The sequence below is a fragment of the Dama dama genome, chromosome 4 (assembly GCF_033118175.1).
Source record: "Dama dama isolate Ldn47 chromosome 4, ASM3311817v1, whole genome shotgun sequence".
Classification (NCBI taxonomy): domain Eukaryota; kingdom Metazoa; phylum Chordata; class Mammalia; order Artiodactyla; family Cervidae; genus Dama; species Dama dama.
The window spans coordinates 65161827-65219053 of record NC_083684.1 but is presented as its reverse complement, the minus strand read 5'-3'; the positions used below and the strand labels follow the sequence as shown (position 1 = coordinate 65219053).

General features: G+C 42.1%; 1 protein-coding gene and 1 pseudogene across 1 annotated transcript; both read right to left on the bottom strand.

Annotated features, from left to right (window-relative positions):
* Window positions 1-18920: 18920 nt before the first annotated feature.
* LOC133055169 (bolA-like protein 3) lies at window positions 18921-28101 on the bottom strand (annotated as a pseudogene).
* Window positions 28102-29245: 1144 nt separating this feature from the next.
* LOC133054766 (zinc finger protein 665-like) lies at window positions 29246-40954 on the bottom strand. Its single transcript, XM_061140073.1, has 4 exons — window positions 40758-40954; window positions 37832-37902; window positions 34554-34680; window positions 29246-32382 (listed from the first exon to the last, which is right to left on the bottom strand). Exons 2-4 carry the CDS (start codon window positions 37886-37888, stop codon window positions 29795-29797), a joined length of 2772 nt encoding a protein of 923 aa, XP_060996056.1. The 5' UTR covers window positions 37889-37902; window positions 40758-40954; the 3' UTR covers window positions 29246-29794.
* Window positions 40955-57227: the final 16273 nt, after the last annotated feature.

Here is a 57227-nt window from a genome sequence, read left to right as displayed (position 1 = left end):
AGGTAAGTTTAGGCGAGTCTCTCCTGGTTTTCAGATCTCCCAGTTATGCAGTGATGACCCCAAATTTTATTTGGCAGGGTATTAATGGTTAAAAGACACAGGAGGATCCTGGCTGAAAGACAGTGGGATTTGCTCAGTTGAAAGCCACTCACTGACACTTCCCTGGTGGTCCAGTGATAAAGAATCCATCATCCCATGCCTGGACACAGGTTTGATCCCTGGTCTGGGAGGATACCATGTGCCTTGGAGCAACTATGCCCGAGCAACACAAGTACTGAGCGGGTGCTCTAAAGCTTGTGCTCTGCAACAAGAGTAGCTACAGCAGTGAGAAGCCAGCGCAGCAATCAGTGGTTCCTGCTTGCTGCAACTAGAGAAAGCCCACGTGCAGCAAAAAAGGCTCAGCACAGCCGAAAGAAAAAAAAGACATTGAGTGATCTGGACCGACCAAAACAAGGAGATTCAGAATGCCAGTCTCCAACCAAACACCAGCCACGTTTCTGTATTTTATGTACAGAATTTATAGCTCCTCGTCACCACAAGGAGAGAAAAGCCAGGGGCACAGTGAAGACCCAGCACAGCCAAAGATAAAACTTAAGTTATTAAAGAAGAGAGAAAATATTTCCTGTAATGAGAACTACGTTCTTCTTTATAGAAACTGTTTCTGTTCCATGCTTAGGATGACATAGACTCAAATGCTTTTGAGAAAAACGTGTTTACATCATAATATATAAGTGAATACTTCCTCAACGTAATGGAATGTCAAAAATTACTAGATGTTCATTTGACGGTAATTAGGCAGTTTTTATTTTTTTAAGAACTATATATCCTCTCTTTTCTTTGCTGTCTGTTTCCAAAAGCTCTGTCAGATGTGAACAACAAAGGAGACTAGAAAATAACACCTTGAGAAGACATTCCAACTTATTTTCACCAAAATTATCACCAACTTTGCACTATTTATAAATATTTCTATGTGTATTAACTGACTGAACTCAAGTCCTGAAGGAACTTTCTTCATGTTTATAGGGCAGCTACTGTGTTCCCTGTCATTGTCTTATGTGCATTTTCACATGACAAAAGTCTCAAAATAATCCACTGACTTATGTATTTGTTAGTGGAAGGCAGAGAAGAAATGTAAATTAAACTTTAAATCTCGGTCACAACACGTGGACAGAGAAAAGAACGTTAAGGAAAAACTTGAAAATACAAAAGAAATAGGGTAGCATGATTTGAGAGAATCTCATTGAAACATATCTATTGCCATATGCAAAATAGATAGCCAGTGGGAGTCTGATATGTGACTGCGCATCCAGAGCCACTGCTCTGTGACAGCTTGGAGGGATAGCGTGGGGGAGGAGGGAGGGGACACACGAATGCCTATGGCCGATTCATGCTGAGGTATGGCAAACACCATCACAGTATTAAAAACTCAACAAAAAGGAAATTCTACTATAGCTGACAAGGAACTATGGAGCACACTTATTAATTTTCTAATGTTACATCAACATTTTCATATCCTTTGGAAAACTGGACTTCTATTTAGTATTTATTAATACTAAATATTTCCAAACATTACTGTTCACTAGGCTAGTGTAAAAATGTCTTAGGCAACAGATAGTAAATAGTAATTTTTCTGTTTAGTAAAACAGGTAAATAGTAATTTACTACCATCCTCAACAACCATATAGGACAATGGAACACATCTGTATGGCAGGAAAAGGAATGTAACATTCATAGCATGAGTAAGCATTCAGTGTTCTGTTAAACAGTCTCACTGTGGTTTTTCTGATGTTTGACTACTGATACCTTTAGACTTTAAAACCAACTGCTTTCTATGATGCCTATCTGGGCAGGCTGAGAAATTCCCATCAGGTTGGAAGTCTATAGTGCTCCGACTAGAAAGCTTCATCAGTTAACAAACATTCTCATAACACATCATCTCTCCCAGTATCACGACCAAACTTTGGGTTTGGTTTCGGTGCTTTCGGTGACTTCAAAGTAACAAGAACAAAAATGCTGGGGATCGAATGTATGAAATTTCCAGTTTATCAAACAAACAAAAAATGCCACCATGTAGTGTGCATTCCCAATTATTTCTGGGACTTCCCTGGTGACTCAGTGAGAAGGACTCGGCCTGCCAATGCAGGAGACGAGGGGTCAATGCCTGGTCCAGAAATTCCCACCTGCTGTGGAGCCACTAAGCCCCTGAGCCACAACTGTTCAGCCAGTAATAAATAAGTAATCAAAAAGAAATTACCTCAGAATTCTCCAAGGTCAAAAAGAGATACCATGTTTAACCTTAGTTCTGAAGTTTATTTCCTAATATTTTACATGGTTATTTTCCTATTTTCACTTCATGTAAATCAGGTGCATACTATTGGTTTTATTTGGGAACAAAAGAGGACATTGGGAAATATCATATGGGAACATCCATAAACACGGGAGTAGGTTTTAGGGGGCCAGAGTCTATAAAAGCTCCACTATGGACAGAGTATGGAGACAATAACTCTAGTGCAAATTATTAGTCTACAACCTCCAAATTAACTATTCTTTGATTTCACCATGCAAAGAAACTCTAATAGATTCTTTCAACCTTGAGAGCCTTTGGGGCATTACTAGTTATGTTATGAAGAACTGAAATGGAGAAAACTGTGTTGTTTGAAGAAAAACGATTGTTGTGAATAAAGAAATACTGGTTATACGAATACAGGTAACTCCTTCAGAATACTGATTTTTCACAGGACATTCCTGGTGGTCACAGGAATTCCAGGTTAAGAATCTGCCTTGCCACAAAGGGGACTCAGTCCTTGTTCAATCCTTGGTTGGGGATATAAGATCCCACACGCAGCAGAGCAACTAAGCCCAGGTACCGCAAAGGCAGAGCCGGCATCCTCCAGCGCCCCCAGGGCCACGGTGAGAGGTCCTGCTTGATGCAAAACAGATCTCGTGATCCACAACTAAGGCCCATTGGAGTCAAATAAATAAGTATTTTAATAAAATATACTCATTCTGCTTCCTTTGGGTATATAATCAGAAGTGAGGCTCTGAGATCCTTGCATGTTCTCTTTTTAATATTTGATGATCCTCCATACTGTTTACATTCCCACCAACCATTCACAAGAATTCCTGTTTATCTGTACTGTGCAAGTATGTGGCACATGCATGTGATTTGGAAAGACATGGAGAGAACCCCCTGCACTGGCAGCAAGAAATAGCAGGTGCATCATCTCCAGAATAAGGCTTTGTACTACAGATTGCTATGGAGCTGATGGTCCTCGGAGTCTGCGAATAATCCGTCCCTGTGCCTGTGAGCTAAGTCGCTTCAGTCATGTCTGACTCTGCGATCCTATGGACTGTAGTCCACCAGACTCCTCTGCCCATGGAGTAGGTTGCCATGCCCTCCTCCCAACTCAAGGATCAAACTGAGCTTCTTATGTCTCCTGCATTGGCAGGTGATTCTTTATCACTAGCACCACCTGGGGAGCCCGATCCTTCCTTACATCGTGAGATATCACAGCCCCTCCCTAATGAAAGACCTCTGCAATCAAAGTTTAGCACCATTTTCCTTCTAGGTTGAAAGACCCTTAGGAAATTTCATCTGGTTCAACACACTCTCCACACATTCAGTAATAATCCATCCATCGTGCTACGCAATCCCCAGAAAGATTCCAAGGTTTAACAACTCATGCATTTATGATGAAATAGTACACATGAAGGCGCCCAAGGAGCAAACCGGATTCAAGACAGCTTCCTATCAGTCACAGTGACCTCAGCCAGCCCAAAAGCTGTCATCTCCAAAGTCTAATAATAAAAAGCAGATGTGTAGGCTGATGCACATGCCCCAGTGAGACTTCAACATCTTCCAAAGATACACTCCAAGGTCTTTTTTCCCTTCCAAATGCACCGGAAACCTTCTTCATTACAACTGAAAATAACAGAAAATACTAAAAGTAAGCAACAAAATCATCTCCGGGATTTTACCAAAGTTATTCTACAGGTTGCATAATGATTTTTGCTCCTCCAAAAGACATCACAAAATCCACTCCATGGAGTCGATGCTGTGGGGAACCGTCTGGATCCCACCTCCAGGACCAATGCACCCATCCCTCCCTGTGGGCTCAGCTCAGGCCTTGATTCTAACACACTGCAGGGTAACAGTCCTCTTCCCAATTCCACTTTCTTCCTTCTTCCACAGGTGTGATCATGACTTTCCCAATCAACCAACGCATGCAAACCTCAGTCTCAGCATCTGGCCTGAGAGGACCCTACCTCTTGATTCTAACACACTGCAGGGTAACAGTCCTCTTCCCAATTCCACTTTCTTCCTTCTTCCACAGGTGTGATCATGACTTTCCCAATCAACCAACGCATGCAAACCTCAGTCTCAGCATCTGGCCTCAGAGGACCCTACCTCTTGGCCTGACTGTTCAACTAAAGTGCCTTTGGTGAGCTCACAGGGAGATACTCTGACCTCCCAACCTGTGAATGGTTGCAGGACAGAAGAGATGAACACAGAAGGCTGGCTGTCCCTGAGATGTACTGCAAGACGGATGGCCCTTTTGACCTTACTTCCCCACTGCCTCTCCCTCTCCATCCTCCCTTCTGACTTTATTTTCTCACTGCTTCTTTCTCTACTTTCATAAAAGAATCTGACATCCAGACACCAACAAGATGTCTATTTTGAGATATTAGTTAGCCATCTTCCTGGTCAGCTGGTTTTCAAAATGAAGTCCCATTGTTTGCCTCAAGAAGTCATCTCCCCGAAGCACTGGCCTCTCTCGCAGGAAGCAGAGTGAGCTTGAACTGGGTCACACCACTATGCTTGCAACACACGCATACACCATTCGGAGGGCTCATCCAGAGGCCGAAACTTGCCTCCTCTCACACCTCTCCTAGACCCCCGATAGCTTCCTCTCCACTTATCCACATTTTGTCACCGCTTTTCTGTGCCTGTTTATCAGAGACCAGTGGGCCTGCGCATCACAGAGAAACACACAAGCCGCAAATGCAAGGGCACTGGACGCTCAGTATGGAGACCAAGAAATTGGCCCTCCTGCGAGAACATGCCAGGAACTGGGGATATCCCAAAGTTTTAAAGATCCTTGAGATTTGGCTCGATTGAGCTCAGTGAAGAAGTCATAGAGAAAGGCCCCAATCTCACTGCCGCCTGTTGTCCCTGACTGAGCTAACTGGAAGATACCCCAGCTCTTTCGGAAGGGGGGCCTCCCTCATAGCCCCTTAGATTCCAAAGCTTCTGGCCACTCTAACCACAGAAAAAATCTGTATCCCCCACTCTGAGTAGATTACTATATGATCACTTGATGGTAATTAGGCAATTTACTTCTTGCTGAAAAACTGTAATATATTTTCTCTCATTTCTTTGTTGTCTGTTTCTGAAAGATCTGTCAGTTGTGGACATCAAAGCACGATGTAAAATATAAAGTCTTAAGAAGACATTAGAATTGATTTTCACCAAAATTATCAACTTGGCACTATTTATAAATATTTCTATGTGTATTATCTGACTGAACTCAAGTCCTAAAGGAACTGTCTTTCTTTACATGCACAGGGCACCTACTATGTTCCCTGTCATTGTCTATGTGCATTTTAATGTTACAAAAGTCTCAAAATAACCCACCGACGTATGTATTTGTTAATGTAAGGCAGGAAAGAAATGTAAATTAAACATTATCTGGGTCATAATATGTGGATAGGAAAAATAATGTGAAGGAAAAACTATCGAAAAAAACAAAACATAGAGGATGGCAGGATTTAAGAGATTAGCACTGAAACATATATATTACCATACGTAAAAGAGTCAGTAGAGTTTGATGTATGAAAGAGTGCTCTGGGACAATCTGGAGGGATACGGTGCCGAGAGAGGTAGGTTCAGGAGGGCGGGGACATATGCATGCCTATGGCCTATTCCTGTTAATGTACAGCAAAAACCATCACAATATTGTGTAAAAAAAAAAAAAAAATTAACCGATGGTGAGTTAGGCCTGAACACAGAATCAAAGCTTTCCCACACCTAACACATTTGTGTAGTTTTCCTCCAGTTTGAATTTTCTGATGGTCAAAAAGTTGATATATTTTATTGCATTCTCTACATGTGTAAGTTTTCACTGCAATATGGATTCTCAGATGATCTGCAGCATCATTCCTTGTGACTGAAGGGTTTGCCACATAAATAACATGTATGTGGTTCCTCTCCTGTATGAACTGCCTAATGGGCAGTTCATGCTGAACATGCACTAGAAACTCTGCCACATTCATTTCACGTGTATATTTTCTATACAGCATGGATTCTCTGAATTATAAGGCCTGAACACTGACTAAAGGCTTTGTACCACTCACGACATTTGCACTAAAATGTTTCTTACAACTATCATATTTCTAATGTTTCTCTCTAGTGTGAATTCTCTGATGGTTTCTAAGTTCATCATTTCAAGTAAAGCACCAGCCATATACATCATATTTATATGGTTTCTCTCCTGTCTGAACTGCCTGATGATGAGTTATGGATCACAACTGTGCCTAAATGGTTTGTCACAATTTTTATATTTATAAGATTCTCTCCAGTATGAATTCTCTGATGAACTGCAAGGTTTGCATTCACACATTTATATGGTTTCTCGCCAGTATGAACTATCTGATGAATACCAAGGTTTCCAGTACAAACAAACGCCTTGCCACATACATCACATTTATATAGTTTCTCTCCAGTATGATCTCTCCAATGAACAGCAAGGTTTCCAGTACAACTAAAAGCCTTGCCAAACACATCACATTTATAAGGTTTCACTCCAGTATGAATTCTCCAATGAAGTCCAAGTTTTGCAGTCTGATTAAAAGCCTTGCCACATACATCCCATTTATATGGTTTCTCTCCAGTATGAATTCTCCAATGAATTCCTAGTTTTCTAGTTTGGTTAAAAGCCTTGCTACACACATCGCATTTATATGGTTTTCCTCCTGTATGGATTCTTTGATGTCCAGTGAGTTCTGAGTCCTGAAGAAAGGTTATGTCACACTCATTATTTGTAAGATCTTTTCTTTTGTGTTTCATGGTCTGGTAACAGTTTTGAAGGATGAATAACAGCTTTCTCATGTTTATGAGAAAACCCTTTGCAGACATTACGAGTTCTCTGAGGTGGTAAACCTGAGGCATTGACGTTTGTCACAACTTGACTACATTCAGAAATTATCCCTTCAGATTGTACCATCTGCAATTTATCCTGAAAGCTTGATCCGTGCCTTTCAAAAGGTCTATTTCCTGCATCAATTCTACTATGACGATTTCTTCCATCAGTGAAGTTTTTGTTATGGGATGTAGACATTCCTTTGTCATTTCTTTCATCATCCGCCTACAGACAATCAAAGTCATGTATATTTTCCTAGATCTTTCTGAGGTGAAAATCTTTGATTTCAAGGCTTTCAGCTCCTCTTCCATCACTTCTGCAACGACACTCAAAGTCATACATGTCTTCCTGGATTTCCCTGAGGTAAAAATGTTTGATTTCATGACTTTTAGGTCTTCCCAAGATTGCTGTTTGGAATACTTCTCCTATATCACTGTCTGCTTTGGTTTGTAATTGGTTGACCACGTGTATTGGATAGATTTGTACAAGACATAAAGAATCCATTCACTAAAATTCATCAATAAGTGTCTCAGTATCTATTACACCAAAAGTAATACTTATATCACAGTTATAAAACTTTTTCCAACTATGCAATATTTTTCATTTTCAAAACATTTTGAAACTTTCCAAATATGAACTTAAAATTCTGAGAAACACTAGAGCAATAAACTTGTTTACTAAAAATAACAGTTGTAAAAGATAATCCAAATTGATTTCAGGGAAGAATACTTGCAAACAGCCTATGACAAAAACAATAATACTAGAAAAACATGTCAGCTCACACAAAAAAATCACAATTTTTCCACCATGACTTCAAAGCATGTATGAATTAACAGTAAACATACCGCAGTCTCATAATTGAGGAGAAAAATGTATTCTATGATAGATATATTCTGCATACTTACTGTACACAAATAAATGCTAATGAACACACAATAAATATATTGTAATGCTAAAAAATCCAAAATGAGTTTCTCTAATAATATGTTGCTATTTACAAATTATAATATATATACCATAGAGAAAAAAATTCAATAGTATAGTTTTTATGAAACAAAATATCTTTCTAAATATGTCCTACAAAATGACACACCCATAATAGGCATTTTGCAACATTAACAAGTAAAAAAAAAAGTATAGAAATAATTAAAGACTTCAAAGAAATTACAAGATACAACATCAGCATGCAAACCCAATTGGGTTTCTAAACATTAAAAATGAACAATCAAAGTAATTCAATTCACAAGAAAATTAAAAAAGAATACTTAATCATAACATTATAGAAGAAGGGAAGAATTTTTATCCTGCAAACTAAAGACTTCCAATCCACTATGTAAGCTCTGTCATTACGTTGCTACAAAATTGAGTGTGGAGGCAGAATGATCAATAGCACACAGGTGACAAGCATGCAGCATCAGCAATAGTTTAGTCAACAGCCTCACAAACATGAGGGTATGAACCTGGACAATACCATTGTTAGGAGAAGTTCCTACACCTCTTGGTGAGGCTCAAAGGGCATGGTGATGGTACATGTTAACAACACTATCACAGTGCCCTTCACACAGGCTTTTCTTACATTACTCAAAGCCAGAAAAAGATGTACAGGTCAAGGTCTTCAGATACTTTCTCATATCACAGAACACGCTGACCACTATACTAAGAAGCTTCAAGTGGCAATTCTGTATGCAGCAGGAAAATATTACAACCAATAAGGGAAAGTATTCTCCTTTAAAAATTTTCTCTTACCCAGTAAACCCACACCACAGAGAGTCCATGAGGAGCTGCCCCTTAAACACAGGCGGATTACCACAGCAAAGAAACTGGACATGACTTCAGACACTAGAACCACACACTTCAAAATCAAATTTAGAAGGAAAAACTATACAAACTAAGGAGAAAGCAAAGTCAGGAAGAGTCTACACTCCCAGGCTAAATAGACCAGTACAAGAGCGGAAAACTACAAGATGTGGGGGTCTCACATCATAAGACCTTGAGATGGGACTACTTGGTCCACCCAGAGATGCCAAGCTAAAAGCCTGAAAGATTCACACATGTTCCCTTTGTTGGACTGCTGTCCTCACAGGTTTCCTAAGTAACAGTCACAGAAGATCCAATCCACCAGGCTACTCCACACACCCTGACATGGTATGGCTGCAAAAGGAGAACAGCAGAAATGGCTGAGGGATCTCAAGAAGCAGACAGGGACTGAGACAGTTCCATACAGGTTCTGAGGTGCCAGATAAAATTAAAGAGCAGCCAGTGTTTTCCCACTTTCCGATTATATCTTCCAAATATGACAACTGTGATGAAAGCAGCACAGGATCAGGGGTTAGACGCTTGGGGCATCAGCTCTAATCTGTATGGACTAAGAATTGAGTAGCCAATAGATCCAAGCCCACAAAGAGAGAAGAGGGGGCAAGAGAACCCAGTAAGGCAGCCCACCTCATGCTCCTCAAACTCAAGCCACAACCAGCTCACAGCAGGGAGATGGCGAGGGTTATGGATCTTGATAGAAACCTTGCCTTTGTGTCTGATGGAGCTGCAGCACCACTGGAGGGTGAAAGAATACATGATACATGTTGAAGGACAGACTGATAACTCGGGAAAAGTTAAGTTTCCTCTGAGAGTTTAATAAACAAACTTCTCTTTTGCCAAAGATCTGAGAGAGTCAATTCCTAGGTAGGTTGGTAAGTCTGGGGTACCCGAGGAGGAGAAAGGGGTCTGGGGCTCTCGAGGAGGAGATAGGGGTCTGGAATTCTCAAGGAGGAGAAAAGGACAAAGGTTTTCTTCTTTAAGCCCAGAGCTGATGATTACACAACAAAACAACTCAGCCTAAACTCTGTACTAAGATTATATAACAACAATGTATCCTGCTTGAGGACATGTTTCTCCTTCTTGAGAACCTTCTGACTAATCCTGTCATCTTAAAATGTAAATTGTGGGAGTGGGTCTGGTAAGACCTTTACAACCTTGAGACATTCTTTTTACTTACTGTAATAACTAATTGAAAAAGTATATAGCTCCCTTGCTAAGACTAGTGAGAGGGGGCATTCTCCCCCTTCTGATGTCTATGTCAGAAGTTTTCTCTGTCCCCTTTCATACTTTAATAAAACTCTGCTACACAAAAGCTCTTGAGTAATCAAGCCTAGTCCCCGGTCCCAAAGCTGTATCTTCTTCTTCAGAGATCATGAATCTGACATCATTCACCGTAAACTATCATCTCTATGTACCATCACAAGAGGTTTCCAACCACTATTAATGTGCTTTCCTCTCTGTCCTGAGATCTGATCTCTGTTCATACTTTTGATACATTCCCGTCCTTTTGGGGTTTTTGTTTTGTTTTGTTTTGCTATTTTCACACCACTCATCACAATACTAGGCTCTTTCTCTTGCTCCACGATGGAGATGATGTTTAGATCAGAAATAGAAAATCCTGCTTATCATAGAAAATCCTGCTTATCAGAATAAAGAAATGTAAACTGATTTTGGAAAATGTAAAGTGATTTTGGAAAAACCACAGCTCTTTGTTCAGCTGAGGAGTGAGAACAGTACAGGTGGGTCTGGAAAAATATTCCACAAATTCTTCCACTGCTGTGCCTCCTTCTATATACACAGGGAAGAGTGTAATATATGTATCTAACACCCTTCCAAGAAATAGTGAGTCAAAACCAAAGGACAGAAAACAGAAAATTGGATATTTTTTAAAATTTGGCATTCAGTTTTATACATAATTAAGCTCTGGGAAAATCTCTGATGTAACATGAAGTGGGCAGATCATTGGAAAAAAGGGTCATTTTAAATTTGTGATGCCACATCATGTCTGTGTCAACAGGGCTCTAAGATCATGCAATGAAAACAGGCCTCCCAAGACACACATAGGGAAAAATGCAAAATACACAAGGGGAGATTCCAACATCCAAAGAGAAGCTATCCTCACCCACAGAGAGCAGGTTCTTCTAGGTCTCCAGCATCATGTCCCTGTACGAGGCCCTCTGAACAGGGTCCAGGCATTCCTACTTCTCCTGAGAGAATTTAATCACCACATCCTTGAAGGTTAACCATCCCTGAAATGAGAAAATATTTCACCAATGGATCATGACAAGAGTTCTTATCTTCATAAAAAGTGAAAAGATGATGACAGGGGTAAGGATTTATTTGGATATGTTCTGAAAGAGTTGTGTTAAGGTATTTGGAAGGCTTCCCTGGTGGCTCAGAAGGTAAAGAATCTACCTGCAGTACAGGAGACCTGGGTTCAATCCCTGGGTCAGGAAGATCTCCTGGAGAAGGGAATGGCTACCCATTCCAATATTCTTGCCTGGAGAATTCCATGGACAGAGGAACTGGCGGGCTACAGTCCATGGGGTAACAAAGAGTTGAACACAACTAAGCAGAGAGACTAACACACATTGTGTCCCTTAAATTCTTATGCATTTTCATAAATATATCTTTCAATAAATATGTTTTTTTTCATTTTTTGTGAAGAATCCATGAAAAATATCTAATAACAAAAGGTTGTCTATGCAGAAGTGTCACATACTATGTTCTACACATTGAGAGATATTCAATACCTAAATGAGTTGCACTCTGAGTGGTGGCTTCAGAGATGACAAAGTCCAGCAATGGCTTTAAAGAAAAATCAAAATCATCAATTATGATAATAACAGAAATAGCAATGACTGAAACTGTTTGAATACTTTAAGTCAAGAAGCTAAGTAATGACACTTATGCCTCAAAGAAATCAAGAAAAATTTTGAACATCTACATGAAACTGAAAGTACAACATTCCAGAATTTATAACATGCAGTGAAGGTTATAATAAAACAGAAGTCTACATGGCTAAGAAACTTCTCAGGTGGTTCAGTGGTAAACAACATGCTTGCCAATGCAGGAGACCCAGGAGATTTAGGTTTGATCCCTGGGTTGGGAAGATCCCTGGAGAAGGAAATGACGACTCACTTAAGTATTCTTTCTTGGGAAATCCCATGAACAGAAGAGCCGAATGGGCTACAGTCCCTGGGATGCAAAGAGTCAGACATCATAGAGCACACACACACACGCACGTGGCTAAATGGTTACCACAAAAAGGAAAAAGAAATCCAATCAGAAACTATTTTTACATCGTAAGGAAGGAGAAAGAGAACAAACTAAATTCAGCTTTGGCAGAAAAGAATTAAAATAAGAAAGATTCAGATCCTGCAAATCCACTCCTGGGCATTTATCTGAAGAAAACCATAATTCAAAAAGACAGTGCACCTTAATGTTCACTGCAGCACTATTTACAATAGGCACGGCATGGAAACAATCTAAATGCCCAGCAACAGAGGAATGGATAAAGAATACGTGGTACATATGTACAAGAATATCAGACTGTCCGACTCTTTGTGATGCCACAGACTATACAGTCCATGGAATTCTCCAGGCCAGAATACTGGAGTGGGTAGCCTTTCCCTTCTCCAGGGGATTTTCCCAACCCAGGGATCAAACCCAGGTCTCCTGCACTGCAGGCAGATTCTTTACCAAATGAGCTATCAGGGACGCCCGAATGAAATATTAACTCCTGCAGTAAAAAAAAAAAAAAAAAAGGAATGAAAGAATGCCATTTGCAGCTACATGCATGGAACTAGAGGAGGCGGCAATGGTAACCCACTCCAATACTCTTGCCTGGCAAATCCCTTGGACGGAGGAGCCTCGTGGGCTACAGTCCATAAGAACGCGAAGAGTCGGACATGACTGAGCAACTTCAGTTTCATGCACTGGAGAAGGAAATGGCAGCCCACTCCAGTGTTCTTGCCTGGAGAATCCCAGGGATGGGGGAGCCTGGTGGGTTGCCGTCTATGGGGTCGCACAGAGTCGGACATGACTGACGTGACTTAGCAGCAGCAGCATGGAACTAGAGATTATCATGTTATGACCAACCTAGATAGCATATTGAAAAGCACAGACATTACTTTGCCAACAAAGGTCCATCTAGTCAAGGCTATGGTTTTTCCAGTGGTCATGTATGGATGTGACAGTTGGACTACAAAGAAAGCTGAGCACCGAAGAATTGACGTTTTTGAACTGTGGTGTTGGAGAAACCTCTTGAGAGTCCCTTGGACTGCAAGGAAATCCAACCAGTCCATCCTAAAAGAAATCAGTGCTCGGTGCTCACTGGAAGGACTGATGTTGAAGCTGAAACTCCAATATTTTGGCCACCTCATGCGAAGAGCTGACTCACTGGAAAAGACCCTGATGCTGGGACGGATTGGGGGCAGGAGGAGAAGGGGACGACAGAGGATGAGATGGTTGGATGGTATCATCGACTCGATGGACATAGGTTTGGGTGGAATCTGGGAGTTGGTGATGGATAGGGAGGCCTGGTGTGCCGTGGTTCACGGGGTCATAAAGAGTCGGACACGACTAAGCGACTGAACTGACTGAGAGATTATCATACTAAGTGAATAAGCCAGACAGAGAAAAATAAATTATCACTTATCTGTGAAATAAAAAAAAAAAAAAAATGCAATTGAACTTACACACAAAACACAAACAGACCCAGAGACATATAAAACACACACACAGGTGACCAAAGCAGAAGGTAGGAGGGATAAATCATGATTTGGGATTAATACAGACACACTCCTAGGTATAAAACAGATACCCAACAAGGACCTACTACATAGCACAGGGAACTATACTTCATAGTTTGTAATAACCTGTAAGTGAAAAGGATGTGTCAAAGAATATATGTAAATAAAACTGAATCAGCTTGCTGTATACCCAAAATTAACTGAACATTGTAAATCAACATACTTCAATAAAAAATTCCTAAGTAATAATACCTACAAATGACACATCATAAAATAAACAGGTAAATTTGTAGAAACATACTATCTAATCCTTAATCATAAAGCAAACAAAAATGGGAACCATATTATAACTAGAAAGATTCAAGCAGTAATTAAAATCCTCAAACTAAGAAAAAACTAGGCTCAGATGCCATATGTGAAATTATACTAAACCTTTACAAAAGAAGGACCTCTAATCCTGACAAAAATATTACAAAGAGTTGAAGATGCAACACTGACAAACTCACTGAATGGAGCCAACATGATTCTGAAATTGACCCAAGCAGACAAAAGAACAAAAAAATAAAATCCAATACTCCCTGATGACTATTATGCAAAATCCTTAACAAAACGCCAGCAAACCAACTTCAACACCACATTAAAAAGATCTGACTTCATGACCACATGAATTTTATTCATATAAGGCAAAGAGGACTCAGCAAACAAAAATCAATGTATACATCACATTAACAGAATAAAGGGAAAAAACAACACATAACCACCTCAATTGATACAGAAAAAAAGCATTTTACAAAATTCAACAATCTTTAAATATATATACACAAACTAGAAAAGGTAAAGTATCTCAAAGTAAAATATACCATGTATGAAAAGAGCACACATTGTTCTCAATGGTGAAAGACTGAAAACTTTTCTTCTGAGATCAGGAAGAAGGCAAGGACGCCCACTCTGCACCACTGTTCAACAAAGGACTGAAACCCCCAACAAGAGCAATTAGACAAGAAAAAGAAATCAAAGCTGCCCAAATTGAAAAATTAGAAAGTTACCTTCTTTCCTAGAGGACAAAGTCTTTTATATATAAAGTGTAAAGATTCCACACAGACACAAAAAAAACCCTGTCACATCAAATAACAATTTTACCAAACTGGCAGAATACAAAAGTCAACATGCAAATCAGCTGCATTTCTCTACACAATGAAAACTGTCAAAAGAAAATCACAGAACAATTTTGTTTACTATTGTATTAAAAATGGATGAAATATTTAGGAATAATTCACCAAGGAGGTAAAACATATACACTGAAAACTACTTAACCGCTTCTAAAAGAAATCAAAACAAAACAAATAAATCTAGGAGGCCTGGACTGGAAATCTCAGTACTCTTTAAATTTCCAAGTTACCCAAAGTGTTCCATAGATTTAATGAATTCATTATGAAAATTACAAGAGAAGTGTTTGTATATTGTCACCCTGCTTATTTAATTTACATGCAGAGTACATCATGAGAAACGCTGGGCTGGAAGAAGCAGAAGCTGGAATCAAGATTGCTGAGAGAAATATCAATAACCTCAGATATGCAGATGACACCACCGTTATGGCAGAAAGTGAAGAGGAAATAAAAAGCCTCTTGATGAAAGTAAAGAAGGAGAGTGAAAAAGTTAGCTTAAAGTTCAACATTCAGAAAACTAAGATCATGGCATCTGGTCCCATCACTTCATGGCAAACAGATGGGGAAACAGTGGAAACAGTGTCAGACTTTATTTTTCTGGGCTCCAAAATCACTTCAGATGGTGACCGCAGCCATGAAATTCAAAGACGCTTACTCCTTGGAAGGAAAGTTATAACTAACTAAGATAGCGTATTTAAAAGCAGAGACATTACCTTGCCAACAAAGGTCCGTCTAGTCAAGGCTATGGTTTTTCCAGTGGTCATGTATGGATGTGAGAGTTGGACGGCAAAAAAAGCTGAGCGCCGAAGAATTGATGCTTTTCAACTGTGGTGTTGGAGAAGACTCTTGAGAGTCCCTTGGGCTGCAAGGAGATCCAACCAGTCCATCCTAAAGGAGATCAGTCCTGGGTGTTCATTGGAAGGACTTACGGTGAAGCTGAAACTCCAATACTTTGGCCACCTCATGTGAAGAGTTGACTCACTGGAAAAGACCCTGATGCTGGGAGGGATTGAGGGCGGGAGGAGAAGGGGACAACAGAGGATGAGATGGCTGGATGGCATCACTGACTCGACGGACATGAGTTTGAGTAAACTCCGGGAGTTGGTGATGGACAGGGAGGCCTGGCGTGCTGCGATTCATGAGTTGCAGGGAGTCGGACACGACTGAGCAACTGAACTGAACTGAACTGAAGTGTTTGCAGAAACAGAAAAAAACTTGCAAGAAATCATAGTGACTCTCAAGGACCACAAACTGAAAAAATACTCTTCAGTAAGTAGAAAGAAGAAAGATGAAGGCCACCATTTTTAAAATTTCAAGCCATATCACAATATAATCCAGATGGGGTAGTACTGGTATAAACAAGGATTTATATACCAAGGGAAGAGAAAAGAATACTCAGAAATAACCATTTACATGTATTTAATATCTAATGACAAGAATGCTAAGAAAACCCAGTGGAAAAAAGACAGTTGCCATAACAAATGGTGAATCTATGGGTTAAACAATGAAGAGGAAACCTCACCTGCATCAAAAGTAAAAACATCTCAATGCCAAACCACAAAATGAACACAGTGAAAAGACAAAATCTGAAGAATGAAGGCAATGAAAGTGAATTTCCAACTCTCCAAGATTTAGACTCATGTCACAGTTTCAAACAGATGATGGAATAGCACACCCTCTATCACTGATACCTGATTCTGAACTTTCCTTCCCATTTCCAATCAAGATTTTGAAGTCAGTGCCTCACTCACTTAGCTTCAATTACCTTAGAACAAATTTCCCTTTTTAGGTCTACTTCCAGATTTTACCATGTACTGTGCATGTTAGTACCTGACTTCCTTGCACAGCTTCTTAATCCTGGTTGACAGAGAGCAGACTGCACACCCAGAAGAGCCCGAGGCAATCCCTGCTGCCCAAGAGCACTGAGACCCCTTCTCAAACTCGTGGGTGTGAAGCCCTGCCCAGGATGGTGCCCTCCACACAAGGTCCAGGCCACTGGTTCATGGGGAGACGGGATCTAAGTGGAGACGACAGGCCCTGAGGGAAGTTCCCTGGTGAGTGTGCATGTACAGGTATCAGGAAGGATACTTCAGAGTCAGAGATAATTAGTAAGTCCAAAGATGGGCATTTCAGGAAGGACAAACAGAATCAACTGAGAATATGACTTTACCTGAGAAAGAGCCATTCCTGTTTTCTTTCCTTTTTTCCTCCTCTTCCCAGCTTCTTCCTCAGACAGTGTAAGCTTTTAGAAGTTGATCTTGCAAGTGGAAAACAGCCTGCTTAAGGCTTAGGATCACCGTTTGCCACAACCACAAAAACAGGAAGACCTCACTATGTGGAACAGTCCTTTAACGTCCACTGTCTCAGGTGGGATTTCTGCCCTCCTATTTCTTCCCTCACACCTGTCCTGCCCCCTCTGCAACTTGTTTCTCCTCTTGCTGCTCTTCTTCCCACCCCCACCCTTCCAATTGTCCTAAACATCTATACATCTCTTTCTCCAACTCTGCTCCCTCTCTGCCTTCTAGTCACACCGCTTCTCTCCCTCTTACACTCCCACTCTGGGGCACTCCAGGTGTCTATCCTTACTTCCTCTTCTCTTCTAGTCAGCACCTAGCCCTGTTTCTCTCCTAGGATCACCCCTGTCAGCCCTCCTACCGCAGGCGCAGGGCCGCTGTCTCCTTGTCTCCAACTCCTGGAGATCCCAAGCCTTTGTCCATTTCTCTTTCACCCACCCGCTACTTTAAGGGCTAAATCTATTTCATTTTGCCATCCCTTTCAACTGCCTCAGCCATCCTGGGCGACCCCGTCAGTTCTCTCGTTTTCCACTTCTGAGTTTGCCTTTCACTCTCAGTCACTGCTTCCTCTGATCCCCCTCGCCCATGTATCTACAGAAATGATAAGTAAATGAAACGCCCGCCTATCAAAAGAGCACATGTTCCAACGAGACGGACTCGTGACGGAAAAACCCTGGGTGTCACACGTCCAGCCCAGGGCTGAGGAAAACGGACTGACTAGGGAGGCCTGCGGGGCAGAACGATAGGCCTGAGGAGACGCGAGGGCAGACAGGCTGGGAGCGAGGGGGTCTCGGGGGCCGGGCGGGCTCTCCAGAATCCCAGGACCGGGGAGAGGACGCGGCTTCTCCGGGAGCCGGGCTGTCGACGCGACCTCCAGGGGCCGACAGGGTGAGGCGGTGGAGGTGGGCGTGCCCGAATCCACCTCGCGCCCGGGGACTTTACAAGGCACAGGCGTAGGTACTAACGGTTAAGCTTAAAGCAGGAAAATATCCCGAAAGGCGGTGTCTCCCGGGTCGAAGACCGAAAAGCAAACAGCAAGGATAAGCCTCACAGCGATTTCGAATACTCGACCTGCAACGGCGACCTCTCGGTTTATTTGGGGCGGAGGGCGGGGTATTCGGATATTACTTGCTGCAGAACCACCCGGACCCTGAAGATGGACATGGCGAGGGCGGGTTGGACGGCGAAGCGCGCGGCACACGTTTACCCTAGGAGAAAAAAACTCAATGGCCGACCTGTTACCTTCTCTCTCAGCCTTGCGCTTCCGCAGGAAACCTGCGCACGCGCGGCGAGGAGCGTCCAGGTCAGCAGAGCGAGAGCAAGGCGGGGCAAGGGGCAGGGAGGTCCTTACCAGTCCTGTGAGGCCCCATAAATTACAGCCTGTTTTTTTTAATCTGTTGCATTTAACATCTAAATACATAGCATATTCTTCTATAATTACAATATGGAAATGTCTATGAAGAAAATAAACTTCTTGTCATACGTTGAGGAAAGAACGGTGGTAGTAGTGAAAGTCGCTCAGCCGTGTCCGACTCTGCGACCCCATGATCTGTACAGTCCGTGGAATTCTCCAGGCCAGAATACTGGAGTGGGTAGTCTTTCCCTTCTGCGTGGGATCTTCCCAAGCCAGGGATCTAACCCAGGTCTCCCGCATTGCAGGCGGGTTCTTTACCAGCTGAGCCACAAGGGAAGCCCCTGTTAGCAAGAGTCATCCACTGTTTTACCAACAACATCTAAGCAGCCAGGGTATGGTCAGTGTTTGGGGACAGACTGAAAAGTCTGCAATCCGTGCATACCTTTGATTTCTTCTGTTAGTGCCTGTTGGCTGCTGGACAGTTTTCTTCTCCTTAAATTCTTCCGATTTAATTTGAATTTTATACATTCCCCCACAGCCTCCTGGAAAATTTGAGGATTTGGGTCACTTTGCGCTCCCCCTCGGAATGCGAGGAAATCATGCAGTGGGCACAGTGGAGAAGAGGAAGGTGGCGGGCTCCGGGGAACAGAGGCGCTGCTGCGGCGGGGCTCCACGTTGCCACGCTGGCAGAGGCGGCCGGCCTTCCCAGGTCGCTGTGTTACCTCGTTACACTTTCAAGGCAAAAGCTTCTAACTTTGTAGACCAGCCAAGTTGGAAACTAGGATATTTCCTCCTAACAAGTAGAAAAGTTTCAATAAAGATTTTATTTTCCTTTTTAAAATTTTTTGAAATTATGAAAGTATGACAACACATTTACATGAGGCTTTGAAAATAGTTGCAGTTCCACAATATAATTTTTTTAAGTAGACAAATTAAGATTTTTAGGTGGAATTTCAATATTAAACTCTCAAAAATTAATAAATGGACAGGAAAGTAGGATATAGAAGACCTGAAAACAACTGTGAACCAATTCAACATAATTAAGACTTATACAATTTCACACAACAGCAGGATACAAATTTTATTCAAGTTCCCATAGACTATTAACCGGGAGATACTGGAACATGACGTAAAACAAGGTGCAAAAGTTTCATGGCCTAAATAAAGGGTATTGAAATCATACAGGGCCTGTTCTCTTAATACTGTGAAACTATGTGAGAAATCAATACCAACAGGTATTTGAAAATAACCCACATATTTTCAAGTGCAATACATAAAGAAATAAATGGTTTTGTCAGCAGGTTCTTGCCTGTCCTGCTCCTGGCAATTCAGGGGTTGGGAACCTGGGTCTCCAAAAAGTTCCTGTTGGACGGTAATTGAATGCAAAACATTTCCTCCCATTAGAATAATTTAAGCATCTTAAGAAAACAAGAGATTTTTCTGGATTTCTCTCTGTACTGCAAACTAAAATAAGAAAAACAAAACTATCCCTGGGGAAAACATTCCATTTTACAGTGGCATCCTGTATAACATTTTTCCTCTTTGTTCCTCATTCACCTGGAAGGGCAAACTCCACATGGCTCAGTTCCAGAGACACAAGGTCAAAACCTACAGTATGAGACTGGAGGACTAAGGCATGGGATAACTTCCGTCAGTACCTTTTGCTTTTTCTATTTCAAATTGACAAATTTTACTAACCATTGCTTTAAAAAGAGCAATTTTCACTCATCAGTTGCTAAGTCGAATCTGACTCTTTACAACTCCATGAACTGCAGCACGCCAGGCTTCCCTGTCCTTCACTATCTCCCAGGGTTTTCTCAAACTTGTGTTCACTGAGTGGGTAATGCCATCCACCCATCTCATCCTCTGTCGCCCTCTTCTCCTGCCCACAATCTTTCCCAGCATCAGGGTCTTTTCCATTGAGTCCGCTCTTTGCATCATGTGGTCAAAAAGAGCAATACATCTTTACAAATTGATGAAAACCGTATTGTTCCTTTAGGACACATTCTAAGCTTCTACTGCTCTCCACACAACAGGCCAATAATTGAGAGACGAGTCGTTGGGGCAGGAATAGCAACTTTATTCAGAAAGTCAGCAAACCGAAAATATGGTGGACTTGTACCCCGAAACCCATCTTACCCGAGTTGGAACTCAGTCCCCTTTTATACTAAAAGAGGAGGGAGTAAAGTCAAGTCAAATTCCTTTGAACCTAAGGAATCGAACAGTTAAGTAACAGAGCATAAAAGTCCAACAATAAGAGTTCCCTGAGCAACCTAAACTAACATCAAGGAATCTGAAGAGCAATCAATCAGCTCAGTTCAGGTCAGTCGGTCAGTCGTGTCCGACTCTTTGCAGCCTCATGAATCACACCACGCCACGCCTCCCTGTCCATCACAAACTCCCGGACTCTACCCAACCCCATGTCCATCCAGCCATCTCATCCTCTGTTTTCCCCTTCTCCTCCTGCCCCCAAGCCCTCCGAGCATTCGGGTCTTTTCCAATGAGTCAACTCTTTGGATGAGGTAGCCAAAGCATTGGACTTTCAGCTTGAGCATCAGTCCTTCCAATGAACACCCAGGACTGATATCCTTTAGGATGGACTGGTTGGATCTCCTTTCAGTCCAAGGAACTCCCAAGAGTCTTCTCCAACACCACAGTTGAAAAGTATCAATTTTTCGGTGCTCAGCTTTCCTCATCGTCCAACACTCACATCTATACATGACTACTGGAAAAACCATAGCCTTGACTAGATGGATCTTTGCTGGCCAAGTAATGTCTCTGAGGTTTCTCATGATGTACATGATGTACTCGGCATATAAGTTACGTAAGCAGGTTGACAATATACAGCCTTGACGTACTTTTCCTATTTGGGGCCAGTCTGTTGTTCCATGTCCAGTTCTAACTGTTGCTTCCTGACCTGCATACAGGTTTCTCAAGAGACAGCTCAGATGGTCAGGTATTGGGATCGAATCCAGGTCTCCCTCATTGCAGGCGGATTCTTTACAAACTGAGCTGTGACGGAACCCCTCGGGGATTTTAGCAAGAGTTATTTTACAGATTGCATAATGATTCTTGCTCTTCCAAAAGACATCACAAAATCCACTCCATGGAGTCGATGCTGTGGAGAACCGTCTGGATCCCACCTCCAGGACCAATGCACCCATCCCTCCCTGTGGGCTCAGCTCAGGCCTTGATTCTAACACACTGCAGGGTAACAGTCCTCTTCCCAATTCCACTTTCTTCCTTCCTTCTCAGGTGTGATCATGACTTTCCCAATCAACCAACGCCCGCAAACTTCAGTCACAGCATCTGTGTCCCAGGGAAACTGAGCTAAGACACTGTGGCATGCCCACCCTTCCAGGCAACCCACAGTTAGCCATGAGCCCACATCCAGGTCCTCCAGTCAAAGCTGACACCACCCTTGTCAACAGTTCCACACAACATGATCACACAACTGTTGCAGGGAAGACCAACTGTGATTCCCAGTTGGAACGGTTTCTTTGCCTTGCTTCTCACTGCTGTGGTTGTTGTAATCATCCATAATGGCTGGCCTCAGAGGACCCTACCTCTTGGCCTGACTGTTCAACTAAAGTGCCTTTGGTGAGCTCACAGGGAGATACTCTGACCTCCCAACCTGTGAATGGTTGCAGGACAGAAGAGATGAACACAGAAGGCTGGCTGTCCCTGAGATGTACTGCAAGACGGATGGCCCTTTTGACCTTACTTCCCCACTGCCTCTCCCTCTCCATCTTCCCTTCTGACTTTATTTCCTCACTGCTTCTTTCTCTACTTTCATAAAAGAATCTGACATCCACACACCAACAAGTTGGCTATTTTGAAATATTAGTTAGCCATCTTCTTGGTTGGCTGGTTTTCAAAATGAAGTCCCATTGTTTGCCTCAAGAAGTTGTCTCCTGGAAGCACTGGCCTCTCTCACAGGCAGCAGAGTGAGCTTCAACTGGGTCACACCACTGTGCTTGCAACACACACATACACCATTCAGAGGGCTCATCCAGAGGCCGAAAATTGCCTCCTCTCTCACCTCTCCTAGACCCCCGATAGCTTCCTCTCCACTTCACATTTTGTCACTGCTTTTCTGTGCTCTGTTGAGCAACAGGGCTAAACAGCAGAGACCACTGGGCCTGCACATCACAGAGAAACACACAAGCCACAAATGCAAAGGCACTGGGCACTCAGTATGGAGACCAAGAAACTGGCCCTCCTGGGAGAACATGCCAGGAACTGGGGATATCACAAAGTTTTAAAGGTCCTTGAGATTTGGCTCGATTGGGCTCAGTTGAGAAGTCATTGAGAAAGGCCCCAATCTCACTGCCGCCTGTTGTCCCTGACTGAGCTAATTGGAAGATACCCCAGCTCTTTCGGAAGGGGGGCCTCCTTCATAGCCCCTTAGATTCCAAAGCTTCTGGCCACTCTAACCACAGTAAAATCAGTTATCCCCCACTCTGAGTAGATAAACTGCTGAAAGCAATGCATTTCCTCAATACAGCCCTCATTCTGAGTCTCCCATTAACATGAAAAAGAATCCTCACAGGATTCTATTCTTAAGATCTTATTATCCAATCAGCCCACAAGTTGCACACCAAGACCTGAGCCTATTAATAACCCTGTCTCTACATCCGACACAGCTCTGTACAACACTCATGTCACTGACTTCACAATTCTAGGACAACCTCCCTTCTCCGACTAATTTTAATTAATGAAGACAACCCAAATCTACTCAACTCTATCAAAGGTCTGTTAGCTAGAAGCATTTTCAACCAATTCTTTATCTCTGACAATATTCCACCAACAACATTCCCACAAATAACCAGGCCTCATTACTTGAAGCTAACTGCTCCTTGTCCACCTGCCCCACATAATCATCTGAGGTTTAGTGTAGCACTGACAGTCAACCTTGAGGCACAAAATCTAAAATTACCCCTCAAATGCCTTCAGATTCTCGGATCTCTTAAGATATTTTCCCACTATATACACCACTTTCCACTGCACTTGTCAGCAGTCCATAAATCAGCATTATCCACACTGGGTCTCACTGGCTGGAAAACTACCAACCAAAACTCACTTCTTTAATTCAAATAAAACACTAGTATCACACCAAAGAGGCTTCCCAGGTGGCTCAGCGGTAAAGAATACTCCTGCCAATGGAGATGCAAGAGATGGGGGTTTTATCCCTGAGTCAGAAGATCCCCAGGATTAGGAAATGGCATCCCACTCCAGTATTCTTGCCTGGGAAATTCCATGGACACAGGAGCCTGGCGGGCTACACTCCATGGGGTCTCAAAGCCTCGGAAATCTCTGAGCATAGAGACCATTTTATGTTTTTCTCTGATTCTAGAGCTCATACATGTAACCAGCATCACTAAAAATAACCTCCTAAAATGAAGAGTCTCTGTAGTCAATTTATGACCCTGGTCATATAAACCAGAAAAGGACAGTAATAGGACTCCCTAACACTCGAGAAAGAACTCCAGCTCCACCACCAGTTGCAAAGATTAAATTCTCAGCTAGTTCCTGAACAAGTGTTTTGGTATATTTACAAAATTATCAAGTGCCATGCATCAATTATAATGACTTTCCCCCTATAAATTACTATATATTTCTTGGACGATATATGTTTTCCTCAGGAGTTTACACTGAAAGGAAATTAGACCACGGGCCTCTCAAGGCAACAACTGAATTTACTTGAGGAGGAAAGGTTTGGGGATTAGGAAGGTCCGAAGTCACCGGAGACCACAGATACGGAGTAGAGGAGACCCTATGGGCGGAGCTTAACAAGACTAAAAAAGATAAAAACAGTACCTTACTATTCCTGGGGAGACCGCACCTACCAAGTCTGGGCTTCAGGAATTGCTGTAAACAAACATCCTTCGAGTGAAGACACCAGAGACTCCCAAGCAGTAGGTTCCAGAGGAAAGGGAGAATGAGGGGCGGAGCCTAGGACACACGCCTCCGTAGGACGCGTGAGGGGCGGGGTCCAGCGGCCCGGACCCGGGCGCGCGAAAGCCTACCTGCTTGTTCCTCTTTTTGGTTCCAGAGGTGTCTTGTCAGAGTTAAGCAGTACTTGAGAGTCTCTCACGTCTTGTGTTGCAGCATTGATTGCTCATTAGTTTAAGTAACTGTAAACATTTTTAATAAAACCTTCAAATTCTGTGGGATAATCACAATGGAAAGAAAGAAGCTATTGGCATAACATTTGAAGTCCTGAATATCCGATGACAGAGGATGAGATGGTTGGATGGCATCACTGACACAATGAGTTTGAGTAAACTCCGGGAGTTGGTGATGGACAGGGAGGCCTGGCGTGCTGCAGTCCATGGGGTCACAGAGTCGGACATGACTGAGAGACGGAACCAAACTGTACTTGGAGTCCTGCTGATGAGGCTGAAGTGATTTCAGACGACTGGGAACTGAAACCTGGTCTGCTTGCCAGGTTGGGGTTGAGTGGGGGTTGATATGGGGTGCTGGTGGGGTGGGGCTGGAAGTGGGGTGCTAGCTGAACCCAGGAATATTCCTACAATTAGAATTAATTTAAGCAGTTTAAGTAAACAAGGACTGGTTTTGTGTAGTGATGACAAGCTAGAATTTGAAACACAAAACTCTTAGAAAGGGCTACTTCATACAAACACTTCTGAGAAAAATGTCTTGACATTCCACTTCTCCAAGGATCAAGCTTATTAGTCACTGCAGGGGCCCTGAGTGCACCCTGAGGGGAATGCAGGATTGAGAAAAGCAGGCACCATACTGTGCTTTGGACATTCTGGCCTTGGGAGTTCAGGAAGGGTCTCTTGGGTCCATCCACGTCTTCAGCAAGGCCAGATAAGTTTGGGGGAGTCTCTCCTGGTTTTCAGGTCTCCCAGTTATTGGTTGATGACCCCAGTTTTGTTTGGCAGTGTATTAACATGCATAGCGCCCAGTTAAAAGACACCGAGTAGAACCTCCCTGGTGGTGCAGTGCTACATAATCTACCTGCCAATGCACAGGACCCGGGTTTGATCCCTGGTGTGGGAGGATGCCACGTGCCTCGTAGCAACTAAGCCCGTGCAACACAAGTACTGAGCCTGTGCTCCAAAGCCTGTGCTCTGCAACAACAGCAGCTCCAGCACTGAGAAGCCTGCACACAAGTAACCAGAAAGTCGCTTCTGCTGCTGCAGCTAGAGAAAGCCCACGTGCAGCAAAGAGGCTCAGCTCAGCCCATAGAACAGACAGACACTGAGTCCTCTGGACCGACCAAAAGAACCTTCAAAACGCCAGTCTCGAACCATACCCCAGCCAAGTTTCTGTGGAGAATTCACAGCCCGATTGCTGCAAAAAGACAAAGAAGCCAGCACAATGAAGACTCAGCAGAGCCAAAGATAAATTTTAAAGATTATTAAGGGACAAACAGGCTGGTTCCAAATGGGAAAAGGAGTACGTCAAGGCTGTATATTGTCACCCTGCTTATTTAACTTATATGCAGAGTACGTCATGAGAAACGCTGGGCTGGAAGAAGCACAAGCTGTAATTAAGATTGCCACGAGAAATATCAATAACCTCAGATATGCAGATGACACCACCTTTATGGCAGAAAGTGAAGAGGAACTAAAAAGGCTCTTGACGAAAGTGAAAGGGGAGAGTGAAAAAGTTGGCTTAAAGCTCAACATTCAGAAAACTAAGATCATGGCATCCAGTCCCATAACTTCATGGGAACTAGATGGGGAAACAGTGGAAACAGTGTCAGACTTTATTTTGGGGGACTCCAAAATCACTTCAGATGGTGATTGCAGCCATGAAGTTATGACGCTTACTCCAAAAAAAAAAAAAAAAAAAAAGACACTTACTCCTTGGAAGGAAAGTTATGACCAATCTAGATAGCATATTAAAAAGCAGAGACGTTACTTTGCCAACAAAGGTCCGTCTAGTCCAGGCTATGGTTTTTCCAGTGGTCAGGTATGGATGTGAGAGTTGGACCGTGAATAAAGCTGAGCGCCGAAGAACTGATGCTTTTGAACTGTGGTGTTGGAGAAGACTTGAGAGTCCCTTGGACTGCAAGAAGATCCAACCAGTCCATCCTAAAGGAGATCAGTCCTGGGTGTTCGTTGGAAGGACTGACGCTGAAGCAGAAACTCCAATACTTTGGCCACCTCATGTGAAGAGTTGACTCATTGGAAAAGACCTTGATGCTGGGAGGGCTTGGGGGTAGGAGAAGGGGACAACAGAGGATGAGATGGCTGGATGGCATCACCGACTTGATAGACATGAGTTTGAGTAAACTCCGGGAGTATTGTGATGGACAGGGAGGCGTGGCGTGGTGTGATTCATGAGATTCCAAAGAGTCGGAAACGACTGAGCGAGTGAACTGAACTGAACTGAGAGAAAACTTTTAATAAGAAATGTATTCTTCTTTATAAAAGTTTCCGTTCCATGCCTATGATGACAAAGCTTCAAAAACTTATATGATAAAAACTTGTTTACATCATAATATATAATACTTAAGCCAATACTTCAATGTAATGGAATGTCAAATTTCTACATGATCACTTGACGGTGATTAGGCAATTTACTTCTTGTTGAAAAATTGGAATATATTTTCTCTCATGTCTTTGTTGTCTGTTTCTGAATGATCTGTCACTTGTGGACAACAAAGCACCTTGTCAAATATAAAGTCTTAAGACACTAGAATTTGTTTTCACCAAAATTATCAACGTGGCACTATTTATAAATACATCTATGTGTACTATCTAGCTGAACTCAAGTCTTAGAGGAACTGTCTTTCTTTACATTTACAGGGCACCTACTATGTTCCTTGTCATTGTCTACATGCATTATAATGTTACAAAAGTCTAAAAATAACCCACAGACTTATGTATTTGTTAGTGGAAGGCAGGAAAGAAATGTAAATTAAATTAGATCTGGGTCATAACATGTGGATAGAAAACGTAACACTAAGGAAAAACTATTGAAATATACAAAAGAAATAGGATGCCAGTATTTAAGAGATTAGCACTGAAATATATATATTACCATATGTAAAAGAGCCAGTGGGAGTTTAATGTGTGAACAGGTGCTCTGTGACAATCTGGAGGGATACAGTGACAAGAGAGGTGGGTTCAGGAAGGAAGGGATGTATGTACGCCTATGGCCTATTCAAGATGTACAGCAAAAACCATCACAATATTGTAAAAAAAAAAAAAAAAAAAAAAATTACTGATGGTGACTTAGGGCTGAACACAGAATCAAAGCTTTCCCACACTTAACACATTTGTGTAGTTTTCCTTCAGGTTGAACTTTCTGAGGGTCAAAAAGTTAATGTATTTTACTGCATTCTGTAAATGTGTAAGTTTTCACTGCAGTAGGGATTCTCAGATGATCTGCAACGTCATTCCTTGTGACTGAAGGGTTTGCCACATAAATAACATGTATGTGGTTCCTCTCCTCTATGAAATGCCTAATGGGCAGTTCATGCTGAACATGCACTAGAAACTCTGCCACATTCATTTCACTTGTATGTTTTCTATACAATATGAACTCTGAATTATAAGGCCTGAACACTGATTAAAGGCTTTGTACCACTCACGACATTTGCACTAACATGTTTCTCACAGAATAACAGTAAATACATACTTACTGGGGCTCCAGGACAGGCACCTTTGCGGTATATGCAGGTTCCCAGTCCATCCAGCCCCTGGACTGCTTCCTTCTTTGAAGCAGAATAGAAGGCATGCAGATTTTTCTCGGGGATTGGGCAGTTTTTCTCCCAGCCTCTCTCACCTTGCCTTCTATATTAATGCTGACTCTGAAAACAAGATTTTGTGAAGCAGGATTTCTGTTCCAAAAGGAAGAGCTAAGACAAGAAAGGAGGAGGTCAGAGGGGCAAGTAGGTGTTGATCACTTCAAGATTCAGATGGAAGTCTAGTTCTCACTGACCAGCTCCGGGTGTGATACTAGAGAGCTGAACTTCTTCAGGCCTCGTCCCTTGTACTAAACCATATATTTAGAGAGGAGACTTCTTTTCTTACCAGAACATTCCACTGACGCAAGGGCTTTATATAGAAAGGCTTTCACTTTTGGGTTCCTTGAGTTTAAAGGATGACTTTTTATGAGCCACTCTTTGTTTTTTTCCCTTAATGTAGAAAACATAAGTGTACAGATAATTCCTAGAAGTGAGTTCACTTTGAAGACTGTGAAAAGATTGAATGTCATGCACTACTCATTGTATCAGTTTATTCCAATATGTTCATGTTCATACCAGGATGAAAAGAAAACCAAACCTCTATGTAAAAGGTAAGCACATTTTTAAGACAAAAATGTTGTATTTCTTCAGTGCAGACTTATTATAAATACCTTATAGAACCGAGTCTTAACCTGTTTTGATTTTTTTTTTCCTCTTCCCTGAAAGAGTTATGCAGTTGTTGAAGCTTCTAACCAAGGAAGAACTTGAAGGACTGGGAGATTTGGTCCCCTTGTCTCCAGGCTGTGAGTATAAGTTCCCTCCCTCCATCCCCTTAGGTATTGTTAAATGTAGCAAAGGGATTTTTAGCTTTCATAACCCAAATGAAGACAGTGGATTTTTTTTTTTTGTTTGTTTGCTTGTGGATTTGTGTAATCATTGATGGCTAAGTTTGGCTGATTGTGATATAAAGAACAGCTTCTGTTTTCTGTATTTACTCATACACCAGAAATAGTGTTTATTGTTATATAAAGACTATAAAAATTTTCATAAGCCTTTATATTTTGAACTCTTTATTTAAACACTGTTGGAAAATGTGGCATAAATCTTGTGTCATTATTTAATAAACTGTAGTAATATATACTAACAACAAAAATTTTTTTTAATAAAATGTTTCTCACAACTGTCACATTTCTAATGTTTCTCTTTAGTATGAATTCTCCAATGGATTCTAAGTTCATCAGTAAGTAAAGCACCGGCCATATATATCATATTTACATGGTTTCTCTCCTGTCTGAACTGCCTGATGATGTTATGGATGACTGTGCCTAAATGGTTTGTCACAATTCTTATATTTCTAAGGTTCTCTCCAGTATGAATTCTCTGATGAACTGCAAAGTTTGCATTCACACTGAAAGCCCTGCCACATATACCTCACTTATCTGGTTTCTCTCCCGTATGAACTCTCTGATGAATACCAAGGTTAACAGTACAAACGCCTTGCCACATACATCACATATATATGGTTTCTCTCCAGTATGAATTCTCCGATGAAGAACAAGTTTTGCAGTCTGATTAAAGTCCTTGCCGCCACACATCACATTTTTAAGATTTCTCTCCAGTATGAACTCTCTGATGAACAGCAAGATGTCCAGTACGAGTAAACACCTTGCCACACACATCACATTTATATGGCTTCTCTCCAGTATGAATTCTCCGATGAGCTGCAAGGCTTGAAGTTATGCTAAAGCCTTTGCCACATACATAGCATTTATATGGTTTCTCTCCAGTATGAACTCTCTGATGATCAGCAAGATGTCCAGGACGAGTAAACGCCTTGCCACACACATCACATTTATATGGCTTCTCTCCCGTATGAATTCTCCGATGAACTGCAAGGCTTGAGGTTATACTAAAGCCTTTGCCACATACATCACATTTATGTGGTTTCTCTCCAGTATGAATTCTCCGATGAACTGCAAGGCTTGAATGTGAACTAAAGGACTTGCCACATACATGACATTTATATGGCTTCTCTCCAGTATGAACTCTCTGATGAACTGCAAGGCTTGAACTTTCACTAAAGCCTTTGCCACATACATCACATTTATACGGTTTCTCTCCAGTATGAATTCTCTGATGAACTGCAAAATGTGTAGACTGATTAAAGGCCTTGCCACATACATGACATTTATATGGCTTCTCTCCAGTATGAACTCTCCGATGAACTGCAAGGCTTGAAGTTTCCCTAAAGCCTTTGCCACATACATCACATTTATATGGTTTCTCTCCAGTATGAACTCTCTGATGAACAGCAAGATGTCCAGTATGAGCAAACGCCTTGCCACACACATCACATTTATATGGTGTCTCTCCAGTATGAATTCTCTGATGAATTGCAAGCCTTGAAGTTTCACTAAAGACTTTGCCACATGCATCACATTTGTATGGTTTCTCTCCAGTATGAATTCTCTGATGAACTGCAAGATGTGGAGACTGATTAAAAGCCTTGCCACATACATCACATTTATATGGTTTCTCTCCAGTATGAATTCTCCAATGAACTACAAGGTTTGAATTTGAAGTAAAGGACTTGCCACATACATGACATTTATATGGCTTCTCTCCAGTATGAACTCTCCGGTGAACTGCAAGGCTTGAAGTTTCACTAAAGCCTTTGCCACATACATCACATTTATATGGTTTCTCTCCAGTATGAACTCTCTGATGAACAGCAAGATCTCCACTATGAGTAAACGCCTTGCCACACACATCACATTTATATGGTGTCTCTCCAGTATGAATTCTCCAATGAACTGCAAGGCTTGAATTTGAACTAAAGGACTTGCCACATACCTGACATTTATATGGCTTCTCTCCAGTATGAACTCTCTGATGAACAGCAAGATGTCCAGTACGAGTAAACACCTTGCCACACACATCACATTTATATGGCTTCTCTCCAGTATGAATTCTCCGATGAACTGCAAGGTTTGCAGTTTGACTAAAGGCTCTGCCACATATATCACATTTATATGGTTTCTCTCCCATATGGAATCTCTGATGAACTGCAACCTTTGCAGCTTCATTAAAGGCCTTGCCACATACATCACATTTATATTGTTTCTCTCCAGTATGTACTCGCAAATGAACAGCAAGGTGTGAATTTACTCTAAAAGTCCTGCCACACACATCACATTTATATGGTTTCACTCCAGTATGAAGTCTCTGATGAACAGTAAGGCTTCCAGTATGACGAAACGCCTTGTCACATACATTGCATTTGTATGGCTTCTCTCCAGAATGAATTCTCTGATGAAGTGCAAGGCTTGCAGTTTGACTAAAGTCCTTTCCAGAAGCATCACATTTATATGGTTTCACTCCGGTATGAATTCTCTGATGATTTTCAAGGTGTGTACTTTGTTGAAAGCAGTGATCACACACACCACATTTATATGGTTTCTCTCCAGTATGAATTTTCTGACTAACTGCAAGGTTTCCAATTTGAATAAAAGTCTTGCCACATACATCACATTTATGTGGTTTCTCTCCAGTATGAATTCTCCAATGAATTGCAAGTTTTGTAGTTTGATTAAAAGCCTTGCCACACACATTGCATTTATATGGTTTTCCTCCTATATGGATTCTTTGATGTCCAGTGAGTTCTGAGTCCTGAAGAAAGGTTATGTCACACTCATTACATTTGTAAGGTCTTTTCTTTTGTGTTTCATGGTCTGGTAACAGTTCTGAAGGATGCATAACAGCATCCTCATGTTTATGAGAAAAGCCTTTGCAGACATTATGAGTTCTCTGAGGTGGTAAACCTGTGGCCCTGACATTTGTCACAACTTGACTACATTCAGAAATTATCCCTTCAGATTGTACCACCTGCAATTCATTCTGAAAGCTTGATCCGTGCCTCTCAAAAGGTCTCTTTCCTACATCACTTCTACTAGGATGATGTCTTCCATCAGTGAGGTTTTTGTTATGGGATGTAGACATTTGTTTGTCATTTCTTTCATCATCTGTCCACAGACAATCAAAGTCATGTATATTTTCCTGGATGTCCCTCAGGTGAAAATCTTTGATTTCAAGGCTTTCATCTCTTCCAAACATCACTCTTTGAAAAATCTCCCCTTTACCACTGTTTACTTTTGCCTGTAATTTCTTGATCTTATCTATATGAGACATATCTACAAGACATAAAGAACCACAGGTATTCTATTAGTAACAATTCATAAATAAATTATTTCTTGTCAAACACATGACATTATACCATGAGTCATATTCGTCCTGAAAATAATTATGAATCTTTGCTATGATGATCTTAAAACTATAGAACACTAAAGGAATAGAACTCTTTAAAAAGGAGTGATCATATGCAATTCAAATTAATTTTACGGTAGTGTAGTTTCAAACACAATCAGAAAACATTCATTTTATGCAAACTCATGTCAGTTCACAAAGAAAACATATTTCCCCACCATGACCTCAAAGCTCATCCTACTTTGTCCTAAACACATTGCTCTCTCATAATTGAGGAGAAAATAATGGTATATTGTACACACTTTATGCATCCTTATACATGTTTAAATGGTGAAGAACATACAAGACTAGAGAGGTGACTCAGAGGTAAAGAAACCGTCACCAAGAATAAGTTGATGAACAACAGATACTGAGCCTGTATGGCAAAACTGCTCACACCCGTGTGCCCAGGGCCCGTGCTTCACAACTAAAGAAACCACCACAATGAGAAACCATGCTCCCCGCAACTACAGAGTAGCCCTCACTCGTCTCCAGCAGACAGAAGTCCGCACAGCACAAAAGACCCAGGACAGCCCAAAAACAAAGACCTCGCCTTATCTCTGTGGGCGCTACAGCTCCACTGGAGGGTGCTGTACATTTCGCAGGTCGAAGAACAGAGCCGTCAGTTAGTGAGAAGAAAAACCTCCTGTGAGATTCACAAACATTAAACATCTGTTTTCTCACAGAACTCGCCCCCTTGGAGAGTTTCCCAAACCCCATGAATGGTGCGGCTTCCTCTCTGTCCTTGTGACAGTTGACCTGTGATCACACTGTTGATACTTTCCCACTCATCTGGATTTTCGCTATTAGCACCTCATTCTCCACAATCCAGGGGTCTTCCTCTTTGTGCCACAAGAATGGAGATAACGTTCAGATCAGAAACAGAACTTCCTACTCACAAGTAATGCCACATACTGTGGCTTCTTCCAGAAAACAACCTCTCTTTTCCTTAATAAATGTATCTGTTATTCTTAATACATTGGTGTATTCATTTCTTTTGGCTCAGGGGAGTGTTCGCTGCTGCTTGGTCATCTCTCCAAGTTCAGCAAGTAGGGGCTAGGCTGCAGTTGCAGTGCTTGTGCTCCTTACTTGCTTTGGCAAGAGTAAATTCTGTCACTCTAAGAAATGACTCAAAAAAAAAAAGGAAATCGCTCAGATCAAACAGTTAAGAAATGAGGCAACAGCACGTGAGCTCAGCTGGTTGGGAGTGACAACTGAACCTGAAGAATCAACTAGTTAACAACCAGAGAAGGAAAGAGCATCCACAGAGCATGCCCTGACAATATCTGAAACAAGTTCAAGGAAGCTGAAATACAACAGAACAGCATAAATGTCATGAGACAGGGTCACACCCTCTTCCATCGCAACCCACACAATGTCGATTATCTTGCTACAATTTACATCATTCATGTGATGATGCAGAAAAAACTTATCGCCATGAAATACACTTAAGACAGAACTGAAACTGCTACAAAGCATACACCATTATTTATGAGATGATGTTTTTGTAATAAAACCATGGAGTTACATATCCATATCGAGACACACAGGTATAGCTGCTCTGTGACATGTGGGATCTTCCCAGAGCAAGGATCAAACCTGTGTCTCCTGCACTGCTAGGTGTAGAATCCAGCTCTTTTGTCAGCCAAGGAGTGAGGAAATTATGAACCAACAGGAAAATACTTCACAAATAAATTTACTATCTGCCTCCTTTTGAATGCACAGGGAACAGTATAACATACAGTACAATATGCAGCAGGTATCTAGTTCCTATCTGAGAACTACTGAACCAAGAACACAGGGCTAGAAAACAGGCAACTGGATATTTCAAAGTTTGAAATCAGCTCTATAAATGCTCAAGTTCTGAAAAAACTCCTTGTGTATCACACATTGGCAGGCCACCAGAAGGAAAGACAAGTTTAAACTCCTGATGCCAATCATGAAGCTTTATATGTGTGAGTCCACAGGTTTTGAGTTTAATCAAGAAAAACAGGGGTACAGAGGGAACATGCCGAGGTACCCCAGGGCAGATCCCCACTTCAGGGGAAGTGATCCTCACCTACACACAGCAGGTTCCTGAGGATCTCCACCATCACGTCCTTGTACAAGGTCCTCTGGGCAGGGTCCAGGCATTCCCACTCCTTGGGAGTGAAATCTATGAACAGATCCTTGAAGGTCAACTGTGCCTGAAATGAAAACACATTTCAGCAACGGGCCCTGAGGAGGGTTCTTTGTTTCACACAAAATGAAAAGAGGTGAGAGGGGTAAAGCTCAATTCAGTTGAAGTAATATTCCGATAGATCCATTAAAAGCTGCTTGAAGCAAACTGTTGGTCTCTAATCTAATTTCCAATTTCCTCTTTTTTCTAAGATTATGATATCCTGCAATCAACATGAATTTGTCATGTATGTGGACAATACATCAAAAATACACATATTAAAACCAACACTGGGTTGTGTATGCAGAAGTGTTACATTCAACACACAGAGTGACACAGTCTCACTATCTAGATGAGTTACAGCAAGACTGGTCTCTTCACAGACGACAAAGTCCACAGTCACTTTAAAAGGACACACACATTGTGATGACGACAACAGGTGCGTCAGCACGTCCTACTCACTAAGCGTTACTCTAAAGACGTCACACGGATGAACTTGTCATCAACATACAGCACGTTAGAGAAAGATCTGTGTCCAGCTTACTGGGGAGAAAACTCTGTCACTCTAAGAAATCACTCAGATCAAACAGTTAAGAAATGAGGCAACAGCACCTGAGCTCAGATGGTTGGCAGAGACAACTGAACCTAAAGAATCAACCAGTTAACTACCAGAGGAGGAAAGAGCATTCAGAGATTTCCCTGAGAATACTTGAAACAAGTTCAAGGAAGCTGAAATAAAACAGAACAGCATAAATGGGCATGATGCAGGGTCACATCCTCTCCCATCGCAACCCACACAATGTCAAAAACTTACCACAACTTACATCATTCATGTGATGATGCAGAAAAAAATTAATGCCATGAAATACACTTAGGACACAACTGAAACTGCTACAAAGCATACACCATTATTTATAAGATGATGTTTTTGTAATAAAACCATGGAGTTACATATCCATGCATTCATGCATGCATGTGTAAACACACAATTGCTTGAAACAAGAGGAGTAATCTTTATTTTTTTTCTTTCATTCTATCAAAATTCACTCAGTGTTAGCTTTGCAACTCAAACTTGAAATACAGCAGTGAACATGACGGAGCTTACAATCTAGCAGCCAGCCAGCCAATCCACACGTTTAACGTTACTATCGAAATAAATGCCTTACACAGGCCTGGTGCCAAGACAAGATTAAACAGAAAGTCTTCACCTACATTGAGAAATCACACAAGGTCTGTGTGAGGAAGAAACACTTAGGATTGGCAAGGTGGGAAATGGAAGAGTGTTGCAAGGACAAAGGACAGCCTGAGTGCCAGCTCTGAGGCAGGAAGATATTACTGAACAGAAAATCTGACTGGGACACAGGGAATGTAGATGGGGTGATGCCAGGTAGCGGCTTATTTATGCAAGATCTATAGATTTAGCACTTTAATCCAAAAGATACCAGAAGTGTCTGAAGAATCTGCAAGAGGAAAGTTAGATGCTTAGATTTATTTTCCAGAGCTCAATCTGCTGTGTGTGGAAGTTGTCTTTACCTGCTTACTCATGCCAGACTGCAACCCCACTGATGGCAGCCCACCAACTCCTCTATCCATGGAATTCTCCAGGCAAGAACTGCAGTGGGTTCCCATTCTCTTCTTTCATGTTACTTCTTCATTCAGTAACTTTGTCAACATTCTATTTCTTTTTTAAAGCTTATTTATTTTGCTTATGTTGGGTCTTCGTTGCTCTGAGTGGGCTTTCTCTAGTTGCAGCTGCAGTGCCGGGGCTTCTCACTGCAGTGGCTTCTCTTGTTTTGGAGCACAGGCTCTAGAGAGTGCGGGCTTCTGTAGTTATGGCTCCCGGGCTCTAGAGCACAGGCTCAGTAGTTGTGGCCCATGGGCTTAGTTGCTCTGGACATCTTCCCGGACTTGGGATGGAACCCGTGCACCCTACAGTGGCAGGCACATTCTTAGCCACTGTACCACCAGGGAAGTCCTCAACATTATCTTATTCTAGTTCAAAAAAACTTAAAAGTAATACAAGCAGAAAATAACATACAGAAGATTTCCTCCAATCTTCATAAAATACCTGTATTTAAAAATATCTGGGTCTCCCTACAGTAAGTGGTCAAGAATCCACTGGGCAATGCAAGAGATGTGGGTTGTTGCCTGGTCTGAGAGTCCACATGCTGAAGGCAACTAAGCCCATGAGTCTCAATTCCTGAGCCAGAGCTCTAGAGCACAGTAGGTGAAACTACTGAAGCCAGTGCGCTCTAGAGCCTCGGCTGCAAGAGAAGAGAAGCCATTGCAATGAGAAGCATGCGCACCGTAACCAGAGTGGCCACTACTCGCCAGAACCAGGGAAAAGACACTGAAGCAATGAAGATACAGTACAGGAAATAAATATATTTTAAAAAACAGAATGTGATTTTTATCCTTAATTTTAGGTATGTACTTATTAACAAAATCCAAAATTAGTATTTTATTCCATTAAGAAAATATTGAATCAAGATTAGTAAAGTTGGAAAATTCCCTCATGGTCCAGTGGTTAAGATCCCTCACTTCCACTGCAGGGTTTCATGTTCGATCCCTATGCAGCGAACTAAGACCCTGCAAGCTGCATCATGTGGTCAAAAGAAAAAAAGGAAAAAAAAAATCAGTAAGCCTGATTTTACAGTTTAAATTAGATGGTGTAACGAAACACTCCCTATCCCTGACATCTCTTTCTGAACGCTCCATTCCCTTCCCAAACACTTAACTTTTCAAGGAGGTGCTCATTTAGTTTTAAATGTACTATAAAAAGTCAGAACTGATTTCCACTCATTGGCCTCTGTTGCAGATTTTACCCTGTACTGTACATGTTAATACCTGAGGTCCACATACAGGTTACCCTGGTTGACAGAGAGCAGACAGCGCATCCAGATGGGCCCTAAACAGTCCCTGCTGCCCAAAAGCAGCGAGGCCCATGGGTGAGAAGCCCTGCCCAGGACAGTGTCCAGGGGAGCCTGCTCACAAGGGCCAGGTCACAGGTCATGGGGAGACGGGATCTAAGTGGAGATACAGGCCCTGAGGGAAGGCGCCGGGTGAGTGTGCATGTACAGGAGTCAGACAGGACACTCCACAGTCAGACACAATTGGCGAGTCCAGAGAAGGGCATTTCAGGAAGGCAGTGTGAGAATCCACTGAGAATATGACCTTACCTGAGAAACAGCCATGCCTGACTCCTGTTCTTTCCTCTCCTGGGCTTCTTCGTCCATGAGTCTTCACAGTTCTATCATGAAAGTTGAAAACATGCTGTTTAAAGCTTAGAGTCAACACATCCCTTTCCTGAGCCCCAACCACACACCCAGGGAAGCCCTCACCAGGAGGAACACAGTCCTCTGTGCCCACTGTCTCAGGAGGGACTCAGGACAATCAACTCCCACACACAGTCCAACACGGGACTTTCCCACACTTTCCTTGGATCACACTCCCCTCCTGGTGAGGCCTCATGCACACAGCAGCAGGGGGCACCTCCACTCACCCCAAGATCCCCTTCAGGTCACACAGCAGGCGGGGTTCAGCCCCACTCAGAACAGAGTGCCCTCCCCGCCCCCAGGGCCTGATCTCAGTCTCAGAAGTGGAGGCTAAGAGCCCTGGTGCTCAATGCAGGATCCAGATCGGAATCATCTGAGGCTCTGTGCACATTCCTGGGGCGAGGCCCCACACGAGATCCTGAGGAGCGGGTCTGATGGGGGAGAACCGACAAACCAAAGGAGTATGTGTATAGATACCATACACCCTGTGACCATGTGACACATGTGAACACTGTGAAATATTTATCACAAACCACTAATGGACACATCCATCACCAAATTCCCATGTTCTGTGTGTGGTGACAACACTGACGACGTACTCTCCTGACGAATTCCCAGCATGCAGTAACAGAACAGGATTAACTATGGTCAGCATGCTGCGCATACCTCCCCAGGACGCACTCATTTTACAACTCAAAGTCTGTAGCTTTTGACCAACATCTCCCTATCTTCCTGACCTTCCAGCGATCACCAGCCTACTCTCTGGTGCTAGTGAGTTTCATTTTTTTTCCATTCGATATAATAGAAGGACATATAATATCAGTCTTTCCCTGTCTGTCTTAACTCACTTACCATAATATTCTCTACATTCATCCAAGTTGTCCCAAGTGAGACAAATCTCCATAATTGTTTACAAGGTCGCCATTGATTGAACAAATCTTTATCCCAAGCTACAAGAAAATTAAATGTAAAGAAAGCAAAAAGCCAAAAGTAAAACCATCACAAAGAACACGGTGAAAGTTGCTTGAAAAGGCAACTTTTCAAAGAGTCAGTCAGTTCTTGCCCCATTTTTTTCTCTCACATACCTCTACTCCTCACCAGGAATAGGGAAGGGGGTGACCCACACCTGAGAGAATCAAGTCCCTGCCCCAGTCCCCACCTCAACAGGCTCTACACATGCATGCTCTTTTAATACAAATAATTACGAAATACACATGCTTCACAGACAGAAGCTTTGCAATTCTCATTCTTATCTGCACAATTTAAAGAAGCAAGATCTGCATTAGATTTTAAAGTCCAAAATCAATGTATGACGACTTAATAATTCTGAGCCAACTGCTTCAGCACTCTCTGGATCTAGTCCCCACCATCACCTGCACACTAGCTGTTTCCACTTCATTTGGTTGATCTGTTTCCCTACTTCTTTCTACATCTCCCTTTCTCTGCTCTCATCTCTGCTCTCCTGCTGTCCCTTCCTCCACTCTACTTCTTCCCTGCCTCCCATCCCCTCTCTCTCTGCCATCTGTTCGCCTTCAAGTTGCTTTCTCTCTAACCTCCCTGGTGAGCCTCAATTTCCCTGCATTTCTGCCTTTCTTCCTCCATCTCTGCCCTCCCTTCCTCCCAACTCTCTGGCACTCCCAAGTGGCTATGCTTCCTCTCAGCTCGCTTTTTTTCTCAGCTCCTCCAATCACTAGGAGTCCCCTTTCTCTCCCAGCAGGATATTCTTGCTCTGGGCCCAACTCTAGTATCGCCTTCGCGGGCTGTCTCTGTGAACTGCCTCTCCACTGTCGCCCTCTTTGGGACCCCTGATTTACAGCCCCTCTCCCTTGAAGGCTACAGAAGGGGGCGGCAGAGGATGAGATGCTGAGATACCATTCCTGGACTCAGCGGACATGGATTTGAGAAAACTCTGGGAGATACAGGGCTCGCAAAGAGTCGGAATGAACAACCACACCTCCCTATCTTGCTCACCATTAACTCTCCGGAGATCCTGCTTTTTTCTGAATTTCTCTCCTTTTCGCACCCGCTCCCTACAAGGCTCATTCTCTTCCATGAAGCTGTCTCTTCCAAGTTCCTCACAATCCTCTTCACTGCCATCACTTGTCCCACATGCTTTTCTCAATTTTCCATTTCTCTAGGAGTCGCTGTCTCTGCTTCTCCTGATCCAGCCTTCCGCCCACTACTCCTACAGGGTAGGAGACTGAATAAGAAAGGCCCTCCCGCAAGAGCCAAATTCCGGCGGCTGGTATTTGGGGCCGAAGAACCATGGGTGTCACGTGGCTGGCTCAGGTCACCTCCCGCTACCAGGGATCAGGGGAAAAGTCACTCTGAACGGCAGAAGGACCGGTCTGCGGAGACTTAAGGACAAAAGGCTGGGAGGGACTGGGGTCTAAGGAGCGGGGCGGGCTCTCCAGAACCCCAGGACCGGGGAGAGAACGCGGCCTCTGTGGGAGCGGGCCGGCCGGCGAGGCCTCCAGGGCCCGAGAAGGAGAGGCTGAAGAACGTGGAGCGAATAAACCACCTCGCCTAATAGAATTGTATGTGGTGCAGAAAAGATAGAGGAGTCAGTGAGGTCAGTAAACGGTTTTAAGTCGGAAAAAGGTGCGAAACGCAACGTTTCAGCGTTCCAAAAGCTGGAACCGGCTTCAGTGCGGACTTCAAAGCAAAAGACAGGCGCCCCTTCGCCGCTTACGGAGACGTCTGAATTTACTGGGGGTGGTGGGGCGGGAGCGGGGATTTAGAGTCAGTAGCGACCTTCAGACCCGGGGTACAAAGAAAAGGAGATTGCGAGAGGCAGGTGCCACTCCAAAAGACGGAAACTCACGCTAACCTGGGAGTTCCACTCGCCGCTCTCGGCTTCCACTTGAGTCACGGTGCGCGCACGCGCAGACATATAGCTGAACGGCTGGAGGCGGGGGCAGGCCGTCAGAGGGTGGGTGGTGGAGAGAAGCCCGACCAGCATAGGGCCTTTGAAAGGTGAGGCGGAACCTCGCTGCGCGCCTGGCGGGTCTTCTCGGCGCGGCGAGAAGGGCGGGGCGGAGAGGAGCGACCTTGTGCGGCGGGGTGGGGCGACTCGGCGCGAGGGGAGGGGCGGGGCGGAGCGTCCCGGCGCGGGTGGAGGGGCGGGGCGGGGCGACCAGGCGCGGAGGGAGGGGCGGGGCGGGGTGGTGCGTCGCGGTGGGAGGGGCGGGGCGGCGCGGCGCGGCGCTGAGGGAGGGGCGGGGCGACCCGGCGCGGTGGGAGGGGCGGGACGGCGCGACGCAGCGCGGAGAGAGGGGCGGGGCGGCGCGGGGCGGGCGGCGGCGCGGCGCGGGGCGGGGCGGGGCGTGGCGGCGCGGCGCCGCGGGGCGGGGCCGCGCGGCGCAGCGGGCGGAGGAAACACTTCAATACTGTCAGTTCAGCTCAGTTCAATTCAGTCGCTCAGTCGTGTCGGACTCTTTGCAACTCCATAAATCGCAGCACGCCAGGCCTCCCTGTCCATCACCAACTCCCGGAGTTTACTAGACTGCAGCCAGGAAATAAAAAAACAACTGATCCTTGGAAGGAAAGTTATGATAGAACTACATGGAGTATTAAAAAGCAAAGGAATCACGTTGCCAACAAAGGTCCCTATAGACAAACTATCGTTTTTCCAGTAGTCAGCTAGTGATGTGATTTTTTTTTTCTTTTTTTCTTTATTAGTTGGAGGCTAATTACTTCACAACATTTCAGTGGGTTTTGTCATACATTGACATGAATCAGCCATGGAGTTACATGTATTCCCCATCCGATCCCCCCCCTCCCACCTCCCTCTCCACCCGATTCCTCTGGGTCTTCCCAGTGCACCAGGCCCGAGCACTTGTCTCATGCATCCCACCTGGGCTGGTGGTCTGTTTCACTATAGATAATATACATGCTGTTCTTTCGAAACATCCCACCCTCACCTTCTCCCACAGAGTTCAAAAGTCTGTTCTGTATTTCTGTGTCTCTTTTTCTGTTTTGCATATAGGGTTATTATTACCATCTTTCTAAATTCCATATATATGTGTTAGTATGCTGTAATGTTCTTTATCTTTCTGGCTTACTTCACTCTGTATAATGGGCTCCAGTTTCGTCCATCTCATTAGAACTGATTCAAATGAATTCTTTTCAACGGCTGAGTAATATTCCGTGGTGTATATGTACCACAGCTTCCTTATCCATTCATCTGCTGATGGGCATCTAGGTTGCTTCCATGTCCTGGCTATTATAAACAGTGCTGCGATGAATATTGGGGGTGCACGTGTCTCTTTCAGATCTGGTTTCCTCAGTGTGTATGCCCAGAAGTGGGATTGCTGGGTCATATGGCAGTTCTATGTCCAGTTTTTTAAGAAATCTCCACACTGTTTTCCATAGCGGCTGTACTAGATTGCATTCCCACCAACAGTGTAAGAGGGTTCCCTTTTCTCCACACCCTCTCCAGCATTTATTGCTTGTAGACTTTTGGATAGCAGCCATCCTGCCTGGCGTGTAATGGTACCTCATTGTGGTTTTGATTTACATTTCTCTGATAATGAGTGACGTTGAGCATCTTTTCATGTGTTTGTTAGCCATCTGTATGTCTTCTTTGGAGAAATGTCTGTTTAGTTCTCTGGCCCATTTTTTGATTGGGTCATTTATTTTTCTGGAATTGAGCTTCAGGAGTTGCTTGTATATTTTTGAGATTAATCCTTTGTTTCTTCATTTGCTATTATTTTCTCCCAATCTGAGGGCTGTCTTTTCACCTTACTTATAGTTTCCTTTGTTGTGCAAAAGCTTTTAAGTTTCATTAGGTCCCATTTGTTTAGTTTTGCTTTTATTTCCAATATTCTGGGAGGTGGGTCATAGAGGATCTTGCTGTGATTTATGTCGGAGAGTGTTTTGCCTATGTTCTCCTCTAGGAGATTTATAGTTTCTGGTCTTACATTTAGATCTTTAATCCATTTTGAGTTTATTTTTGTGTATGGTGTTAGAAAGTGTTCTAGTTTCATTCTTTTACAAGTGGTTGACCAGTTTTCCCAGCACCACTTGTTAAAGAGGTTGTCTACTGGAGAAAGCAATGGCACCCCAGTCCAGTACTCTTGCCTGGAAAATCCCATGGACGGAGGAGCCTGGTAGGCTCAGTCCATGGGGTCGCTAAGAGTCAGACATGATTGAGCGATTTCACTTTCACTTTTCACTTTCATGCATTGGAGAAGGAAATGGCAACCCACTCCATTCTTGCCTGGAGAATCCCAGGGATGGGGGAGCCTCGTGGGCTGCCGTCTATAGGGTCGCACGGAGTAGGACACGACTGAAGCGACTTAGCATCAGCAGCAGCAGATCATTTGGTCAGATTTAGCCAATGTTGATGGGTGTATCATTTAGCTTCTTTATAGGTCACAATGGGCATAAATACCAAGGCTCAGGGTCTAGTGAAAGTCAGCTCTGCCATCTTGGACCTAGTTGGCTCTAACCAGTTTTCTTATGCTGTGTCATTCCTATCATTCCTAACAAAATCCATTTATCTAACTAACTGTAATCCAATTTTAGAAAATCCTGATCATGGATAACTCTTTTTAGTAATTTTTCATACCTTTTTTGTTTATTTATTTACTTTTTTCTGAAAACACACTTCGTACTTTCCTTTAGAAACCAAGAACGTTTATATTAGCATTTTATAGATTGGTGAGCATAAATACCAGCGGTAATTTCTAAAACCCTTGCTTTCTTAGAACATTTTAGGATGGCACCAAACATTATTCCTTTATAGTCCCAAATCTCTTTGTTTCTCTGTAAAAGGAAATTAGTGTTTGTAGTAAATGTTTCAAAATCTTATTTTATTTGGAAATGATCTAACTATTCAATAGACTTCCAACACTTCGTTTAGCACAATCCTTAGCAATTCAAGTTATGCCCATCTGGAGAGACTATTTTAGGCAGATATTTCTAAAGATAATTAATCATAAAGAGCTTATCTAAAAGCTCATATCTCATTCACTTTTTTTTTTTTAGAAGTTTCTTCACTCGAGGTAATGTCATTGTTGACAAACTTGTAACAGATATGATAATATTTAACTTATATTAAACCTAGGTACAATGAAAATGTTCTACTTAATATTAATTACTCTAAGACATGTCTATATTAGATAGGTCAACAAACAAGCATTAATATCAGGTATTTAATACTGAATGTTTACCAGTTCACATCAACCTGGAATTTATTGTTTAATTTAGAATTATCTGATTTGTAAGCGTTTACCTTTCTTTAAATTAGAAAAAAAAAAAAAAAGAGGTTGTCTTTTTTCCATTGTATGTCCTTGCCTCCTTTGTCAAACATAAGGTGTCCATAGGTTCATGGATTTATCTCTGCGTTTTCTATTCTGTTCCATTGATCTATATTTCTGTCTTTGTGCCAGTACCATAATGTCTTGATGACTGTGGCTTTGTAGTAGAGTCTGAAGTCAGGCAGGTTGATTCCTCCAGTTCCATTCTTCTTTCTCAAGATTACTTTGGCTATTCGAGGTTTTTCATATTTCCATACAAATTGTGAAATTATTTGTTCTAGTTCTGTGAAAAATACCGTTGGTAGCTTGATAGGGATTGCATTGAATCTATAGATTGCTTTGGGTAGAATAGCCATTTTGACAATATTGATTCTTCCAATCCATGAACACGGTATGTTTTTCCATCTGTTTGTGTCCTCTTTGATTTCTTTCATCAGTGTTTTATAGTTTTCTATGTACAGGTCTTTTGTTTCTTTAGGTAGATATATTCCTAAGTATTTTATTCTTTTTGTTGCAATGGTGAATGGTATTGTTTCCTTAATTTCTCTTTCTGTTTTTTCATTGTTAGTATATAGGAATGCAAGGGATTTCTGTGTGTTAATTTTATATCCTGCAACTTTACTATATTCATTGATTAGCTCTAGTAATTTTCTGGAATAGTCTTTAGGGTTTTCTATGTAGAGGATCATGTCATCTGCAAACAGCGAGAGTTTCACTTCTTCTTTTCCTATCTGGATTCCTTTTACTTCTTTTTCTGCTCTGATTGCTGTGGCCAAAACTTCCAACACTATGTTGAATAGTAGTCTTGTTCCTGATTTCAGGGGAAATGCTTTCAATTTTTCACCATTGAGGGTGATGCTTGCTGTGGGTTTGTCATATATAGCTTTTATTATGTTCAGGCATGTTCCTTCTATTCCTGCTTTCTGGAGAGTTTTAATCATAAATAAGTGTTGAATTTTGTGAAAGGCTTTCTTTGCATCTATTGAGATAATCATATGGTTTTTCTCTTTCAATTTGTTAATGTGGTGTATTACATTGATTGATTTGCAGATATTAAAGAATCCTTGCATTCCTGGGATAAAGCCCACTTGGTCATGGTGTATGATTTTTTTAATATGTTGTTGGATTCTGTTTGCTAGAATTTTGTTAAGGATTTTTGCATCTATGTTCATCAGTGATATTGGCCTGTAGTTTTCTTTTTTTGTGGCATCTTTGTCTGGTTTTGGAATTAGAGTGATGGTGGCCTCATAGAATGAGTTTGGAAGTTTACCTTCTTCTGCAATTTTCTGGAAGAGTTTGGGTAAGATAGGTGTTAGCTCTTCTCTAAATTTTTGGTAGAATTCAGCTGTGAAGCCATCTGGTCCTGGGCTTTCGTTTGCTGGAAGATTTCTGATTACAGTTTCGATTTCCTTGCTTATGATGGGTCTGTTAAGATCTTCTATTTCTTCCTGGTTCAGTTTTGGAAAGTTATACTTTTCTAAGAATTTGTCCATTTCTTCCAAGTTGTCCAGTTTATTGGCATAGAGCTGCTGGTAGTAGTCTCTTATGATCCTTTGTATTTCAGTGTTGTCTGTTGTGATCTCTCCATTTTCATTTCTAATGTTGTTAATTTGGTTCTTCTCTCTTTGTTTCTTAATGAGTCTTGCTAATGGTTTGTCAATTTTGTTTATTTTTTCAAAAAACCAGCTTTTAGCTTTGTTGATTTTTGCTATGGTCTCTTTAGTTTCTATTGCATTTATTTCTGCCCTGATTTTTAAGATTTCTTTCCTTCTGCTAACCCTGGGGTTCTTCATTTCTTCCTTCTCTAATTGCTTTAGGTGTAGAGTTAGGTTATGTATTTGGCTTTTTTCTTGTTTCTTGATGTAAGCCTGTAATGCTATGAACCTTCCCCTTAGCACTGCTTTTACAGTGTCCCATAGGTTTTGGGTTGTTGTGTTTTCATTTTCATTCATTCCTATACATATTTTGATTTCTTCTTTGATTTCTTCTATGATTTGTTGGTTATTCAGAAGCGTGTTATTTAGCCTCCATATGTTTGAATTTTTAACAATTTTTTTCCTGTAATTGAGATCTAATCTTACTGCACTGTGGTCAGAAAAGATGACTGGAATGATTTCAACTTTTTTTAATTTTCCAAGACCAGATTTATGGCCCAGGATGTGATCTATTCTGGAGAAGCTTCCGTGAGCACTTGAGAAAAAGGTGAAGTTGATTGTTTTGGGGTGAAATGTCCTATAGATATCAATTAGGTCTAGCTGGTCCATTGTGTCATTTAAGGTTTGTGTTTCCTTGTTAATTTTCTGTTTAGTTGATCTATCCATAGTTGTGAGTGGGGTATTAAAGTCTCCCACTATTATTGTGTTACTGTTAATTTTCTCTTTCATACTCGTTAGCGTTTTCCGTACATATTGCGGTGCTCCTATGTTGGGTGCATATATATTTATAATTCTTATATCTTCTTGTTGGATTGATCCTTTGATCATTATGTAGTGTCCTTCTTTGTCTCTTTTCACATCCTTTATTTGAAAGTCTATTTTATCTGACATGAGTATTGCTACTCCTGCTTTCTTTTGGTCTCTGTTTGTGTGAAATATTTTTTTTTCCAGCCCTTCACTTTTAGTCTGTATGTGTCCCTTGTTTTGAAGTGGGTCTCTTGTAGACAGCATATATAGGGGTCTTGTTTTTGTATCCATTCAGCCAGTCTTTGTCTTTTGGTTGGGGCATTCAACCCATTTACATTTAAGGTAATTATTGATAGGTGTGGTCCCGTTGCCATTTACTTTGTTGTTTTGGGTTCACGTTTATACAACCTTTCTGCATTTCCAGTCTAGAGAAGATCCTTTAGCATTTGTTGAAGAGCTGGTTTGGTGGTGCTGAATTCTCTCAGCTTTTGCTTGTCTGTAAAGCTTTTGAATTCTCCTTCATATCTGAATGAGATCCTTGCTGGGTACAGTAATCTAGGTTGTAGGTTATTCTGTTTCATTACCTTCAGTATGTCCTGCCATTCCCTTCTGGCCTGGAGGGTTTCTATTGATAGATCAGCTATTATCCTTATGGGAATCCCTTTGTGTGTTATTTGTTCTTTCTCCCATGCTGCTTTTAATATTTGTTCTTTGTGTTTGATCTTTGTTAATTTGATTAATATGTGTCTTGGGGTGTTTCGCCTTGGGTTTATCCTGTTGCGGACTCTCTGGGTTTCTTGGACTTGGGTGGCTATTTCCTTCCCCATTTTAGGGAAGTTTTCAGCTATTATCTCCTCGAGTATTTTCTCATGGCCTTTCTTTTTGTCTTCTTCTTCTGGGACTCCTATGATTCGAATGTTGGGGCATTTCACATTGTCCCAGAGGTCCCTGAGGTTGTCCTCATTTCTTTTGATTCTTTTTTCTTTTTTCCTCTCTGCTTCATTTATTTCCACCATTTTATCTTCTACCTCACTTATCCTATCTTCTGCCTCCGTTATTCTACTCTTGGTTCCCTCCAGAGTGTTTTTGATCTCATTCATTGCATTATTCATTTTTAATTGACTCTTTTTTATTTCTTTTAGGTCTTTATTAAACATTTCTTGCATCTTTTCAATCTTTGTCTCCAGGCTATTTATCTGTAACTCCATTTTGTTTTCAAGACTTTGGATCATTTTTATTATCATTATTCTAAATTCTTTTTCGGGTAGATTCCCTATCTCCTCCTCTTTTGTTTGACTTGGTGGGCATTTTTCATGTTCCTTTACCTGTTGGGTATTTCTCTGCCTTTTCATCATGTTTAGATTGGTGTGTCTGGAGTGGGCTTTCTGTATTCTGGATGTCTGTGGTTCCTTTTTATTGTGGAGGATTTACCCAGCGGGTGGGGTTGGACAATTGGCTTGTCAAGGTTTTCTGGTCAGGGAAGCTTGTGTCGGTGTTCTGGTGCGTGGAACTTGATTTCTTCTCTCTCGAGAGCAATGGAGTGCCCAGTAATGAGTTTTGAGATGGGTCTATGTGTTAGGTGTGACCTTGGGCAGCCTGTATGTTGACGTTCAGGGCTATGTTCCTGCGTTGCTGGAGAATTTGCGTGGTATGTTTTGCTCTAAAACTTATTGGCTCTTGGGTGGTCGTTGGTTTCAGTGTAGGTGTGGAGGCTTTTGGACGGTCACTTATTACTTAAAGTTCCATGTATTCAGGAGTTTTCTGGTGTTCTCAGGTTTTGGGCTTAAGTCTCCTGCCTCTGGATTTCAATTTTATTCTTCCAGTAGTCTCATGAGTTCTCCAACTATACAGCACTGATAATAAAACTTCTAGGTTAATGGCAAAAAGATTCTCCCCCAATAGGGACACCCAGAGAGGTTCATAGAGTTACATGAAGAAGAGGAGAGGGAGGAGGGAGATAGAGATGAGCAGGAGGAGAAAAAGGGGAACTCAAGAGGAGAGAGACAGATCTACGCAGTTGTCTGTTCCCAGAGTGTTCTCCATAGGCCAGACACCCACAAAGATTCACAGAATTGGATTGGGAAGAGAAGGGGAAAGGAGGAAATAAAGGTGTTCTGAGATAGAAAACAGAGAGTCAGGATTGGGAGAGAATAATCAACACACTCCTGAATAAAAATGGGAACTGAATATTGGATTCTTAAATGTTCACAATTTATATCATATACTGAAAAACAAAAATTAAAAATCTAGAGTAGAGGTTAGACTCTTAAAAATACTATATTAAAAACAAAAACCAAAACACACAAAAAAATTTTATAAATACATATGAAGTTCAGTTTAAAAATAGGGCTTCTCTGCTTCTTTTTTTTGCAAGGTTATAGTGTATTGAAAATGAAAATTAAGGAGTAGTAGAGGAGTAACAGAGGACTTTAGAAAGAAATAAGAGAAAAAGAAAAATAGAAAAGAGAAGAGAAAAAGGAAAAAAAAAAGAAGAAAAAAAATTTTTCCCTAATTAAAAAAAAATCATAAAAATCTATGAAAATGAAAGTTAAGGAGTAATGGGGGCGTAATAGAGAATTTTAAAGAAAACAAAAGAGAAAAAAGAAAAAAGAAAAAAAATTTTTTTTCCTTACTTAAAAAAAAAATAGCAAAAATATATCTAGGAATTTCTCTCGAGCTGTTGCGGTCAGTGTGGGTTCGGCTCAGTTTCAGATAGCTCCTCGTTCCAGCTTACACTTCTCGGTATCTACAGGCCCCTTCCGGTGTAGTCGGTGTTTTCTACAGGGATTTTAATCTGTTGCACCAGTCCCTTCTGAAGCGGTTCCCTTTGTTTATTTGGCTTCTGTTTGCCGGTCTCTTCAGTGCCTCATTTCCGCCCTGACACAGGCGGGCGGAGGTGGTCTCTTATTCAGGTAGCTAGTTCCGTCGCGCTGCGGGGAGGGGCTGGCACTGCCTTCTCTGTCTGCGCTGCTCGGGCTCCCAGCTGCTCTATATGGAGCGTGCCCTGCGCTGCGCGCGGTTCCAGGCCTCGGGTGTTCCACAAAAGCGCGGAACACAAAGCTGTGCCTGCTTTTTGTGTCTTCCCCGTCAGAGCGGTTCAGGCAGCCAGGGGCTTGACGGGCACACTGTCCCCGAGTGCGGCGCGCCTGCTCCCTTCCGCGGTCCCAGCCTCAGTTTCCGCCGGTGCCAGTCGGGTGCGTGCGCCTTCTGCCCTCCACGTCCCCAGCCCCAGCCTCCGCCCGCGCCGGTCGGGTGCCTGCGCTCTCTGTCTTGCCGCGACCCTCCCGGTGGACACCGACCATCCAGAATCTCAGGAGGTCTTTGATTAGAAACTGGAGGTCTGTTTGCAGTGCGATAGGGGATGCGGTCCTTGGGGCCGAGCCTGCCCCTTTCCCTTCCCCCATGCCTCCCGCCTCCGGGGGGGCTGGGTCGGTCCGAAGCCTGCGAGCTCTTCTCTGGACTTGCTCGGTCCCTTTGTTCTGCGCACGGCCGGCAGTGTGTTCGGGCCGGTTAATTTTCTCTCTCTCTTTTGCTATCCCACAGTTTCAGTTGGTAACTCACAAAAGCTCCCTCCGATTGTCCTCAGGGCACTCAGGCCCGGTCCTTACCCTAAGCAATGCCGCCCGCTCCTCTCCGTTCCGCCCCCACTTTCTGGTGGCGGATGCGGGCATCTGGGGTACTTTTCTGCTGGGAGTTGCTTTTAGGCTCATAATCTGTGGGTTATATTTATTGTTCCCTTCCCAGTCAGGTTGCCCTCCGAGATTCAAACACTTCCCCCTGACCCGCCAGTGCGAGGGTTTCCTGGTATCTGGAAACTTCCTCTATTAAGACTCCCTTCCCGGGACGGATCTCCGTCCTTAGCTCTTTTGTCTCTCTTTTTTTCTTTTATGTTTTGTCCTACCTCGTTTAGAAGACAATGGGTTGCTTTTCTGGGCGCCTGATGATCTCAGTTAGCGATCAGAAGTTGTTTTGTGAAGTTTGCTCTGCGTTCAGTTATTCTTTTGATGAATTTGTAAGAGAGAAAGTGGTCTCCCCGTCCTGTTCCTCCACCATCTTGACTCCTCCCCCCGATGTGATATAAAAAGTGATGTCAGAGTTGGTCCATAAAGAAGGCTGAGCATAGAAAAATCGATGCTTTTGGATTGTGGTGCTGGAGATCAGTCTTGAGAGTCCCTGGGAGAGCAAGGATATCAAGCCAGTCAATCCGAAAGGAGACCAACTGTGAATATTCACAGTGAAACTGATGCTGAAACTGAGTCTGTGTGGGGTAAACCTCTTAGATGAATTCAACTGACAACTTCTGCAGAAGAACTGATTTTTGTGTTAACAAGGTTAAACTTCTACTATGTTGTGACATGCTGTACTGTTGCCATATGAGACTGTAACTTTTCTGTTAAGATCACCACAGAAATGGAAAATAGGTTTACATTCACCTGACTTGCATAAAATGTTAATAGATCCCAAGGCCAGAAGATAATGTACAAGAATCTCATAAACAAAAACGTATGCAGAATACACCCTGGTTTCGTGAAGGACAAGCTGATGTCATGTTAAACTATCTTCCTCTTAGAAATGTACGAATTTAGGGTATAAAAGCTACAGTAAAAAATAAAGCGTGGCCAGACTCTGCTGCACACCCCCAGTCTGGTCGCTCTCTCTCTCTTTCTCTCTCTGTCTCTCGCTGAGACCCTTCATCCTGAGGGTACGCCTGGATCCTACTGGGGCTGGACTCCGGCAACATAGTTTCTATCCAGTGTGAATATTCTCAAGAAGCCTAAGGTGTAAACACCTGACAAAAGCCTGGACACACTGATTACATTCGGATAGTCTCTCCAGTCCATCACCTGATGTATTTTGAGGCCTGAATGCCACCTGAAGGATTTGCCACACTCTTACATTTGTGTCTCTGCATTATGAATTCTCTGCTGATGGGAAAGGTGAGACCTGTTATTGAAGCCCTGGCCACACACAGTATATTTACATGATTTCCTCCAATCTTAATGTTAAGATTGGAGGGACAGACTGTGCTATAAATGTATGGATTCTCACCAGTATGAATTTTCTCATGTTTTGTAAATAACTGAATGCCTTCGAAAAGACTTACCACACACACTATGTGGGTAAGATTTCCATTCAGAATTAACTACATGATGGTTAGTTACGTCTGAACACAGAACCAAAGCTTTGCCCCACCTACCACATCCCTGCGGTTTCCTCTAGTTTGACTTTTCTGAGGGTCAAAAAGTTGATATATTTTATGACTGAAGGGTTTGTCATATAAATTCCATTTATGTGGCTTCCCTCCTGTATGAGCTGCCCAACGGTCAGTTGAGGCTGAACATGCACTAGAAGCTTTACCAGATTTCTTTCATTGGTATGGTTTCTATACAGTATGAATTCTTTGATTAATTATAAGGCCTGAACTCTGACTAAAGGCTTTGCTACACTCATTACATCTGCACTGAAATGTTTCTCATCATTGCTGTCTTTGTAACGTTTTTCTCCACTATGAATTATCTGATTTCTTAGATGGTCATTTCAAGCACTGCCCACATACGTGACATTTCTATGCTGTCTGTCCCGTATGAACTGCACAATGGTGAGGCTAGCTGTGCAGTAAAACGTTTGTCAGAATGGTTACGTTTGTAAGGTTTCTCTCCAGTATGAATTCTTCAACAAACTCCAAGGTTTGCATTTAAAGGTCTTGCCACTGAGATCACATTTACATGGTTTCTCTCCAGTATGAATTCTCTGATGAATTCCAAGCTGTGCGTTTCCAGTAAAGCATCAGCCACACACAACAGATTTACACGGTTTCCCTCCTGTATTAATTCTCTGATGAAATGCAAGGTTTGCAGTTTGACTAAAGGCCTTGCCACATAGCTCATTATTTATATGGTTTCTCTCCAATGTGTTTCCATGAACTGCAAAGACCTGGAACTGAAGACTTTACCACATAAATTACCTTTCTATACTTTTCCTCCTGTATGAACTGCCTGATGGCAATTTAAGGATGACTGTGCAGTAAAATGTTTATCCCAATTGTGATATTTATAAGGATTCTCTCCAGTATGAATTCTCTGATGAATTGCAAGGACTGAATTTCTACTAAAGGCCTGTCCACATACATCACATTTACATGGTTTCTCTCCAGTATGAACTCTCTGATGAACTACAAGGCCTGAATTTCGACCAAAGGCCTTTCCACACACATCACATTTATATGGTTTCTCTACAGTGTGTACTCTCTGATGAACTACAAGCCTTGAATTTAGACTAAAGGCTTTGCCACATAGATCACATTTATATGGTTTCTCTTCGGTATGCATTCTCGAATGAATTACAAGTATTGACTTTCGAGTATAGCCACGGCCACATACTTCACATGTATATGGTTTCGCTCCAGAATGAAGGGTCTGAAGAACTGTACGCCTTGCTTTTCAACTAAAGGCCTTTCCACACACATCACATTTATATGGTTTCTCTTCAGTATGAACTCGCCAATGAACTACAAGCCTTGCATTTACACTAAAGGCCTTGCCACACATCACATTTTACATGGTTTCTCTCCAGTATGAACTCTCCGATGAACTACAAGCCTTGCATTTACACTAAAGGCCTTGCCACATACATCACATTTATATGGTTTCTCTCCGGTATGAACTCTCCAATGAATTCCAAGGTGTGACTTTCGAGTATAGCCATGGCCACATACTTCACATGTATAAGGTTTCTCTCCACTATGAAGGGTCTGATGAACTGTACACCTTGCTTTGTGACTAAAGGCCTCTCCACACACATCACATTTATATGGTTTATCTCCAGTATGAATTCGCCGATGATGTTGAAGTTGTGTATGCTGTTTAAAGCAGTGGCCACAGACATCACATTTATATGGTTTCTCTCCAGGATGATTTCTCTGATGAACTACAAGGTCAATTTATCATTAAAAGCCTTACAACATATGTTACATTTATATGCTTTTCTTCCTGTATGGATTCTTTGATGTCTAGTGAGTTCTGAGTCCTGAAGAAAAGTCATGTTACACTTCTTACAACTGTAAGTTTTTTTCCCGTGTGCTTCCTGGTCTGGTCCCAGTTCTGAGGGATGCATAACAGCACTCTCACGTTTATGAGAACTGCCTTTACGGACACTACGAGTTCTCAGAGGTGGCAAATCTGAGGTGCTACTGTTGATATTCGCCACAACCTGACTACATTCAGAAACTGTCCCTTCAGATTCAAGTATCTGCAACTGATCTTGAAAGCTTGATCCATGCCTTTCAACAGGCTTATTTCCTTCATCACTTCTACTATCATGATCTCTTCTTTCAGTGAGATTTTTGTTGTGGGATATAGAGGTTCCTCTGTCATTTCTTTCATCAACTGTCCACAGACATTCAAAATCATGCATATTTTCCTCTATCTTTCTGAGGAAAAAAATCTTAGATTTCATGGCTTTTGGCTCTTTGAAACACCACTCTTTGAAAAATTTCTTCTTTACCACTGTTTCCTTTTGCCTGTAATTTCTTGATCATACGTGTTTGAGACACATCTACAAAATATAAAAACCGTATGCATTCTATCAATTGACATTCATAAATAAATTGTTTCATGCTGAATACATGGTATTATACCAAATGGCATATCCATGCTGAACAGAATTATGCATCTTCCCAATCATGATCTTAAAAATATTTGAAATGCTAAACAAATAGAACTGTTTAGAAATTAAAGAGGAAAAAAATAAATAAAAAAATAAAAAATAAAAATGAAAGACCAATCACATGTCATCCAAATTAATTTTAGGGTAGCCTAGCTTCAAAGATACAGTCAGAACATATTCATTTCTTCGAAAGTCATGTCAGTTCTCAAAGAAAAGGGTATTTTCGCACCATGACTTCTAAACTCATTCTCCTTAGTAGTAAACACACTGCTGTCCCATAATTGAGGAGAAAATATAGCATATTGTACACACTTTATACATACTTATATGTAAGTAAACGGTAAAGGACAGACACGGCTACGTAGGTGACTTGGTAGTAAAGAATTAGCGTGCCAATGCAGGAGACGTAGGATAGGGAGCTTCAACCCCTAGGTGGGGAAGATCCTCTGGAGGAGGAAATGCCACCCACTGAACTATTCTTGCCTGAGAAAAGTTCCATGGATGAGGAGCTTAGCAGGCTACTGTCCATGAGTGCCGGGATCCAGCCTTGGCAGGATCCAGGGGATACCCTCAGGATGAACGGCGTCAGCGAGAGATAGAGAGACAGAGAGAGAGAAGACACGTGAGACCAGCCTTGATAGGGCCAAGTCTATGTTTTACTTTTTGACAACTGGCTTTATACCCTTTCACAGAACGGTTACAAGGTACAAGATGCTTACTCATGATTACACAGGATTAGCATTACATCATTTTGATTTTTAGGAAAAGCAGGATTTTTTTGCTTTTTAATTTTATAGTAATTCTTAGCCCATGATCTTCTGGCCTTGGGACTATTAACATTTTATGCAGGTCAGATGATTGTAAACCTATTTTCTGTTTTTATGGTGACCTTAACTGAAAGGTAACAGTGTCATAGGGAAATAGTACAGAGTAGAATTATATTCTTGTTAATACAAAAATGAATCTTTCTGCAAAAGTTGTCAGTTGCATTTATCTAAGAAGTTTACCCCATACTGACTCTGCGACTTTGGTGAGGCAGCTTCTGCCTAGCACTCCTGACTGACAATTAACAACCATCTCATTGTTACCACACTAGGGCTAAGTTCTTATTTCTCTACATCTTTAACTATATTAACAATGGTTTCTCTAACACAACCTTAGCACATTAAAGGCAAAAATACAGCAAGCAAAAACACAGCAAGCAAATCACAACCCAATAACCACCTATAGAATAATTTTTCTTATGTTTTCTAATAGGACTCCTTTACCCCTTAAAAGGGCTCTATATCTATTAGGGCTTTTATATAATCAGGTTCTTTATGCTATTTTATGATTAAGATACTATAAGCAATCATGCATATTAGTACCAAGCGCATAAATGCATTTGGCTAACAAACTACCAGCAAAGGAGTTTAAGTTAAAACACTCCTTTCACCCTGAATAATCTCATAAAATACCACCGCCTGGGAAACTTATTGATTAAAGTTCTAAATTGACTCTTATTTGGGAAGAGATCGGGGAAGGCCTTCCTGCCTGTGTCAGAGAAATTAGGGAGTAGTCCATTGAGGCAGGCATCAGAAAGACAGATATCATCTTTAAGGTGAGAGCCGGGGGCAGCTTTTCGAAATCCCTGAAAACTTGATCTGCCTTGCCTGTCAGGCTTTCTCCTCGTGACCTTGTCATGGGTGGGATCTCGTGAGCTGGCCTTTTCGAAAATCCCTGAAAACCTGATCCGCCTTGCCCGTCAGGTTTTTTCCTTTACGGACTTGTTAGGGGTAGGGTCTCGTGAGGTGACTTTTTCGAAACCCCTGAAAACCTGATCCACCTTGCCCGTCAGGTTTTCTCCCTTGTGGCCTTGTTAGGGGTAGGGTCTCGTGTGTTGGCTCCCGGCACATGAGATCACAAAGAGTCAGACAGAATGGTCGACTGAACAAGCATTCACTAACAGGCAATACACTGCAATGGTAAATAATCCAAAAGAAGCACTTTAATGAATAATGGAAAACATAAATAGCAATTGACAACTGTTCAGGAAATTCCCTACAATAATGGGGGGAAGAAAAGAAAACTTTTCTAAATACCTCTTATAAATCTATCAGTAGATAAACATATGGGCATTTTACGACATTGACAAGTGGTTCATGTCAGTTACATTGTGTAATACATAAAGACCATCATCTTTAAATAACAAAATATTCATAAATGAAACATTCTCTACTTAAAGGACAGTCATTCAGTACATCAAGTCCCTATCTATACAGCAACTTTAACTTACTCAGTTCATTGGTTCCAAGATACATGTCAAGGAACAAGCTTTGGGGCCTCCCTTCTGGCTCAGAGGTAAAGAATCCACCTGGTAATTAATGCAGGGCACAAGGGTTCCATCCCTCATCCGGGAAGTTCCCACATACCTTGGAGGAGCTAAGCCTGTAGGCCACAACTCCGTGTTCCAGAGTTCGGGAGTCACAACTACTGAGCACAGGCAGAGAGCCCGTACACTGTAACAAGAGAAGGCATTAGAATGAGAAGCCTGTGCACTGCAAGTAGAGAGTAGCCTTTGCTTGCCACAAGGAGTGAAAAGCCCCTGAAACCACAAAGACTCAGTGCAAACAAACAACAACAACAACAACAACAAAAAAAAAACACTTTAAAAATGTAATGTATTCGTATGAAGAAAAACCAATATTAGTTGAAAACATATTAATCAGAGTCAGAGACAACACTCATAAAAATGAAAAGTAAAATAAAAACATACAAGATGTAAAGTAGACAAAGAGATGTCACAATAAGCAAGACAGGAAGTAAATACATTCTTCAAGCAAAAGTAATCTTTGAGGCAAATTCCTTGGTGGTCCAGTCGTTAGGACTATGTACATACACTGGAGGGGGCACAGATTCCATCCAGGAATGGGGAACTAAGATACCACCTGCCTCATGGCACAGGAAAAAAAAACCCAAAACAGTAACTTC

Bases quoted from the DNA above. Each gene is read 5' to 3' on its own strand.
- LOC133054766 (XM_061140073.1), bottom strand. From the start codon at position 37,888: ATGGACGAAGAAGCCCAGGAGAGGAAAGAACAGGAGTCAGGCATGGCT. The intron at 34,681-37,831 runs GTAAGGTCATAT...TTTTCATTTCAG, and splicing joins CAGGCATGGCTGTTTCTCAG to GCACAGTTGACCTTCAAGGA. The intron at 32,383-34,553 runs GTGAGGATCACT...TATGTCTTGTAG, and splicing joins CAGGAACCTGCTGTGTGTAG to ATATGTCTCATATAGATAAG.